At 29.9% G+C, this 72,089-nt stretch overlaps 2 protein-coding genes across 2 annotated transcripts; both read left to right on the top strand.

Annotated features, from left to right (window-relative positions):
* Positions 1 to 29,706: 29,706 nt before the first annotated feature.
* LOC129958417 (sterol O-acyltransferase 1-like) lies at positions 29,707 to 50,033 on the top strand. Its single transcript, XM_056070901.1, has 9 exons — positions 29,707 to 29,826; positions 31,947 to 32,077; positions 34,676 to 34,738; positions 36,502 to 36,609; positions 38,691 to 38,842; positions 42,125 to 42,252; positions 45,396 to 45,471; positions 47,813 to 47,933; positions 50,027 to 50,033. Exons 1-9 carry the CDS (start codon positions 29,755 to 29,757, stop codon positions 50,031 to 50,033), a joined length of 858 nt encoding a protein of 285 aa, XP_055926876.1. The 5' UTR covers positions 29,707 to 29,754.
* Positions 49,975 to 59,256, top strand: LOC129958906 (sterol O-acyltransferase 1-like). Its single transcript, XM_056071634.1, has 5 exons — positions 49,975 to 50,205; positions 52,574 to 52,672; positions 53,234 to 53,363; positions 56,372 to 56,514; positions 58,762 to 59,256. The coding sequence occupies exons 1-5, from the start codon at positions 50,086 to 50,088 to the stop codon at positions 58,825 to 58,827; spliced, it is 558 nt and encodes a 185-aa protein (XP_055927609.1). The 5' UTR covers positions 49,975 to 50,085; the 3' UTR covers positions 58,828 to 59,256.
* The last annotated feature ends 12,833 nt before the right edge of the window (positions 59,257 to 72,089 follow it).

Here is a 72,089-nt window from a genome sequence, read left to right as displayed (position 1 = left end):
GACTTTACATATTCTAAAAAAATTGTCGTTTTTTGTAGTCATTACATGTAAATTGTTCAGAACCTTAAATATTAAACATGTTCAAACACTTGGAATTAAAATTTTTAATTTACAATATTTAATCACCAAATTTTTTTAAAGAATCCCAATGTACTTATTTGAATTTAGGATCCTATTCTCACTATCTAAATTAACTTCGAAAAAAATATATTCCCCAAAAAGTGGGGGTTTGTTTTGGAAAATTGATTTTTTTTTTCACGACCACCATTCTTTAAATTTTTTTTATTTAATAACTTTAAAAATAGGGGTCTATTTTTATTTAAAAATAGACCCCTTTCTCTTTTAATTTTATATTTGTGTGAAACTTTCAAGTTATTTAAATAAAATATGACTTCAGCTTTTTGTTAGAGACACGTTTTCAAACAAAAAAACAGAAACTTGTTTAAAGATGCAAACAGTAATATTATGATTAAACCAGATTAATCAAACCAATTATTTTTTTCAATTGTAGCGGAGCATATAATCTAGAAGTAATTATTTCATAGAATTTTATCGTTTCTCTAGTAATTAATATTCCTTTAGTTTAACTATATTAACTATGTCAATTTTATTTCTAATTTTTTGATCGATATTGACTTTTAAGAACGTTTAGCGGAAGCTATGGATATTTATAGGTACTTCTCCAGGAAATATAAAGCCTTTTCTAATATATTTTGTTAATGTCTCACGTTAATACATAACTGTTGATACTGTTTCTTGTTTGTTTTAAAGTACTGATTTAACGATGACCGTAAAAGAACACAAGTTATTTGCTCAAATTCGAGCGAATAAATGCAAAAAGAAATATTTTACGAGCAAATGAAATGTGTTTTTATCGTTGATAAAACAAGAATATGTACAAAGAGCTGTTGCCAAAATACATTATCCATCATTTAAGAGAACTTTAAAAGTAGAGGGAATTAATAATTGATATCAGGAAAACTGACATATTTTCAAGTTTTGTTATGAATGGAAAATTATTCAGTTCTCGCAAAATGATCTTAAAAGTTTGTTCTATATTTGAGCATCCATGATTAAAATTTGCTGGACTAATATAATAAATATTTCAAACTTAGGGGCTAAAAACCTATTGATAGTTTTTAAAATCGTCTGTGCTATAGATATTTTAAAGAAACGTTTCAGAAAAAATTTTTGTGCTATTATTACTGCAAATAGAAGGATGTAGTACGCAAAAATACAGAGCTGAAGATGATAAAAAATATTTTGTAGAAAGACAGTTTTTATGTTACAAAATAATAACCCTTATAATATTTTTTTACTAATATATAAGCAGTCAAAAGTTTGAAAACTGCGTTTTCTCTGCATTGGCTGGCTGTTGCGATTTACGTTGTACATTCGTTGAAATATTAAACGAATAGTAGTTCGGGAATGTGATCCCGAAATCATTTTCATCCTGCTCCTTCCCTCTAACCCAAACAATTGTGGTTTTTCAGTATGTTAGGATAGATATCTTAAATATATTTAAGATACCTAAAAATTGTTTAAATTTTGATTTCTTTAGTATTGAAGGCAGTTTGTAATTAAAGTATTCACTGGAGCGTTAGTTATATAAATATTACTTGCTACAGATAATCTACAATTCATAACCGAATTAACAGTGCTGCTCATTTGAATGGATTATTGTCTTGAATGTTCAGATGGTTATCAATTGAATTAACGTTTTGAGAGTTCAATTTAAATGACGTCTGTAATGCTAATATCTTTGAACAGCGTCAAAATTTCCAATGACAGCTCTGTTGTAAAGATGGCGAGGCTGTTATTGGAAACTAATATTTCTGATTAAATCATTTTGCAACTGAATGAATTTAATTTCTTTTCCCGTTCACTTGTAATCATATTAATAGAAGACAAAGAAATTCGGAAACGCTAAGATTTATTTTTAATGTCGGGAATAGATGTTTCAAAGAAAAATTCGTGCATTTCGTAAGATTTGCTAAATTACTCCTGAATTCTTGTGTAATAATTGAAGAAATTAATGATTTGATGTTAAAATAAATTATCAGTAGAAATTGCGCAATAGGAAGCATTTTGCATTTAAATAATTGAGTTATCGTGATTAAAAAAACAGTTAATATATTTTTGATGGAAAATTATTCCTCCGAGATCAAAGTTTAGTGGATTTATCAGTGTATTTCAACTTGAAGATAGAAGTTATAAATGATTTCTTATACTATCTTCATTGAAAAGAATTAACGTTTTAGACTACTGTAAAACATTCTTTAATATTTTTGAAAATAACTTAACGGAATAAATTTTTAATTTTAAGACCTAAATCTTTCGTTTTAAATAAACATTGTAATCGAAAAAATGTTATTAGAAACCTATTGGATGTTTTCATTTTCGTACTCTTCGGATTGCAGTTTTCAGTTCTACGCATCTGTCTTGAGTTCTACGTATGAGTAAAATACCATATTGAATATTTCGAATTGAATATTTGAATATTGTTTTAAAAGTAGACTTCAAATTTTTCACCTTGAAGCAAAGCTTTTTATTTAGTTTGTGAAAGGAATGACGTAGAAATTATTAACAATGATCCCCTTGCCGAAACCATTTATCGATGCGGATAAATCAGGAATACCGTTAAGGAAATGAAGATAATTGAAAAAGAATGATTAATAAATAGATTTATTGCAATTAAATATTGAATCTAAATATTTAAAACTACGTGAAGGAAATTATTTGAATATTTAGGCTAACTTCTTTTTTCTTTCTAATCTGCGAGAACCTTTATTCTGTCATTTCATTTTCGGATTCTGTTATTTAATAGTCAAAGGCTGAATATTGCTATTCAGAAAGATTTTTCAGGCTTTTTAAATAGAAATAAACAAAACTATAAAGATTACAATAAATGTTATGAGGGATGACAGAAGCAAATTAATGATGAATGATAATAATAAAAATAACTTAAATCAACGTAAAGATTATTTGATTGTTTAAAAGAAATATTAAATAGTTCCCTTTTATCACTAATTTTAGGCGAGTCACCCCAATCCTCTAGAAATAAGGAAGTATAATAAAGTGTCCTAAATGTTAGTATGATGAATTCGTTGACCCATATTTCATATCTGGACCAAAAAATATTCGGAAAAAAATGTTTATACGCTTTCTTTCTCGAATTTTTTGGGAAGATTTTCCGAATCACTCTTGAAATTCGGCCATGTACATTTTGTTGTGCAATGTTTGGCCATAGAAAATTGGATTTTCTTCAAGAACTTCTAAGCTTATTTTAAACTTTTTTGTCAAATATTATTCAAAGAGAAAGTGTTGTAATTGTCATTTTTTGAACTCGAAATTTTGATGAATCGCCAGATTTTCACCATCTTCAAATCAGAATTATGTATGGCTGTGAACCTCACTCAAAAATGTTTTGAGCAAGATTGATGAAGATTGGCTTTTGCATTTAGCATTACATTTATTGATTCGTATCAAATTTTGATGAAAGACGTTTAGAGGTTTGTCTATCCGATTGTTCGAATATAAGGTAAAACGCTAACTAAAACAAAAGAGCTAGAGGGATAAAATGTTGTGCATAAATTTAGTATGTAAAGTAGATCTGTATTGTGAATTTGTACTAAATTTCTTCAAGGTTCGGTAGTTTATTGATCTATACTTACGTACGTACACCAGTGCGATAAATCAAAAAGGCAACGACTTATATGATATTTATTAATTTAGTTATATAGGTGTCAAATTTTGCTTTCAAACTTGTGGAGAGAAAAAAGTTCAAAATGCATACACGGTTTTTCACTATATTATGAACTGAAAAATAAAACATTTCTATGGTATTACTTCTAATATGAAAAAATTGAGACCTGGAACTCTCGGTTGTTCTGTCACTTTTTTTAATAGACTGTATTCGAAAACGCTTGGGGAAAGCCTTTCTAGTTTATTCTCAAAACAATAATAAACTGAATAATCCAATTTGTGACATGTGCTAATGCCACCACTGTCAAATGATCTTTCTTTTGATCTTCCTTTGTCTCTGTGTTTCAGTCTATCTCTGCCAAATGTTGCGACTGTAATGATACGCGTTAAATCGTATTTTTTTCATGATTTGTCGTTAGATTCGGTCGCGAAAGTATTTATGGTATCGGCAAGAAAGTGATAAAAATTATTCGGGCTCACTCCGTTGAGCAGAAAACTGATCATGACTTCTAACTTATATGAATTGTTTTGTTTTCTTGTGCGCACTATTTATATGCATCTTCATAAAAAAAATTGAAGTATTCAATATGAACTTTCGAAATTCCAAAATTTTCGTTTTCTTTTGTATAGCATGTTTAAGCGTGCAAAATTTAAGGATTCTTTTTAATTTAATGTACTATTATATTAAATTAAAAGTAAATGATTCGAATATTTAAAAATGTGTTTGTATTAAATGAATAGTTTAATTGCACATATGCGAAGCATAACAGAGTACTTTTTCTTATAGTTTCAAAATCGGGGTGAATAAGGCAATTTCTATAAAACGTTCAATTGAAAGATTCTGAATTCAATATTCTGAAAATGACTGGCATTGTAGCGAACTAATTTTTTTTTTTAAATTCTGCCCGAAGCAAGCATAATAAAGGCGTATTTATTAAAAATTGATATATTTTAAGCTTTAATCTCCAAATAAATTGTACTGAATTGTATGAGATTATGAATATTGAAAGATAATGCATATTTTTAAATATATAATTTTTATTGCAATAAATGAAGCATCAGTAAACGAAGTTAAAAATTTAACGGTGTATTATTCAAATTATTTTTTGAAATATTTCAATTGTGTCTGCGGATTGAAATTCTGAATGAGATTTGAACTCTGAGCAGGTTAATGCAATGCCTCAACATCCATTCGATTCCCGATATGTGAAATGAATTGGAATATCAAATTCTATGTAGACAAAAAAATTATCCCTCATATTTAACAAGGCTTGACTTTTCATTTTTACAAGAATGGCATGCATTCTTTTATATTAGTAATGAACGCATCGGCAGGAAAAGTGAAGCGTCAAAGTGTGCTGAAACTTTTAATTGTTTAATGTAATGATTTGCAATTAGATAAACAATTCTAATATTTGTACTATTGTGAATATGTGAGTGAACCGGAGAGTGACTGTTGGTACATGATTTTTCCGACATGGTGTGCCCCTAGAGAGGAGAAGGGGAAAGAATGGGTCGGACCGGACTTAAGACTGTGTTCAGGTTTCGAGAATTGGCTGCTTGTGAAGCTGGATAGTGAGTGGCATAACAATCAGTCACGACAAATAATGCTTATACGGCTTAGCTCTATGGTAACAGCCTGGCTGTAACAAGATGTATGTTTGAATCGCAACACCACTATAAGGATTAAAACGAAATTTAGTATACGTATTCCTTAGCAGCTGAGAGGACTTTTTATTCTGTCAAAAGGTTTCTACGACCCTCTAAAGGGGAGGAGGTGATATAAGGGTAAAAAAATTTTAATTTTCCCACCATAAATGTTGAAGAAGTCTTTGTAGAAAATTTTCTAAAATCTTAAAATTTAAGCTTTATAGTGACATAAATTTCCTTTCTAAAAGACCATTTCTCTAATCAGATTTTTTTTAAATGTTGCACATTTTATATTGCCTTTATTTTCATTTGAAGTATTAAGTTTTATTACGTTTATCAATCGCGCGGTTTTCTAGTGTTGTCGGTAATTCGTCGGTAATTTTTTTTTCATTTGCTTTTGTTATACAGCTGTTTTAGTTGGATTTTTTATCGTGTATTTTTGAAACGACGTATTAAATGTAAATACAATCTTTGAAACGACGTATTAAATGTAAATACATAGACAGAGTAAATATACGACCTACAATGTGTTTTGCTTTAATAGACGCCGGTGTATCCGCAGATACAGTTCATAGTAACGTAATAAATTTTACTGTTAATTATGATGCCTATTTTACATTCGTATGTGCTTAATTTATAAGTGTTCAAGAATTTTCAGCGCATTTCAAACCTTAATTTAAATCTGTATTTCTCAAGATCCTTTAATTCCTTTTATTTCATTATGATCTATTTTGGGTTCCAGAAAAGTACTTGATTTTTTTTGTTGGGTTCTGTAAAAGTCCTTAAAAATGTAGTCGAAATGTGTTTTTATAAGAAAGAAGAGAAAACCAGTTTGAAACTTGGTATTACCCGGACTGTTCCGCAAATGTAAAAGAATGGATACTGATGCAGTATCAGTGTCAATTTCTTGTCTCTTCTTTGTACTTTCGATTAATAAGGGGATAAGTGGGGGTTGAGGAGTGAATCCAGCTGTATTACCACAGCTTCCAAAGAATTTTCAAAAGACTTTGAAGCTGGAGATAATACTTGTTACTCCATTTAATTTTTTGAACGATTTTTGTTATAAGTTCTCGAAATTCGATGGAAGTATCCTATTCAAACTCTAAATAATATAAATTTATTGCAAAGTGTAATAAACCAATGCAAGAAAATATAATAGAAAATCTATTTTAATAGAATTTAACACCGTTTTTCGTATAATATGGCTCGCATTTTAATAGATTTAATGAATTTGAATTATCCAGGAATCTAAATTCTTTGATAAAAATTTTTTTCAAAAGTCGTATCTGAAATATTTGGGATTGATAATTAAGATTCTGATGATACTATTCCATTGAGAGGCTATAGTTGGTTTTTTTCCGTTTAATCAAGGAATTTTCAGGTTAAAAACATTGAAAAAGAAACATGTATAGAAAAATGTTTGGTTTCTGTTGGTCTGAAAAACTGTTGGCAGAATACAGCCAAATCACGAAGGAATTGACATATTGGACAATTTGTACATATAATTTATTTAGGAGCAAAAATTGTAATCTGAAATAAATAAAAAGAATTTGAAAATAGAATACATTACTGAGGAGATTAAGGTTTTAACATTTAGAATTGTTGGAAACTGAGTAGATGCAATCTACACTTCAGTAGTTTGTGAACAAATTTATTGTAAAGTCAGAAAATATGTGAAATTTTAAATCTATTATAGAATTTTAGAGGTTGACAATTTAACAGAACAGAATTTTTAAAAAGTCTTTTTAATGTTTCAACTGTTTGCAGTTCCTTTGGTTAAACGTAACTGAAGATTTGTGGATTTTTATCTGTCCCATGTGCATTTCGGTTCGTTCTGCCAATAACTTGCAAAAATAAGGCTGCAGCCTTTTTAAAAATGATTTTTGTTTCATCTCGAGTGTGAATGTGCTAGCGAAGTGAATATACAATTTTAATTTGGGTGAAATTCCATCTAATAGTTGGTAACCAAAGTGTAGTTAACGGTTGTGGTGCTTGTATCGTAATTCAAAAGAAAGCTGCAGATTTTTGTTCGACTTTTTTTTTTAAATGATTGTTTCGTCTCAAGTGTAAATGAATTTCTGAATAGGTTTCCTTTAGATCTTTTAGTGAATGCAAGAGTTTTCTTAAAGTTAAAATACTAGCTTAACTAGTTAACTGCGGAATTTAAAGTCCCTCAAGTCAAACCAAGCCAAGCAATGACGCATATACATGTCGAACGTAATGCAAAAATATGATTTTATTAGAAAAAAATTACATTTCGACCGTGCCAAAATGATTTGTATTGACGGTTATACACATCAAACGTATTTAACTAGTTCAATAAGATTTTTATTATGCGGAATCCTAATATATCATTGATATTGATTTGGTAAACTGTCCAAACCGTCTATATAAGCAAAAGCATGCAGTTTGTAAATTATGTCGGTATGTATTAATGAATACGATGCATTAACTTGTTGATCCGGGATCAAGGACGTCTCTTAGAGCAGCAGAGCTGCAGCATCCCCTTAAATAATTTTTACCGGTTGTGTTTTCTTTTATTTCATTTGCTTACTTTCAAGTCTAGGGGTTCGAGTTCTGTGCTTTTTTTTTTACATGCTTGAGACTTAAGATAAGCTAAGAAAATGGGAAGAAAGCAGTGAAAATATAAGACAGAAAATGAATCAACAAATAAGACAAAAGAAGGTGGAGGTAAAATAGAATGGATTGCCACAATTAATTTATTTATCAAAATAAAAAAAAAGCAATTCTTTATCCCTTAGAATTGAGGTATTAAAGCTGTAATCAGATCAGACCTAGCGTGGAGCGAGACCAATTGATCTCTCCATTTCCATCAAAAGTACCCATCTCTCCATTTCCATCAAAAGTACCCATCTCTCCATTTCCATCAAAAGTTCGTCTTCGTTGTCTCGGTGTTTTTGCTTTTTCTCAATGGCTGTTCGGTTTCGATTCTTGTTGCCTCAACAGAAATATTTCTGATTTATTGAATGTTTATATCCTTTTGTATTAGAAGTCTGTCTAATAAAAAAAAAACAGTATTTAGATAATTTTTTGAAATATTCATTTTTAAGGCCGTATTTGTTAAGTTTTAAAAAAAAAATTGAGACTTTTTGGTAACTTTGGTACTTTTTTTTTGTATCAGTGCTAATCTAAGAAGCTAAAATCTCCCGTTTTGTCATCTCTACCTCCATATGTGGTTATATTGCCATTTTGATCAAAGTTTGTTGAAATTATATAATACAGAAAAGCGTAATTATATATAATTATACTAGATTATATATATATACTATATATAAAATTGTGCTAGATTATTTTTCTGGATTTAATATTAAAGTGAAAGAATATCTATAATGGAAACTTCAGATTTCTCTTAAGATTAAGTTTTTAAAAATATGAGCAGAAGATACGGGAGAAATCAGTTTTCATTAATTTTTTAAAGGCATAAGTGACCCCAGCATACTGGTAGTTGATTTTTATTTTACATAAAATAAATATAATCTATAAAATTAGTTCAAATTGAATTTTATCAATTCGAAAACCTTGCACAATTTGTGCTTCTTTATATAAAACAGAAAAGCATGATTCGTCAGGGAAAAAATAATTCTTCGTATATTTACTCTTTCCTCTTTCGTATTATTTTCAAAGTTTTCAGTTATGAATTAGAAATCTTTTCTAGAAGAATTTACTGGATGTCCTCAATGGTTAATTTAGAAATGGGTGCACGCTTCAATTGTAAAAATACTTGTCCTGAAGTAAACAATTTTTTTAAAACATAGTTTTAGTCAATATATGTACAGGTAAATAAGTTTCAAAAATATAATCTTTTAAATTTCCGTAAACTGCCCTATTAAATAAAATATTGCCATAATATTTTCAGTTCCAATTTTTGCAACTAAACTTGATATGGATATTGAAGCTTTGAATTTTATACTTTAATATATGGTAAATCAGTAAATTCTTCTTATTATTTACGTAATAATAAGCAGAATTTTTACATCATTCTTATAAGCACATATTGTTTATTTTTTCGCGTTGTTATAGTAATTGAAAATATTTGTTAAATCGGATCACAACTTCACCATGTCTGGAATCTTTTAGAAGCCGTTAGTTGTGGGAAAATCCAAAAAATAAAACGATGAACTATTTAAAGATTATATTTTAGTATTTGCATATAATATGTATAAATGTCTGAAAATTACTTCTCGTGGGAGTACGGATACAAAGACTCGTTTATGAGCAAAATATAACTTGTCTGGCAGAAGTGAGATGAGAGATAACTTGCGATAGTCATATGGGAGGAAATCTAAATAAACCAAAAAGAATTGTGAGTAAGCTAGTGACATCACTTTCTAAATGAATAAACTTAGAAATGCGGAACATCTCTGTATAAAATTTATCTTCTCAAGAATTGGATTATTGAAGGGGAGATGGATTAGTTTCACAATCAGTCTTAGCCATCCAAATTGTTATTACGTAAATTAATCCATAATCTTTAGGATTAGACTCAATAACTTTGCCTGCTCGTTTTTTAATTCTAAGCAATATCTTTGATAACCGCAGCGTTATTCAGTTGAATTTTTTACGTCTACATTGTACACTTTTTCCGCGATTGCACGAATGATATATAGGCAAGGCATTCCTGGATTCCCTGAAATCATGAAACCTTTTTCAGTAAGTCTTGCCAGCAAGAACTCGAAACATTGAAATGAATATAATCATTGAGAGGACTGATAAGAACCTATCCGATAAGGACGTTAGCAGAGGTGAGACAAAGTTATTGGAGTTGTCACTCAAAGCAATGAAAAATATAGGCTTGGTACAAGATTCTGTTTCTATGGTGAAGATGATGAATTTCTCAAAAATCAAATATATTTCACGATTATCGCGCATGAGATGGAACTTTATGGATTTTACAGCTGCTCTCCACTGGACAAATGTGTAAGAATGAATTTAGCAGATTTAGAAATTTTGCATTTGCAATACGGTTACTGCCACAAGCTTAAAGATAAAAGCCTTTTTTATTGAGGATTTCCAGATTTTTTTTTTCTTCAAATGAAGTAAACTTTTTATCGGCAATTGGCAAAGGCTTTGAGCGATGGATTTCAGAGTTGAAATTTTATAATAAAATATAAATTAACTGAGGTTATCTGTTGGTGGCTTTTTGTTAAGGGATTTAAAACCTGCATTATTTCACCTCTCATCGTCAATGATACGGAAATTGGATGCAATAAATTGAATAATATCCGGTTTACCAATGGTAGTTTTAACTAAGGACTGTGATAGCTTTCTTATCTTAAAGGAATTGTTTTTGTTTTTTTATCAGAAATTCAGAATATGTTTTAATATAATTGTTTCATTAGTTAAAAGGCAAGAAATATAATTGAATTTTTGAATATTAAAAACAGTTTCATTTTCTTGAATCATTGAAGCATATAGTTTTGAAGTCTAACTAGTGATTTTATTTGCTATTGAATGATTTAATATTTATTCTAAACTACTCAAAACTGCAATTGGCGGTATTATCGCCATTCATAGTACTCATTAATGCTTGCATATTAAAATAAGCAACAAATTTCTATAGATTTTAAGAATCTAATCCTACAATCAGACAAATTTTCTTTTCTGAACTCGACTCGTGTCTATATGCAAATGTTGAATCAAAACCAGACTACTCATTTTCTAATCTGTGAATTCTGCTCACATTTTTCCCACAGATTCAGACTAATCCAATGATATATGTTGTGAATTAATGCCAATCTGGCACGATGCCTTTTATTCTTAATAGTTTCTATATCTTTTGCCGTTTTTCGTGAAACCAAAGATAATTTTTTGGAATAAAATGCAACAATACTTAAGCGGATAACTTCCAGTCCTAGGTAATTTAGCCGGTGCTGTCGCAAGATATTGTGGCGCTTGTGGTCTTTTTAGCAAATATTTTCAATTTAATATGTTTATGAATGAAAAATTCCAATAAATTAAACGATGCCTGATGAAAAGATATTTTAATATTTACATATAATATAAGCATATTTCTGAAAACGCTATTTGTGCAGTGCAATTACAAATACTCGTTTAAGAAACAACTCGGAACCTGCGTTTTTTAAGAGTAGGGGGATAGATTGCATTACTTTCAGGTCATCTTGGCTTCTTTTTTCATTCAGAGTTTAAGGAGCACCAGCTTCGAGATAGGGTATCTTCTGTCAAGGAGCCGACTGTTAAAAACTATGTAATTCGTGGTTAGCATGGACTTTTACTATACCTGTGAATCTTCAACTGAACTGCAGGCTCTGATGAAACTGGAGGGGTAAGTGGAAAGGTGAATACTCAGTCACTGTGAGAGCTTAATCTTCAGGAATGTACGATTGAATTGATAGTAATTTTTCTGAAATTTTGGAAGTTTCCAGGAATTTTTCATTGTTTCTGAACTGCTAATCACAACGGGTCTAGTAATTAACGATAGGTGTGAAGTTATGAGAACTCTTTCATTAATGCATTAATCCGATTTTTTTATTCTCATTATTTGTTAAATTGTGATTGCTTTTGAGACCTGAGAATCCATTTGGGGGGTGGGGTATGGATTTCTTTAAATGCCTCCAATTAGTTTTTTTTAAATATCTTTTGACATCAACTAAGCTATTTTCGTCTGAATATGAGTTGTTTAGCTTACCCAGTTTAAATTCTAAATGTGGTCTGTTACTTTTTGATATGGAAAATGAATAAAATTCTCTTCTATTTTCTTATCAGGAAGGTTGTATGCTATTTAGTGGATTGTTATGAGCGTTTCTCACAAAACCAGATGGCCTTTCTCTTTGCTAATGTTCAGGTGTTTTTCCTTAATTTGTCGGTGATAGAATGTCTGCCTTGAATTTTATACAACGCGAATTGCATTTGCAATACTAATTGGTATGGTAAAACCTGACACGGTTAAAACACGTTCTAACTATAGTTGGAATTCTGTAGGTTTCGATTAGTGCTTTTGATACTGAGGTTTTGATATTGGGATAATCGTACATTTTCTTTTAATTTTCCAAGGATTGTATAATAGCATTCTTGTCAATAATTTCTAAGTCGAAAAAGTTCTTAGTATTTTAAATAATTGTAATCCCTTCATTCTCATTTCATCTTTACAATAGTTTGAAAGAAAGAATTTAGTAATTGTCAGCGATGTTTCTTCTGGGGTACCAGACAGTATGAATTCGTCTTTTCTTTATTTCCTGTTTTTCAGTCATCTTAATACTATCTTATGCGTTTTCATGTTTTATTCTGATGAATCATTTGTATAAATATATTCGGTGACCTGAAGATTCCGAAAAATATTTTGGTTCGTGATGTTATGGTCGTCTGAGACATTAAGTTTATTTCTGAGACTGAGTTTTCTTTGATAGGAATTTCATCTAAAGCTAAATATATAAACTGTAAAAAAATAAATAAAAAAAAAATAAAACTAGTAATAAAAAAAATCCCCTGAAGATTGCGGCTTTAGTAAACATGACACTTAGGGCACGCCCATCGAAAAATAAATTCAATAAATCGTGAAAATGAAATTACCTGTGCAATCACAAGAAATCACACAAGACATTCAAGTTTTCCAAATTATCATTTACCTCTTGACTTTATATTGGAAATATATTTCCTAGTAAAATGACTTGTTTTAGTAAATTTCATTTATCTATTTCATATACAGTCTCTTATGTTTCCTTAGTATGGCGCTTCGATTTCCTTAGCATGGCCCTTTGTCCTATAATGAAGATAAGTAAACCTTCAAAATGCATTTAATTTAGATCGATTGGATCGAAATTTTGGTTGGTCTGCAATTCCTGTGAAACACCAGTTTCTGTGAATGCCAGTTCTCATCTTTGAAACAGATTGACATATTTAATTCTATAAATGCCTATTTCGAAATTGGATTGTTTTGAAATATAAAGCAATCAATTTTGAGGTTTGAATTTCTAGCAATGCAATAGTATATTTACTTTTGCATTTAATATAAGGGATTGACTTCAAAATTAAGAAAATTTAATCAAATAATGAATATTAAAAGCTTTCAGACTTGCTTTTATCAGCAAACTACGTAGTTGAAAGTAATATTTGTTAATTAAAAATATGAATCTTACCAAAAATTGTATAATGTACTTAAAATTCGGTATATTTAAACCTAATTTGTAGGTTTCTATCATTTTGAATAATGAAATTCATAAAGGGAAACCTTGCTTTTTTGTCCAATTAGAAATGAACGTGGTAACTAAACGAAATGAGTTATAATTTGATAGATGACTCACCTTGTAGTGCAGATTAATATCGGATTCTGAAGCAAATTCTTCAAGCAGATGGCCATCTGTCAGTCTGTATAATCGCATACATGTAACCGCGACAATCCAAATGCAAAACTGAGATAAATGAATTTGATTATGTCATTTTGCTACTTAAAATTGTTAATTTCTTTTTTGATCAGATGGAAAAATGGCATAACCGATTTTTTTTTTCTGTGCGCTGTTAAGTGCAAAACGCTTATGGGATTCTAAAAATAGAAGTCTTGAGTTCTCGTAATCTTGACGGTCTTGCCCAAGGTTTATAATTCTTATTGGGGGAGGGGAGGGGGGTTGATAACATCTTTAACGGCACTACAGTTTTTTAAAAATGCGGGCGTGTTATCGGATGTATAGTAGAAGAAAATACGGATGATGTTATAGTTATTAAGGCTTTATTTTGTGCAACTGCTTCCAACGGATTACAGCATTTCAATGTCCAAGATCATATTTGTTATAGGTGGCGCTCTTACATACCATGACATAACAGTGGGTTAATGCATGAAATGCTCAGTGATATTTCTAATTAAAACCACCTGTTATGAGGGATGATTGGGGTAAATTTGTTTGTTTTTTGTGGCGACCTTGACGAGCCAGATCTTTCATTGCTTACATTAAGTTGCTCCTCGCCGCCTGGAAGGAGCGTACTTCTGGGTTTGGTATCGAAATGGATCAAAGAATTATGGCCCGATTTTCGACAGCTTCGGCAGATGAATGTGGATTTGCAGGGTGGCTTATGCAATTTCAAACAGTTCTTACAAATGTTATATTTTTCTAAAAGTTCAATTCTTTTAGAAGCACTCAATTTTAAAAATTCAGGTCATCTTTGCAAAAGATGTTCAATTTTACATAAAATACATGGTTTTACATTACTTAGTTAATTCAAATTAAGGAGAAAGTTTTTTGGCTTATTTATATTGCGCCTTGAAATTCTATGTGGAATTTGTTATTTGTAGGGGTTTACCCTAATTGATCGAGTACTTTCGCTCTTGATTCTAAAAATTGCAAGAGCTCCTTCAATGAAGGTATTTGTTTTGATTGTATGGACATTTCTTGTCAAGTCTTTCTAATGTTATATTTACTAATAGAGCATTTAAGTTATTGCATTCTATATTCAAACTTTTTAAAGCTCTGACTTTTGTTTATTGTATCTGATATTTTGTAAGCCTTTTGCAGACTCAAAATTTAATTTTTCTAGTTGTTGATATTCACATTCAAAATATGCTACAATTGCTCGCTTATTTTCAAAGCGTTCTTTGAGACCAGCAAATAGTGACTCAAATGCATCGTCACTTGTTTCTATAAATTTAGCTTCACCTCGGAGGGCATCTTTTAAATAAAATAACTTTTAATCATTCGTTAATTCGGTATTATCGTTTATTAGACACATGAATTGATTTTTGAAATTATTCAATTCTTCCATTTTTTTTTTCCGTAAAATAGTGGTAAGGGAATTTCCGGAAGTTTCGATTTTAATTCAATATGATCGATATAAGCTTTCAAATTTGAATTTTGATCATTTTTATTATGCATTACATTTTCCTTAACTTTATAATGAGAGAATAAGCATTTCAAATTTACCACTATTTCGTTTCTTTCTTCTTTGATATCCAACAATTCTTGATCGCACTTCTGGATTAGTGTTTCTTCTTCGTTGATTTCTAAATAATCCTTGAATAAATTTCTAATTCATTTATTTCTGGCAGCTGAATATAAATTTTTCTTCTTCAACCGTTGAACTACTTTTAACAAACCTCTTAATACTTGTTAATTTGGCTTTTATTCTTCCACGTATGCTATTTAACTCTTTGGCTGTTTCAGCTTTATTTTTATCCATATTTTCGCTAATCCGTCTCCGGGTCGCTAGGGCCAGAATGGAGAGGTTCAACAATGACGGACCTTTTTAGAATTTTAAAGATTTTGTTTCTCCTCTTTCGGGAGTTCCTTTGAGCTTTGCCTTTCGGCGTTGCTGCTACATCTATCAATTTAGAAATCTGATTGTTTTTCACACATACCGCTTGAGGGCGTTACAAGTAAGAGGCGGAGCAATATGCTTACGTAACAATGATCTGATTTAGCAAATATTTTCATAGTTATATTAATATATATTGAGGAATAATTCAATGCCCTGTAATGTGTAGGAAAAATCAGAAGTAAATTGCTTGATTTCAAGATTACATTGTGCATAAATATCAAAATATATACAGATTTCTGAAAACATTGATTTGCAGGAGAGCAATTACGAAGACTCATTAAGAAGCAGTTCTGAACCTACGTTTTGTAAGAGTGCAATGGTAACTGCGGGTAGATAATTTACATTAATTTCAGCTCATCTTTTTACACTTAGATGACTTTTAAAGAGCATCTACTTGCGGAAAAAGTATCTCTTGTGAGGGCTGATTGTGGGAAGCTTTGCACTTCCAGATGGCATGGGCTTTTGCTATACTTGTGGTGGGAGAAATGAACTGGATCGTTAACTGAATTACAGGCTCTGATGAAGCAGGAGGGGTAAGAGAGCTTCATCTTCAGGAATAGAAGAGGGAGACGAAAATAATTTTTCTGAAATTGTAAGTTTTCGGGGATTTCCTATTGCTTCTGAGAGGCCAGTCGTAGCAGGTCTAGTAGTTAACGATAGGTATAAAGTTATAAGAACTATTCCATTAGTGAATTAACCCTCCAACTGCTTATCCCGATATTTCCGCGGGTTAGCAATCAGTCCATTGTTGTTGTTGCATCCCGCGTTTTTCGCAGTTTAGTGTGTCTTTTTACGATTCGATTTTTATTATGTCATATTATTATCGTGTAATATATAGTATCAAGTCACTTTGTTTGAAAATTTTTTTAACTTATTTGCGAAGAACGCATCTAAATATTGATTTTAAAAAATTACGTAATCAGAGTATCGAGCAGTTTTTCTTTATTTGTTTTTTCATTATGATTGCATTTTTTAAATACTTCCAAATATTTTTTATTATATTTGATATCCAGTAAACTCCTTTCGTCTGGTTACGAGTTTTCAGCTTTCTGTTTGATTTCCAACCTTGGTCTTTTGTTTTGTGATATTTTGATATGGAAAATAGCAAAATTCTCAAATTTTCTTGTTTATCAAGGAGGATGTGTATTTTCTAGTGGAATGATAAGTGCGTTTATACCCACCACGAAACTAACTGGCTTTTCTTTTTACAAATGCTTTTCTGTTGTTTTTCTTTAATTTGTCAATGAATGGTGGAATGCCTGCTATTGAATTTGATGCAGCGGGAATTGCATTTGCAATGCCAATTATTATGGTAAAAACTGGCACTTTTAAAACACATTGCAGTTATAATTGAAGTTCTGTAGGTTTCGATTTGTACCTTTGTTACAGAAGTTGTGATATTGTAGATATTGAAATAATCATACATGTTTCTTTAATTTCTCAAAGAAATAAAAATTAAATAATAGCATTTCTGTTCTGTAATATCTAAGCCCATAAATTCCAGGTATTTTAAAGAATTGTAATCTCTTCATTCTTTTTTCATCCTTACAATGGTTTGAACGAAAGCTTTTAATAATTTTTAGATGTTTCTTCTTGGGGCGTCAGACAGTACGATTTCGTCTTTTATTTCCTGTAGTTCAGATATCTTAATTCCATCTTACGCATTCTCCTGTTTTATTCTGATAAATTATTTGTATAGATATTTTCGGTGACGTGAAAATTTTGATAAATATTTTGACGGGTGATGCTATGGCCATCTAGGACTTTTCTTTTATTTCTGGGACTGATTTTTCTTTGATAGGAATTTCGTCTAAAGCTAAATATGTAATTATAAGAAACTATAAAAAAAAACTGGTAATAAAACATCTAAAGATTGCGGCTGTAGTAAACATACCTGACACGTGGGGTTCGCCAATCGAAAAACTAAATTCTTCAGTAAGCGTGTAAGTAATTTAAAGTAAAGCGTGTAATGAATTTACCAGTGTAATCATATGTCATACAAGTCATTAAAGTATTACAAATTACCATTTACCTTTTGACTGTATATTGAAAATCCAAAAATTTTTCAAGTAAAATGACTACTTTTACTTAAATTTTTCTTTCTCTCTCTCTAATACAATGTCTTATATTTCCTAAATTCGGTGCTAAGAATTTTGTCCAGTAAATCCTTACAGGATACTTGCAGGATAATTGCACTTTCACAATTGCATTTAATTTTGACCGATTTGATCGAAATTTAAGTGATCTGTAATGTCTGTGAAAGCCATATGCTACTTCCATTTTTGAATCAGACTGACATATTTAATTCTATAAATTCCTCTTTCGGAATCGGGTTGGTCGAAATATGAAGTAATAAATTTTAATGTTCGAATTTTTAACAATTCAATAGAGTATTTAGTTTTGCGTTTCATAATGTAATAACTTCTAAGATTAAGAAATTTAAATTAAAACCTTTTGATGTTTATTATTTAAAGTTGCTTTTATAAGTTGAAAGCTACGTAGTTGAAAGTATATTTGTAAATCAAAATATGGATCTTAGCAAAAATTGTCAAAACGTAAGCATAGAAAAGATACAAGTCGATTAAAATTCTTATTCCATTTATAATGTACTTAAATGCGGTGTGAGATCTTTAAACCAAATTTGTAGATTTCTAACTAATTTTCAATCATGAAATTAATACAAAATAAGCTTGCTTGTTTGCCCAATTAGAAGCGAGCAATAGTAGCAAAACGTGAAGAATTATAATATCCTATTTTTTTCTTATTCTTATTTTCTTATTTCATGTTGCTGGATTGTACGAAATAAATTGTTGAGCATAATAGAAAATTTCGAAATACTTTTTATGTTAATCCACTTAATTAAACAACTTATTAATTTAAAAATAATCCTAGTTTTTGTAAAGAAGCGATAGTAAATACTCCAGTATACAGCTGTTCCATTTTTACGTTCTCGTATATGATATATGCAAAGAAAATCGAACATGAGATTTCCTTCCCCTCAGCCCTCCCTCCAACGTTGGAATGACGTCTATCTGGCGTCTCTCTGCTGCCGGTCACCGAACACGATAACACAAAAGCGTTTTTAATGGTTTAAATTTTATGTGTGATCTTAATACGAATTTTTAAAAAATTCTACCGAACTTTGCTCTACATCGACGCAGAAATTCTGGCTGGTTGTCTGTCTGAATGCAAAGGTGGTAATGTCACGGCTTCGGAACCGGAAGGTTTCAGGCCGATTCCACCGAAGAACCATCGTGTAAGTGAGCCTGGTGCACGTTAAATCCGTCAGAACCAAACGTTCTCCCACTGGAGTGGTGCGGAAGTTTGGAGAGAGTAGATGTCGTCGTAATTTCTGTCTTCATCTCAGGTGTCGTCTTCTGACCGAGGTTCAAAATGACGAGGGCCGTTCCAAAATAATCCTGGTATTGCTTTAAAACTGGATGTTAATTTATCTATACTGTCCTAATGCAGGTGAACAAAATAACTAAACACAAAGCGATAGATAAATTTTAATATGCAGATTTTGTATCTGAAGCATAAATTAGTAACAAAATTTGAACCAAATCTGTCAAAGCTTTGACCGTCAATCGATCAGTACATTCACATGCAGGTAAATGGGACGACTCCCAAAAGCAGAGGTTTATAATTAAATGAAATTTGGTATGTGACCTTGTGACTAAAATTGTTTTTTGTAGAGTCTGGATTTTAATCGGTTAGAAAAAAAGATGTCCGATGTTTTTCTTTACTGTACCATGAAGCAGAAAATCTCATCTAGTTGCTGAAAATAAGAATCTAGGTGCTCGTGCGAATCGCGGTGTTACCGAAGGTCAGTAATTTTATAAAGGGAGATTAATATATTATTAGATTAGAGAGCACGTGGATAAGAAAGGAACAGTCCCATTCTTCTTTGTTTTTGGCTACTGCAGTTTTGTATCTTTGTGTAAATGTTTAAATTTACACCATAGTTCTCCCAAAAACGGCCTTTTATCGAAAGAAAAAATATCTATTTTTGTAATCTTAATTGCTAACTTTAAAAGTTGTTTCCTTTCATCATTTTTTTTAAAAACCTTTTTACCTTGCCTATAACTACCAATAATTAAATGCCATGTTTCAAAATCTGATTTTAACCCTCCAGTTGCTTATCCCGTGATTCCAGAGGACTGAGAGTCAGTCCATTTTCAATTGCGTCCCGTGCTTTTGGAAGTTTAGAGTGTTTATTTTTAAGATTACAGACCGTGTAACATAAAGTATCAATTCACTTTATTTAAAACTTAAATTATTTAAACTTATTTGCAATAGTAATAAATAGTAATTTTAAAAAATTACGCAGTCAGAGGGTTAAAAGGAATATGACCATTTCTGATTCAAAATCCAGCAGTGAAACTCTATTTTCAGTCTTGTAATTATTGTAGGGCTCTATGAAACTGAAATCTAAAATTATTTGAATTCAGTATCTTTTTTATTTCTTTTTGAGAATATGTTTGATGCTAGGACTAAGCAATATTTTTTGTAAAATCACTTTTCACTATTTGCAAAATCACTTTTCGTGAAAGCATATTTTTAAGTGTCTAGTGTTCTGTATTTTTGTAATTATGAATACGAGAAAATATTTTTAAAAAGATATTTTTGGGCAAAATTCGTTTTTATGTGTATTCCACCTGTCGCTTCAAACTGGAATGTTTAACATGGGATGACAAACTACGTTCGTCTTTTTTCTATTTGAAATGTATGTAAACTAGACTTAAATTTTCCTATGTATCAGAGTGATTAACAAATATAGTTATACTTGTGAGGCAAAAGATTAATCGTGAAATAATTTTTATTTAATTTTTTTTAGATTAAGGCCTTTTGAACCTTTGCACTCTGATGGCTCTTCTCTGGCACAAATCAAACCGTTGCATCATTTTGACGTTTCATATATAAAGAGGTTAAAAATGTTTCCGTACGCAGTTATGACTATTAATGAAAGTTTAATTTTTGACACTAAGTATTTTGTTATGAAAATGAAAATTTGAAAATTGGTTTAACACAATTTTATTTATCATTTATGAATTTTTTAAAGGAAAAACTATGGAGAAAATTAAATACGTAAATTGAAAGAATCGGAAAATGCCACTAATAAGGAACAAAAAAAGTTTCCGTACGGTATTTGCATAGTACATTTAAGATCTTTTTTGTGCTAGCCAACTTGCATTTAATGATCGGTACGCCTTCCTTTGAGCTTTATCACTTCTCTTAAACGTTGTGACATTACCCCCACAAGTCTTTGTGTCAGATATTTGTTATCTCCGTAAAACAAATATCTGACACCAGCAGCACTCATACACCCCCATACCATGTTCCCGCCATCACCATGCTTCACAATTCCATATAAATTCCTAATTAACATATGATGCTTTGGTTCCTCCAGACCATATCTCGACCATCTGACCCACGGATATTGAATTTTGATTCATTACTAAAAAGGACTGATTCCCAAAAATATAGAAGCTTGCTTATATGCTTCTTTGTAAATTCGAGACACTTTTTTCTGTTGCTGAGATTTATAACAGACTTCTAACGGGCCGCACATCATTATAATCCTTTTTTCAATCACATTTCTCACCATTTGTGCTGCGACTTTAATGTTGTAATCAACAATTAAATCAGTTGCAAGTTGAGGTGCATTAATCGGCGGAATTACATTGCCCCTTGCACATGCTATTTCTTTTATGCAAGCAAATTGACTACACAGGTCTTCTAGATCGATCTCTTGCTTTTAAATATTTACTGCTCACGGTATCTTTTAATAATATACTGCACTGTAGACTTTGGTTTGTTAATGATTTCTCTGATTTTTTTCATAAATAACCTATCTTTTTAACAACCGAATCACTAACTCTCAAATGGATTTCTGAACTTCCATTTTAAGACGATCTTCTACAAATTGTAATTAAACAACTGTTATGTCGTATTCTTCACTCTGACAAGCCATCAAATTTCGAATATTTACTGCTAGTCAGTTATAGAACACGTCAGAAAGAATTTTCATATTGCGTGCGGAAACTTTTTTTTTGCATGTTACTTCATCAGTTATCTTAAAACTTGCAAAAAAAAACTTGCTGCGTTTTGTAAAAATATAAATTTATTATGAAACTCCCTTTTAAAGACTCATATTAACCATATATAAGTAGTTTACAAAGATAAAAAACAAAGTTTAGAAATTATGCTAATTTATTTTTATTTTTGTCTTCCACACGGGAACTTTTTTTACCTACTGTATATATATTTCAATTTTGATTGTTTGAATATTCAAGAGTAGTAAAATGATGTAGAATTAATTTTTCGAGGATATTCTATTAAAACAATTGTGTTTATTTTTCGCAGAGGTTAACAAATAGATGTATATTTATGCATCAAGTTACTTTTATAAATGCAAATGGTTAATTTGTCAAATTTAATTTAAGAATTATAATAAATTCCCATTTTTATTGTTACAGTGTGGTAAGGAATGCGATGCTATATTAAAGTGTTATTACAGGTCAAATGTTTTCACAATCTTCTTCAGTAAAATTGGATTAAAAGGTGGAACGAACTGGAGAATGCACTTCTTGCATAGGTTTATTACTCTCTGAGCCATGGCTAGTGCTTAAGTATTGTGGCATAAAAATTTAGAAGAAAAGTTTTTATTCTATTGAAGATACACATTTCATATCTATATCATTAATATATATCTATATCTTTAATACTCAATCTAACGTTAAGTAAATTAGAAAATATCACTCATTTTGAAGTCTTTTGCATAAATTTAGTTTGTAAAATGTGTAAGAAAATTTTGAATTCTATTTTAATGGGCAATTTTTTTATCTATAATATCTGAATGTTGGAGATATATTTCTTCGAATCTCAATCGCGATAATTAAAATAAATGCCGATGAATAAATTCATAAAATCTGTTTAGAAATCTTTTATTTTCTCTCCTTTATAGTTTTTATCTCACAAAAATTGATGGAAATACTATATCAAATTTTAAAAGTAATCAATTTCCCAAGAGTTTTAAAAATAACTTTAAATATATTGTGTTAAAAATTAAGCTGTATATTTTAAAAGATCGCATTGTATTCTCTATAAAAAATACAGTTCATATTTGAAATGAAAGAATATTATTTATTAATTTCTACTTAAAGATTCCTTCTAGTTCGAATAGTAGTAGCTCGATAGTGTTCGAAGTTCAATTCTTCTTTTGTATAAAATTTATAATTTAAAAAAAAAAATGTAGCAATCATAATGCACGCGAACAGAAAAGAAATGCATCTTATTTCTACAGTTGAAGAAATAAACATATTTAAATATATATAAAAGTATAATTAAATATGCTAAATGCTTCTTAAATTATTAAAATTGGAGAAAGAATTAAATAAAAATTCTAGCTAATTTTTTTAAAGCCTTGCGCTAAGGTTTTTGTACTATAATTTGCTTCTGTCGTTTTGGGGAAAATCATTTTAACTTCCGTAAATAATTATTTCATTTTTTAAAATTTTAAATATAATTTTTATTGTGTACTTATCACCGAAGAATAATTATGTGCTGTATGTGGTAGCTCGAAATCGAAAGGACTCGGTGATTGTTTCTATTTAAAATAATTTTATTCACTATGAGCAAACAACTTGCCCTGATAGAATTTTCACAAATCTACTTTATTCAATGAACTCGCTAGCTGTCGGTTTACCGTAATAATGCAATTAAAAATTGTGTATCATTGCATTGCTATATGATGGATTATATTTAGGGTTATTAATTTGAAAGCATTTATCGTAGTTGTGAAAGGAATTAAACTGCACAGGAAAATAACTTTCGCATAGGATATCAATTATAAAAAACAGAAGTTGTGTAAGTAATTAACATTGGATTTTTAGGGGAATTCAAACGTAAGTACGACTCTTTAAATTTTTGATGTCTGGTTCAAACTGATTATAAACTTTTTCAAAATAGATTGATTTTTATTTAAGAAAATGGTTATGGTATCTTCAAAGATTTAAATCAATTACTTCCCAGTTACTTCCAGAAAAATCATAAATAATGTGTTATTTCCCGTACAAATAGGACAACAATAGTCTCATTGTAACAAATCAAAATATAGCGTGAGTAAAGTCTCCATTTTTAAATAAGTATCAATCGGTGAACACGCTTATTTTCCCACAAAGGCAGATAATTCCGTTGGGCGGTTTCTGTCTCGATATATTAATGATTTGAAAGTTTAGTTTGTTTATGGCTTGTTTCTTGTCGACAGCATCCGCTACTGAAATACCATTGTAGAATTATCGTTCGTGAGACGTATTCCTGTTTTATGAGGTAAATATTTAAGAAAGTAATTAACAAAAATCTAAACCATACGCATAGCACATAGATAGATCGCGAGCTGGTATTTGGCCAATCCTTATCGTGTTGTGACTTTCACTTCTTGTTAAGTGTTAATTTCAGACGTTGAAATTATTAACTTTGGTTAACACAGATGATTCGCATGTCAAAATAATCTAATGCGGTCTTTTAGTCCATTATTTGTCGTTTTAATATATTTTTGATATCTTTTTATATGCATTGTTATTAATATTTTTCGTCCTTTATCCATACAATTGGAGTTACCATTCAGCGAGAGTGAAGAACATTCAACTGGGCTGAAGAAACTTTTGCTGGTCATACCGGACAGGAGTGCAGGTCTGAAACTCCTCTCAATGAAGGACCTTTTACAAGTGACTGAATTGATAGTGTATTAATCAAGGACACCTGTTGACATTTGAAAGGACAATCTGCTGAATTTGTTACTGATCCATGAACAATGGACATTTTTTTTTCTCAGAAGACTTAAACACACTTTCTTCTCCACTTTCTTGGACTTTTTCCTTTGCTTGTTCTTCGGAATGAGACTATGTTGAAATATCTTTTGTGTTGGATTTCTTCATTCTTTAAATCATTAGGACTTATCACAGATATAGACATTGGACTTTCACAATATGCAAGAATATCTTTTTATAAAAACATGCAGGAGCTTCCACATTATTTTGTAATTTAAATTTTATCTATTATTAGTAAGTGACGAAAGAAAAAATAATATATAACTTCATCTTTCTCCTACAAAAGAAAAGGAGATAGAAAGCCGCCAAAAGGCACCCATAAACCCGCATCACTCGCATCCAGACGCCGTTTTATGAGCTGGCATGCGACTGCTGTGTGGTCAGTGGGTCTGTGTTGTGTTCTTTTATTTGCGCTTTAGCTCCTTCAATTATGGAAATCTGGTATTATTCTAAATTTGTAGTTGTAGTTTCTACTTCCTGTTTCAAGCGAATTATCTTCTTCCCATTTAAAGAAATTAGTTTGTTGACTTTTAAGACAAATTTGCCATCTTATATAGGGAGTATATATATAATATACATATGTTTTATCTTAGGTTTAGAAAAATTTAAATAATTATCAAAATCAAGCCTTATATTCTTATTTTAAATTGTCATTTAAATGAGATTGGAGTAGTGGGATTCTATTTAAACATAGTAAATTGAGTTGGTTTAAACTGCATAAATGATAATTATTATCACTATAGTACGATTAATATTTTCACTTCTCTATTTGAGCATTATTGCATTTAATATTTTATACCAGGTACTTCCGAATGGTTTTTTTTTAAATTTTAATTTCACAAAATTCCTAGCTTGAACGAAAATGGTCAACCACACAATGTTTTCATATCATCGATGTCAAAACTCTATTCTAAAAACTATCATCTTTCAAATCACTAAAGTAAAGGTAGCTTAGACAGGAATTTGCGCTGATGATGGAAACTTGAATTTGTTAAATGAAAAAATAGAATAGAAACTATCTCTAAAACACTTTCTCGCAAACTTTTAATAATGGTGCATTTGTTTATATATACGCCTTTTTCCCAAACGCTTGAAATCAAAATTGCAGTTAAAATTAAAACGTACCAAAATTTAATATATTTAAAAGGTTGCATTTTTGAATTGGCTCTTTTACATGCTTCTGAAAGTACAAACCGGTGGACGTTGAACCTCTCTCGTGGAAATTTAAAATTTTATCTGCGTCAAAGCGACTAGAATTATAAATCTGTGGTATTCATGCTGAATTTAGACGTTTAGTTTTAACTAGGACTCTCCTCTTGCAAAGAAATTTCGTGAAATCTCTTTTTCAAAACAAAACATTTTCTTTAAATTTTTTAAATAGAGCTCCCCAAAGTCACAGGGAAGGAGTATAAAAGGCCCAAATGCTTAGTCTTATTAAAATCATTATACAAATAATTTGAGCTCACCGCGACGATAAAAGCGGGCCTTTTTAATTAGTTTAAATGGTTATTTAAAATAGATGTAAGTAGTGGATTTATATTTAAATACCGTAAAATGAGTAATTGTCCGTTATCTCTTTTAAAGCATGTTCTCTGGTGTACGACGAGTTCATTGTTCACATCCCTGTATTTTTTTAAAACATGTAATTGATTGGACTTGATGACAGAAACTTGACGCGTAAGCCCCGGAAGATTGCTCCTTGATCTCGAATAGGATAGTTTTCAGACTTTAATTTTGTTATTTTGCGAAAATTCCTGGTTAAGTTTTAAAAGCAATAATGCACAAAGATCTCTAAATATCGGGCAACGTTACTTTAAATGAAAGTCGAAAAAATGATGTTATAGAACACCATGAATGTTGACCAATTTTCGAATCGTTGTCAACCATAGAGGCTGCTCAGTACGTAGCAGAAAAACCGGAACTGTTTTCTGCAGTCGATTTTTAAATCTTTAGAATAAATGAAACTTGGATAGAAATTCGCGCTAATGTTGAATAAGACGCGTGACAAGCGTAAAACAAGTGCAGAAAAAAAAATGCGAATTTCAACCTTCAATTAATTACTATTGAATTATATAATATCCCGTAAATAATGGTCAGTTTACTGAATACTATCCAATTTCAGTTTCTTGAATTTTTAAATAGTTTGTAAATTTGAAAAAATAATTACGATATCATCGGAAATACTGGTAAAACTGACCGCTTGGCCGATACACTTATAAAATTTAACTGGTTTGATCATGGTCGTAAAAAGGTTAAGTTCATTAATTATAAATGGTTTATTAAAAAGAACGGAAACAATGTAATAAAATGATCTGAAAATAATTGAAATTTCAAATATAATCCATATATCGTAAATGACCAACGGTCTAGTAACGGGATGTGGCCTTTTGTAGTAAAAATCATTAAAAGGAGAATTTTTTTTAAAAAAATTTCGGGTTTGGTAAATTTTAAATCTTCTCATTGGCAAAATAACGGTTATGGGAATAAGAAAACGATTAAAATTTAGATATGAATAAAAAGCCAAGATTGGGTTTCAGTATTCAATTCATTGCATAGTTGCAATTCAAGTAAACACGTTTCGAATGCTCAAAACATAAAATTCAAAATATACCATCTATAAAATCACTTGGCAGTAATCGCAGATCTTTTAGAATAATATGGCAATTGATTGTAAGTAAATTTTTAAAAAAATAACCGCACTACTTGAGCACGAACTTGATTCAAGGATCGTGTGTATATGTGATATAAACATAATTTTTTTTTTTTAATTCTAAAATTCCAAACTTCAATTAAAAGCAGGAAGAATAGTCGCATTTGTGATTTCTTACTGCCCTAATGTTGAAAGTTAAATGAAATTATACTTTATTATAAATTCTGTTATATGTACGCACTCCCGCTGGAATGTTAAGAGTTGGCAGAAATTCGAAATGGTGTGCATTACTTTTCCTTGCCGCGCGAAATTTCCATTAAAGGATAATATACGTTCCAAATAAAATTGCAAGGTGGGAAAAAAAAAGGAATAATTTAGAACTTTAATTTAAATTGTAATACTTTTTGGATTTTGTGGAATACTTTTTGGAATACTATGTGGATTTTTCTCGATAAGCTGGTAATTCAATTAATTAAAAACTTGGAGAATTGAACAATTTCTCTTTATGGACAGTTTAAAGGACCATTGAAACTGCATTTCGATAATAATTTTATTTAAAGTTAGATGTAATAGAGGTTCGAAGTTAATATCCAATACGAGGTATTAGTCATCCGTTGGGAATCCATGCATTTTCTCTTTTATTACCATCTAAATGCTAGATAACCTGAAGTGATCGAATGGAAAATGTCTTCCATTACTTCCAGCTGAATTCTCCTCGATTATTTAATTATTTATTCGTTAATTGAAGCAGAGTCGATAGAGACAGTGGCTAGGTATATATATGTAAAAAGGCAATTTCTGATGTTGCATTCATTTTTATGTTCTGTCTTGATCGTTGGTGGGGGGGGAGGGGTCGATTTAATTTTCAGTACCGTATTCACTTCGAATTTTGAAATATTTATATGTATGTAACTATTTTGAAACTTCAAAAGCTAAAATGTTAAGACAAAATTATCATTTGGTCAGGTTCCTACATATCAATTTACGTTCATTTAATTATAAGAATATATATATTTGAAATTTTAATTTTGATTTATTATACCACGAGAGTCGTATTATGAACATCGAAAATGTGATAGAATTTCGTCTATCTACATCGCGACATAAGAGCAAAATGTTTCTGTTCAATGATTTTACTATGACATTTTGATAGGGATTTTTTGGACACGTGCAGACATGGGAAGGATAATGTTGAAAAGAATATAAAATTTTTTATCCCTTCGTTGTTATGGAATCGGCAGTTTTACTTCGAATGTGTTATAATTCAATAAACAAAGCAAAAAGTAAGAATTAAATCAGGATGCAAGAGAATGTTTCGGAAGAAAAATAATGTGGGCTGAATTAAGATAAAATTAAGAAATCATGTTTTAACTAGATATCATTACATATATATATATATATTAGCATAAAAATTTAAGTCTCTTGTAAAGCTTAGAATAGAAATTTACATGGATTAAATTAAAATTATCCGAATGTCCCGAAATCGGTATGAGCGCCATTATTTATAATTTTATGCATTTATGAAAAGAATTTTGTGTTCTTATGAATAAGAATATAATAATATAGTGATTTCTAAATTATTATCCCCAATGTTAAAAGAAATTTTATATATTTATTCCATTTAAAAAGCAAAATTGCATTGCATTACATGGTAAGCTTTATAAGAACACAAATTTTGTCTTTTGCTTTCATAAATTGTAATCAATAATTCATTCTCTTTGTTCTCCATCGTAGAAAAATACTAAAACTTTAGAGGATTTGTTGGTGAGTAGAAAAAACTTCCTCAGTGTAGCTTCATACATTCATAAAAGCAAGCTGGCTTGCAAATGAATAAGTAATCAAAACTTTTTTTTTTTTTTTTAAGAAAGAAAGAGATGAAGGTGATGGTATCTTCTTTTAATAACATTATACCGATCGAAAGACTACGAAACGTATTGTTTGATAGATAGCCCCCCCACACACATAGAATCTAATTTTTTTTTTAAATCAAAAAACTAAATGGGAACGTTGATTTGCATCTTTAAGTATTGTTCTGTTTCTTCAATCATGTAGTTAAATTTGTATCTCTCTTCCTTGGCGTTGATTTAATTTTAGTTTGTTCAGAAAAGTGTTTGGAAATAACGTCGCATCTTAATTGCCTTCATAAACTTTCAAATTGCCAAAAAGGCATTTATATCCAGATAAGAACAATGTGATTGTTTTGAAATTGCTTATTTAAAGAGGTATTTTAATATTAAAATTTAAAGTTTTGAAAATCTGGGAATGCAGTGATATTTGTAATTGCCGTTATCATCTATTCAAAATCTTTTTTCATTGAATAATAAGTTGCTCAAGTTTCAAAAATATGCCTTATAAATTTTTAATGCAAATAAAATCAAAACACAGGACCTTAGCTTTATTATAATTACTGAAAGGAATAAATGTAAAACTGAACACAGATATTTGCTATTTAAGAGCAGACGATTGTTTCGTCGTGAAAAGGATTTTAACCGGACACGTATTCTGTCTAAAATTGTTTGCTTACTGCCGTCGAGCTCGCACCTGTTGTGCACTTCTTGTATTTGCTTTTATGCCGATCGCTCTGTATGAAGTTTATCACATTCAGGGTTGGTGTTCAAGAGAAGAGGGTTGAGGATCATGTCTAACAGGGTGGAGATCAGAAAGAAGGCTCGAGATATAGAGCTTTGGGAACTAAGGCAAATGCTGCAGGTAAATGAATTAATTAATTACTATACTTTCTGGACTGAGGAATATTTCATGAGTGTTTTCTAATTGATTAAAAATTTTCAAATTTATTCTTTAAAAATATTTTTTTTTCTGTTTGAGGTGGAATGACTCGAATTAAAAGTTTTATCTGAAAATTTCCGTTTCGGAAATACGGAAACAATCGGTGGAGAGTAATTTTAGGCAACAGACATTTTTCAGATTCTTTACATATCTTGTTAGTAGTTTTGGTGCTTTCAACAAACTGGATGGCATGCAAGTAGCATAAGTTCAGTTTCTTTTACATAATATTCCATTATAATGATCAATAAATATGTAAAATAATATCCTGCAGCATAAATTCCTTTCAAATAGCATTGAATATTTCAACAATGCGCTAGTTTCTCAAGGCCTTTTTATATTGTTAAAAAATTCACTGAATTTTTCATGAAATCTTTCTATGCTGTTTTTATTGTTCGAATCTTTCAATCTACCATAGAGATGTTTCATATTCTTTTGAAAAAACTGGTGTAATTTCGCCAAGCGTCTTATTTGCAGAATATGCATGGATTAGAAATTCTTTTGCAACTTCTTTTTACTTGCATTTGCTGAATGAATGCGAAAGGCATCGAGTCAAACTGGAGAGTATTTTCTTGGTTGGTTTCTCATTGGTATGAAAGAGATAAATCCAGATTTGTGATTTGCGTTTATTTTTTAATCCTCATCGGCTTAATCTCAATAAATGTGTGCCATTACTGTTCGCTGCCACTGTCTCTTCTGTTCCATTATAATGCCTTTAAGGAATGGTGTCTCTTGTAGTTCGGATCTTGGAAATATAGATAGGATAATTCTTTAATTGTCTCATTCACATCTCTTTTTATTTACAAGTAAAAGTTTGTATTTATAAAAAGTGTTGAGGAAATAGAGTTCCTTTAACTCTTTAAATGGCCATTTTTTTAGTCATATTATGTTAAAATATTTTTAGGCTTGAAATTAGAATAAGAAAAGGGATTCATGTAGCTTATTAGATAAATTTAATTTGATTAATTAATTAATTTGGTTATCAATAATTAAGTAACAAATCAAGACGCATCATTTTGTCTGAGATAAAGAACTGAAGTATCTAAGTTTCTGACTTACTAAAAAAATTGTCAGAACTTATGCCAACCTACATAAATTCATACAAAGATTGATAAATTTGGTGAGAAGCATATTTCCCACTGCCCTAGAAAGGGTTAAATTGACAGAAACCAGCATAAACCATCAAGAAAGGCTTTCTTTCTATTTACTTTTATGGATTTAATTTTTATTTATCGTCTTTTAATTCTATCTTAATTGGGAATCTATTTTTTAAAAATTTCAATGTGTTATTCGATACGCCTGAAAAGATTATTTAAATTGAATCTGCCTATTAAAAATTTCTGGCACGAATATTAAAAGAAATGTACATACTTTGAAATAGAATCGGAAAGGAATCGATTATAATATTGGTGGACGCATGCGACTGAAATCAAAGTAAATTTTTAAAAATATCGAAAAAATGTACGCAAGTGAAACTGACATCATTATAAAGGTAATTTTTAAAAAAAATTTAGTAACACACACACACACACAAAAAAAAAACATGGAATACTTCTAGAAGATATGAGCATCAGTTTTCATAAGCGAGATATAGCAACCATCAATCAAGCGGCGGTTCAGCCTGCTTTCGCACTCAATTCAATTGGTTTATAACGTCTTGACTTCTTTTATATGTTTTTTCCTGGGACTGTACACCGTATATAATGACACAGCAAACCCAAAAATTCTAATACTATTTTGTTTTTCTATTAATTATTTGAACTCCATAAATTGAAAATTGCAGCTCCGTTAAAATGCGAAGTTTTGAATTAAGTGCAGCTGTACAAACGTTCAATAAAGTAGTCTGAAACCTTTGCATGTCGCTTTGTTTACATTAGACTGTTGCCATTCGATGATAAGTAATAAGAGTGATTTCTATGACACGTTAGCGTTATATATATAGAGAGAGAGAAAGAGAGAGATTCTGTTAATTTAATTTATTAAATGAAACTTAAAGTGATTTTTTTTTCATTTAAATATCCTTAATATATGCATTGCTTCATTAGGATCCGAGTATTGATATTTTGAATGATGTTGATGCCAAGTTCGAGAAAGACCCTGATAGAATAATCACGGAACTTGAATTAAAACATAAAAAACCTCAAAACGATTTTATGAATAAGCTATCTTTACCCAAGTAAGCATCTTTATTATTTTTAGTTTTTTTTTATGGCTCTTAAAACAGAAAATTATTTTTATATTTATGCAAAACAATTTAATCTCAAAGAAAATCAAAACTGTTTCTATACATTTGAATTTTGAAAGATTTTCAGAACACATAAAAGGTGTTATTTCTTAAAAAAGCGGATATTTATTTTAACATGTAATCAGAAAGTGGAGTATTTTTTGCTAAATTATTTTGTTATAGTATAATATTATGTATGTTTTAGTGACTTAGAATATCGAAGCAGCGCTTAGATATTTTCTTTAATTTTCTTTTTGATTTAATATATTGAAATATGCCAGATTTTTTTTAGTTCATTAATAGTGAAGAAAAATGCCTCTAAAATGCAAAGAACGAAATAGACAATGTTAATCTAGAAATCTTTTGTATGTATTAGTTTATTATTAGTCTTCCATTAATAAATAAATTTTACATTAATCATATTTTGTTTGCATTTTTATTTCCATTATATCGCTTTTCCTAGTGAATTTTTATGTCCTTCGTGCTTTTCCTCTCAATATCTTTTTAGTATACAAAGTGTCTCAAAAACGTTCTAGTATTATAGTTCCGTGTCTTCAGCGAACTCCACCCTCTCAAGGGTCAGTCGAAAGCAATAACAGTCCTTATCATTGTGACCCAAATTTCTCGCTGTAATTTTCTGACTCGATAGATTTAATGTGGGTATATTTATAATGATGCACCTAAATGATGCAATTTAATGAACTTTAAGGAATATTTACTATTATTTTTAGTTTAAGGATGTAAGAAATGTAGAGATATTTTCTTGTAAAACTGTAAAGAAATTATTGATAATGACAACTAACAACTATGAATATTTATAATTGTATACTATTTCTATCTTGTTATGAAATATTTTATCCCTGATTAATTTCAGCTTAAGGTAAGTGTTTAAAATCTGATCAAACTTAAATTTTAAAACTTTAATAGACATTTAATATATAATTAAATGCCTTGCTGTCAGATTCATAATGTAAATAGTATTAAAAGTCAATTTTTCTTAACATTTTCTGCATTAAATTTTTTAGAAAAACAATACATGATTTCAATTAGTATATTTTTGGCAAAATAAATGAGTTACAGGGTGACAACAAAATTATTTAAAAAATTCAATACATATTAATTCTACAGCATCAAATCTTTCAATCACAGATAAGGTTTTTCCCTATGTCTCAAAACAGTAATTATATCTCTTATTAATATACTGTATGTGAAATACACTATTGTTCTCTTTTGCCTTATTTGACGATGATTATAATACTGTAAAGGGAATCGGTATCATTTCAAAACCAAAAAGTACCTCAAACATTCAAATCCGTCATACAAACAGAATACTGCAATATTTTTAAAGCTGTTGCATGTGTGGTAAAATCCAATTAATATAAGGTAGCTTGATTTTAAAATATGTTCTAATATTTATCACAAGTTTACATTTTCTTTGAGAAACATTTACTATTTGTAACATGCGGTTCAAATCTTCAAATTATGTGGATCTAAAGTATACAAAAAGTAGTTAAAAGAATAAATGTTAGTTGCGTATTACACGAGTGTGACTTAGAAACATAAAAAGTTTGAAAATTCTAACGATAAATGATTCTTTGAGACGCGAAATTGATTAATTAAAAGTAAGAAACCAAACGGTGAACTAGTACCGCTCTGTGAAAGGTCTTAATTAAGAAACCAAACGATAAATTAGTAGCTCTACCTGTCGGAAATGTCTCTTCATAGAAACGACGAGCAAAAAGCATTAAATCGAAAATTTATTCTTCAAGAAATTTCATCTATGAGATAAAAAGCACGATATGGATTCATGAAAGAATCCATATCGTAGATTTAAAACTGGAATGAGTCGTGAACTCTATTCTAAATAGCTAATTTCATAAATTGATTAAATTAGTTTAAAAATCTGATTCTGTTAATGACCTTCCAACAAGTTAAAAGAAGAAGAAGACAGGTTAAAAAAAGTAATATATTTCTGGATCTTGTTTATTATTTTTTAGCGCAATCCTACAAAATAAATTCGTATTGCACCAAAAGAAACATTTCAGGCATCTAGGACTGACACGTTTCAAGGAGACCTGAATTGTGTGCCTATACAGAACAAACTGTTCGGACTTTTCAAGCATTGTTCCTGAGACAAGAATTTGAAATTGAGATTCCCCGTGGAATAAGTAACGACAATCATCACTTAAATCGGATTTGTTCTTATAAATCATCCTTTCATGGCGTCGGAAGGGGTAAAAATGCAAGTAGTGTCCGAGTCTGAGAATTCGAGAATCCATAGGTAGTTCCATAGATAAAGTATATAGCGCTAAGAAATTTAATGCTTAACGAAAGATATATAGCAGAATTTCACTTTTACACTAGCAATAAAAATTATGTTGCAATTAACTAAGGCAATTTGCCTATAAACTTATACTAATTATTTACAAACAATAGTAGTTTGTTTAAATATAATATTTCTTTGCTTAATGAATTTTCATAACCAGGGAACGACGCCATATTCTGCCTGCAGTTTTCCATCCACATTTATTCATCTAAAATATTTTTCAGAGGTTCTGAAGCTCCGAGGGAATTACGAAGAAAAGAATTTGTTTTAAGAAATTCAACTTTAACGTAAGTCATAAGATTATTACTTTAATTTAAATATATTTCACTCCATTCAGATAACCATGAAAATGATGTTTTATTTTAGATGCCATGCCATTAAATATTTTTGCTAAAGTATCATTAATTCTTATAACTTTTAAGTTTAATAAATACTATTGTTTCAAAATATTTAAAATTACGAGGAAAACCAAAGAATAGTTCCTTGACTACAACCACTTAATATATATATATATATATATATATATATATATATATATATATATATATATATATATATATATATATATATATATATATATATATATATATATATATATATATATTATTTCAAATGAAAGTTCATTATTCCTAGATTTGTATATAAGTCACCAGCCATCTTGGCTTAGTTGAATATTGAACTCGATGTGATTAACCATGGTTCAAATCTTTTTAATGGTAGCTTGGTTCAATCTTTCATTTTAAATGTTGTTTATTGCTAATTTATGTTTCTAGAGAATAATAGATCTTTTTTTACATTTCTGAATAATTATTCCCGAATATTCTTCGAATACATAGAAGAATTTTGAGATGCCCTACAAGTTGTGGACAGTTTTCCTATTCTCGTATGTTACGATATGCTTCAAAATAATAAATTTTATTTTATCGTTAAATTGTATTCTGATTTCTTTGCAATTTTTTTTTCCATTTTTCACTAAACCTGAGGTCATTTCGAAGTCACTTAACTCGATAATCGAAAATATTTGCAATGTTTTTCATTTAACTTGTATGTCAATAGATATTTCAAAAAAATTTGTGAATATCGCTCAGTTATGCTGACTTCATAATAGAGTATAGAAGACTTGAGTCAGGTTTCAAAACAGGGACTTTTTTCTTTTACGAAATTCCTGCAAAATCATAATTTATATTCTATGGATCCATGCAGTTTCGTTGTGTTTATATTATTTTCTTAATTCTCATTTATAGTACACGATAAAACACATGCTATTTTACAAATAAGAAAATGTCTGCAGAAATAATTTCAAAAACGAATTTTTATTCAATTTAAATTTGATTTATTTCATGTTAAGAAGGACTGACGATTGTTATTCCTTTTTAACACGCATTCTGATATGCTGGAAATTAGAAAATTTTAATTCCTGAGTACTTCGAAAAAATGCAATATTTTAATACTTCGAAACTTAATTTCTTATTTTATCAATCAATTCAACTAAATTTGAGTTGAATTTAAATGTGTGGGAAAATGCGAAATATGTGGCTTCACAAATTCAAACTCCCTTTGCGTTGTAAATAATTTCAGAAAAATAATTACCTTATTACACGATAATTTTAATTATGAATGAAAGATTAATAGGAAGAGTAAAAAAAATTAAATGAAAGCTATTCTGAGTTTAAATATATTAATAAAAGTAGCTCCAAAGAATAGTTTTATTCGGTTCATTGTTAAATTTGACGATATCTAATATGGCGAATTTTTAGCGAATCTTAATGCTGTTTAATTTTTAATAAAAATGTCTATACTTGCGCATACGAAGAAATAAAATTGCTAGCATGTTGATACCACCTGAAATGTTAACATGGTTTTTTTTTAAACAATATTCTTTTATTGATCAAAATATGTAATTTTAAATAATTTTGATTTCTAATAAAATGTATCAAGAAATTCTTAAGAATCTCTATCTGATTTTATGTTTAAATGTTAAAAATTTAAAACATTAAGCATTTTAAAAAGTTATTTTTATTATTATTATTGATTTTCCGTTTCTATTCAGAAATCTTTGGAGAAGTCCTAATGTACGCTCTTTATACAACTTAATTCTTGCTTTTTTTGTATTCCTGTACCTGCACATCGCTATCTTCTATTACTTTAATGTTGAACGGTAAGTACCAGATATTTTTTTCTTTTCTTTCTTAGATTCCGTTTGCATTCAGTTTCTAGAAATTACTATGCTGTAATCTTCATTTGAAAAAAATGTATATATAAGCATACAATTCTTTTATTTTAATCGTCTACCATAGACTTGTATATTAATCACAATACGTAAGCATACCATTACTTAACCCATCTTTGCATGATGATAGAAATTTCCATCATAACATCTAGTGAACAAAAAATGAACTCAAAACAGGTGTACTGTAAATTTATTGACTTTTTCGCACCTATTGCGTAATAAGGAACGTAGCTGTCAAAGAATTTAAATGTCACAATCATTATAGGAGGTTTGAACTTGCCATTTCGCTGCTTGTTGTGGTTGGAAGAAACTTTCTATTTCTTGAATATTTTTTATAACACATCTGATTTCTTTTTCTTTTCTTTTCTTTTTTTCTAATAAATACGATAATGAGTGGAGGAATTTAGAAGAGAGGGACATTGAAGATTTCCTTTAATCTAGAGCAGGAATTATCCTGATTTATTTCACAAAAAAAAACCATGCAAAGGAGGGTTAAAAATCAGTAAACAATGTGATCTGAATCATGCCGCAGAATATAGAAATGCGCCAGTTGATCATTTATGATATGCACAAATTTAAACTGGATCACTGATCAATTTATAATAAAGGTTTTTACTTTTAAATATCATATAAAGCCTAATGATGATAATCCGCATGGAAAAATTTTAATATTGTTATAAACCTAATTCAATTTTGAAAGGTATTCACTGATTAACAATTTAAAGTAAACAATACAGCATGATATCCATATTTTCCTCCCTTTTGTTCAGGGCAAATTATCATTTGCATTATTTTATTCGTTTATTGACAATATTTTTTCTATTATTAATTGGACGATAAATTCTTATAAATTGAATTTTAATCGTTTTTTCTTCTTTTTTATTACTCTGCTTCCATTTATTTAAAATATTTGGAATAATCCCTTTTTTATTTTTACTGATTTTATGAAAATTTCTATTCGCTCATATTTCTTCACTCTTTATGACATATACTTTATTTTATGTCTTCATATATGTGATGGATTTTTACACTTTTGTGACGCAAATTTTTATGTGAATTTTATTATGATATTTGGATAATCTAAACATTTTAACTGTACAGAGTTGACGAAATAAATTCACTGAACGCAGATTTTATTGTTGATTATTTATATTTAAGCACAATAATATACATAATTAACTTTTTATAAAACATATTACATTAATACAATGTCATATGTTCTGTATCATTTTTTTTATTTCTTTCTCGAATTATGTTCTAAAATCACATAGCACACATTTTTTTATGTTCTCTGGATAAACATTTGAAATTTTTAATTGAAATAGTGTGTTCGTGTTTTGCCTTCTTCTCAGTCTAGCTTTTGAGGAATACTATTTATTATAACTGCATTATAACTATTTTCTGTGCTATTCCGATTCAAGAAGCTATTTGTGTTCCAGTCAGGTGCAGTTTTTATAATTATAATTAAATTTAATCTTATTTTAAAAATATGTTAGTAAATTGTTTATAGTTAAACATATTTCTACCTTTAAAATTACATATTTTGCTACTTTTTATTCATTTGATCATGGTTCAAAATTGAGAAATCTGTTCCAAATAATCTTTTGTAGTAACATTATGCAAACAAAACTAAATTGAACTATTTTTTAATTTTTCATTTGTTCTTTTATTTGCTAAAAATTGAGAAATCTGTTCCAAATAATTTCTTATAGTAACATTATTCGAACAAAGCTAAATTGAACTATGTTTTAAATTTTCATTTGTTCTTTTATATAAACCTTTACTCCCATTGAGACTTTTAGGTCGACCCAACTACCTTAATAAAAAAATATGTTTAAAAAATAGTTGATACTTAAAAAACTAAGGGATATATTCGATCAGGTTGCGTAAATATTTTTTAAGTCCATAATCCAACTCAAATAAAGTTTTTTTTTAAATTTAAATTATGATTTTATGAATAATTGTGGCATTCTATTCGTTATTTTATTTTATTGTGATTTAAATTTTAGGTTAAAAAGAGATTTAGCATTGGTTTCATGGTCATTTGGTCAGTTTCACATTGTTACTGCCGTATGGATTGGCATCAACTTATCGATTGTTTTCTTTTTACATCCTGTCTTTCGATTCTGGGCTTCTTCTAGAGCATTTGCGAAGAAGAAGGGTAAGTATTAAGTATTTTTGGGTATCTTAAATAAATATGCCATTGAAATAATGAATAGTCCAGAAAAATATGGGATAAAGTAGAAATGAAATGATTTGTGTTGTCTCAAGTGAAAGATATGATGATAGTAAGATAATATTCATATGATTCAAGTGATACTATTCATCCTCTTTATAAAAAGTTAATTTGTATTTTCGTTATTATTTTATATTTTTAAGCTTTCTAAAAAGAAATATTTTCCAAAATGTTCAAAAACATTTTGAAATAAACATATTTAATTTTGAAGTCAGTGTTGCTTTGCTAGATCTTTGATCATTTTTCAAAGCATGTTACATTTAAAAGGAAAAAATCAGCATATTTTATGACTTTCAAATTCAAAGTTTAGTGTTAAGTTGCAAATGGAAAAACTGATTGTTATATAGTTCCTTAGAAAATATATAATTTAATTATTTTGTGATTAAGATCTTATATTTAAAATTTCTATAACGAAAGAGAACGTTGTGCACAAAAGACAAAGGCTTCATATGATGATAGAATTTTTCATATGCTTGTGAAACTGGTAGAATCGAGAGCTGAATGTGTTTTCTGCTCGGAACATTTAGACATAATTTTTATGAAATATGAAATTTAAATTTCCAGATACTTTGGTGTCATATTTTTGATCTTAAAACGCACTAACTTCTTTGAACTGTGATTTACATTTTATATTTTGCTTTTGGAAGTAATTTTTAACTAATCAAATAAGACTTTAGAAAACTCTTAAGATATTTATTTTTAGTTATGAGATTCAGGTCTTTAAAATGATCTCAAATACCTTAGCTAAAACTTAGTCCTTCCAGTTATTCTCGCTTTGTGTATAAAGAAATACAAAAGACCATGTTAGCACTATAAAATTCAGACTCCGACTTCAAGTACATCTTTCCAAAAATGATGATTTGAATAAATCATTTTTAGGACTTGATTCAGCAAATATACTTATGCTACTTCATTCATCTTTACAGGATTTGTATGCCACGATGCGCTGTATTTCTCTCTTAAGCGTTCCCTATTCTATTTGAATTTTTTTTTAATTCCCTAAAATTCTAATTGGATTTTTTTTAATCCTTTAAATTCTACTTGGATTTTTTCGTGTATTTTTTTTTTGTTGTTGTTATGTGTGAACTTTCCATGACAAAAATAATTTTTTTGTTTGAAATTAAAAAAAAAAAAAAACTATGAAAAAACTAACTAAATTACATTCCAATATTTCCTTCATACCGAATCGTCGTTTATTGCCAAGAGTTCAGTTTAAAGATTGATTGTTGTTGTTTTTCTGTAGTTTATTTGGCGCAAGAGTCATATTTGGCTTAAAGATTGAAAAGGTTGCTGGATAGAGATTCGATTGACCGCTGGGCTGTTGTATGGCAAACCTCCGTCCACTCCTGCTAGATTTGGACGGAGGTTTGAAGAGGATATGGTGGTTCACTTTTCACCTGCATTTTTTAATCGCGTTCTAAATTGAAAGTTGAATCCTAAAAGAGCTCCAATATAGTTTCAAAACGGGTCGTTATTTTGACAAAAGCTGAAAATCTCAGTTATTGGTTATGTACTTATGCAATTTGATTACGCTTTTATTGAAAGGATTTAAAATTTGAATGCAAAAACATAACATTGCAGATTATTTTTTTTTAATATTTTGTCAAACTCTTTTATCTTAGGGAATTTCTCATTTTTAAATCTGTATTTAACCATAAATTTATTTTAGCTTTTAATTAAATGCTACGTTTTATTTTTTACTTCTATTGCTATTGCTTCAAAAAAGAAAAGAGCATCTCATATTCTTAAGAGAATTTAATTGATTTTTGTTTTTTAAATTAATATTTTTATTAATTTTAAATAAGCGTATACAGAATTAAAGAACGTAAATTCTGTATTTAATGCATGATACGTCGTTAAAGGATTCAGTTAAAATAGTAATTCATTTAAAAGATTTAAAAAAAGAACGCTTGTGTGTGACTTTAAATTTCTCAGTTGTCATGTGAATGGAAATGACCATAACCCCCCCCCTAAAAAAATTTCTTTTAAGACCAAAAATGAATAAGCTTTGAGGATGTCGTAATTAGGGTTACGTGCAGTTGTGGTTGACTCCAATTATTGCAACATGTTAGAAAAATAATTTTATTTACTTTTAAACTTAAGAAATGAAACAAATAATTTTGATTCACTACAAGCTTCACCGAGGCGAGTGCGCGAACATTCCGAAGAAAACGGAGAGAATAGCTTTTTAGAAGCATCGTGCGTGTCAATACCCGGATGATGTGCAGCGCGCCATTACGTCACACACAGCCTCGACGGAGACTGTAGTTTACAGATTCATATGGAAAGATGATAGGCATTCGCTACAAGATCTTTGGAGGAATAATGTCTGAAATGCGTGCCCCATAACACTAGATTTGAGACTGAATAGCCATTGGATATTTTACGTATCACCAATGTAGCGCATATCTAACTTTTTTAAACTCATTATTTGATATAAAGGAAATAACTCGCAATTTCTTCGCAAAGAAGATATCAAGTTTACACCAGTACTATAATTTACTCATCCTTTATTCAATCCTGAAAGGTGTTTTATAATTCTGCTTTTCAGTACCAAAGGAATGTAATTTAAAAAAGACGATTTTCCAGTTACAACAATTTTGTATACAAAATCTGATATTACATCAAGTCATAACTAGGTAAATTTATTAAGAATACACTTTTTATAATTTATTCTGGTTAATATGAATATAAATCCTCAAATAACGAATTGAAGTTTTTCCATTTTTATTTTTCATTTTTCTGGAAAATTGGTATAAAGTGGTTTACGTTTAAATTAAAGAATTAATTTTAAATTAAATTAAAGAACGTTTCTGAATTAAAGAATTTATGATCGCTCAATATTTAGAACTCTGTATGTATAACGATGGATACTTTAATCTCTTTATAGATTTTGTGATTCAATATTTTGCACTTTATTCATTTCGTATGAAACAAAAACAATGGATAAACATGAGTAGATATGAAAGTAATAGATATTTGAATCTTTTTATAGGCCTTTATGATTTGATGCTTTGCACTTTATTCATTTCGTATAAAGCAAAAGCAATGGATAAGTATGAATGGATATGAAAGTAATGGATACATTAATCTCTTTATAGGCCTTTATGATTTGATATTTTGAACTTTATTCATTTCGTATAAAGCAAAAACAATGGATTAGTATGAATAGATATGAAATTAATGGATATTTTAATCTCTTTATAGGCCTTTATGATTTGATGTTTTGCACTTTATTCGTTTTGTATGAAGCGGCTTTGCTGATAATTCCACCAAAAATAATCATAGACTGCAATATACCACCCGCATCATCTTGCGCGTTAGTAATGGAACAGGTCAGTATTGTATTCTTTTTTTATAAACCAAGTATACATAAATATGAGTTAATAGAGTATACAAGTTAAGAGTTAAATAAGAATTTAATGTTGTCTTTATTTCTCTTACATTTACGTTATGTTATAATTAATACTTCTCTCATTCGGTGAAACATCAGAAATCTATTAATTAATAAATTGCAAAACCATTTAGGGATGATATTCTAAATATATAAAAGATCTGGTTTATCTTTCTGTTCGTTTTAATCGTCGCTTTACACTCTTGGATCGTTTTATATATCGAGATGAAATATGGGTCACAGATGGATTATCCCAAATGGAAATTTTTTTAAAGCTATTTTAAAATTCGAATTAATTTTTATTAACTTGATTCTAAATGATAAATTAGAATTAATAGTTGGGAAATTTTAGGAATCATCATAATTTTGTTTGCAATTGGAGAGCTATAATTTTTGTATCATTCTAGAGTTCAGTACATTTCTAATTATCGTAACTTGAAGTTTGTAACTGAAAATTGATCTGTGCAACTTTTCTAATTTTAGTGTGTTTTCTATTTATTTATTTTACTGAATAAACTTTTTTTCCAAGTTGACCTACGGGACTTAATTATTAATTAAACACCAGGCTTATGCATTAGCATTTCGCGCAATATTTGAGTTCCACGTGTTGCCATTCAATAAAAATAACAATTGAGAGTAAATGAATTATTATTGCATACGAGTTCTTTTCATATTTTTATGTGGTTTTAAAGAATTCTTTTTTTCGCTTCTGTATTATTTAGCTCAGTGGTATCTTGATATGATACTTGATAGTAATTGAATTATGCCTTCGGAGGCATTATTTATTTTTATTTCGCTGATAGTATACATAATAGGCAATATAATGTGGTAACTAAACTACAAGTGTTCAATATTCAATTCTAAGGGTCATTAATTATTACATGGGACCAGTTTAAATATCAAGATCAGAAAAAAAAACATTTATGTATATAGTTTGTAGATTATAAATTTCTTTTTCAAGTTAATTATTTATGGTTATAAGAAAGTAGTTTTTTTTTACAAATCTGAAATCCAGTAAAAATCGCTTATCTAGTAAAATGGTTAAACGTTTAACAGATAATGGTTTCAGGTACCATATATCTGCTATAGTTATAAATAAATTTGTTGAAATTAAACAGAGGAATAAAACGTTAGGTTTAGTAGATAGTTGAACTAAAGATTGAATCAAGTAATAGTACTGAATTATTGCTTTCCAAAGGAGCTCAGAACTGAAATTTATGGAAATTCCAAGTAAAAGTAATTTTACAGAGCGAAGAACTATTTTAGAATATTTAAAAAAATTGCTCCAGCAATAAATGACGATTTAGAGGAAGACATAAAACAGCTAACTGAATGCAAGAAAAGTTATTTAAATTCATAAGATATCACAGCTAGCTGGAATGAAAATGGACCTGTAATATTGCTAAAGTAATATGTTTTTTGTATCAGCACAAATCCAAAGTGAATACTCACTTTGGATTTGTGCTGATGTATGTTACAAAAAGATGTTATGTTACAAAAAGATGTTATGTTACAAAAAGATGTTATGTTACAAAAAGATGTGTATGTTACAAAAGATGTGTATGTTACAAAAAGATTTTTAATGCTACTTGCGATGGAAAACAAATGACGGAATGTATTCCCAGTTTAAATGAAATTAGAACGTAAAACTAAAGCAATCTACGGGAAATATACGTGACCATATGCTCATCACTGAAGTTTTCGATGATTTGCTTCCAGATTATCAGTATTTCCTTAGTGTCTGTGAATATGTACCTCCTGATAAACAAGGTATTAATGACTTTATTAATAGATTATCAATTGATAGATAATAAAAGATTGAAAATGCACAGACTCAATAAGGAAATGCTTTCATAAGTAAGAAGTTATAGAAGAAGAAACAATATGAGTCAAATGCATGCAAGCTGTAATATCTATCAAAAAAGTGCTTTTCAAAGACTTTGATTTAAAGTTATGTTTTCAATGTGGGAAGCAAATTATAGAGCCAAAACTTTTGACAAAGGCCAATTCTCGCCTACAAGCAAAGAATAATTTAACCAAAAGAAAAAATATAAGATTTCATCAGTATTGTTTAGCTGTTGAAAAATGAAAGTAAAAGCAGTTGGCATTTCATTTTTATTGGTCTAAATTCTGTGGTTAGGCAGCACATGATATACGACAAAGCATAGATTTATAAAAGAATGCTAAGTCTTATAAAAATAAAGATTGTATTGGAAATACAATAGATGCTTTTGTCAGAGATAGTTTTCAAAACAGAGCATTTGATGAAAGGAATTATATTCCAGTGAGTTGAAAAATGTTTTATATTTTCTTAATTTAAAACGAATTCTCATTTTCGTTAGCTCAATAAAAGAGAAAGTCTGTGCAATCGAATTAGATAAAAAATTTGCAGAATCATGAACGACGAAAAAAAAAAAAAATTGGAAATAGAGCGGATAAGTTATGCAAATTAATCCAAAACAAGTCTTTTTGGAACATATAGTGATAGATTATTCGTAGTCATCACAGTTTTTTAATACAAGCTAATAATATTATCTGCATTTTTATAATGCATTTATTCATTTAAAAATGTTTTATACATCTAAAGAAAACGAACTTTATTTTCCTTATGCTCTCTAAATTTTTAATTCTCATAATATTTATTGACGTCCAATTAAAAATGGTTTATATCCTTTGATGTATAGTAAGAAATATTCAACATTTTGGAACTATCTGATGAAGATAAGCCAATAATGACAACGTAAAATACAGAGCAACATAGACTACAGCGTTGATAGCAGATATTGATTGATAAGACAGATCTATTGCTTAGTATAACATACTGATGCCTGGATAAAAAGCATTTTGGCAAGTAAAAATATAGTTAAGACAATTATGATTTTCAAATTATTCGATCTTTCATAGTCTTGAAATATCTTTTTTATATTTTAACTGCAAATTTCATTTTCATCGTTTCATTCATTGTCATTGATATTAAACTGTAAAGGAAAAATATTAGCATTTTTTGTATCAATTTTTACTTATATATATTTTATTTCGCTTTATATCTATATTGACATATGTTTTGTATTTCTTCCATTTCAGTTTAGACTTTTTATGAAGAGTTATGCATTTGTTCGAGAAAACATTAACAGAGTTTTAAAGTATAAGCTCCATCAAGGTATTGTGAAATCTCAATTGATTCGTATTTTTCGTGATTCAATCCTGATAAAGCCATAAAATTATACAATGCCGTTAAAAATTAAGAAAATTTTTGTTTCTGGTGTTTATCGTTAGAATGACAATTTTAATAAAGTTAGATTGCATATACGATATAAAAAAATAGCTATACAACTGTAATTTATGTATAAATTATCGTGTGCAACCATCATTAACATCAAAAGATATAAAAGAAAATCAGAATAAAGCACAGACTGGCAAAAAATGTGGCCCTCTCCTAATCTATAGCTCTCGCAATATTAATTCAAATTTCAGTTTTTATAACATAAGGTTTGGTTAGATTTAGTTTGAATAAGTTATATTGACTTTTTCTTTAAATGCATCACGAGGTCCTCTTGTGTACAAGGCCGGCCACCCTGCCAACCACTGTACGAAGGAGTATTGACAGGAGCATCACGTGGGTTATTTGGGATGCAGAATACTTGAAAGATTTGGTACTTACCTGCTCTAAATGTCACCATATTATTCAGAGGATGTTCGGTTCTCGATGTCATATTCAACGTGACTAAGTCCACTTGCACAGAATCTGGAATTCCTTGCCACGAATCCAGATCTTAAACCTTTCCTCAGGCCACCGCAGTCTAATCCAAGATTGATAATCCAGTTTCTAATATGTCAGTTGCTGCCGGAAATATGCTTGAAATGCTCAAGATCTCTAGTAGAATCAATTCATTCAAAGCAATATAAATCTTCTGATATTGTTGATGCTTGCCTTTAACAGTACCTATCATTAAGAATTGAATTACCAATGTCTCTTTTGATTTCACTTTTTAATCAGTCATTTCTACTTTGTGTATGTGTAACACTAGCTACACATTTCTACCTGCGTTTTTCGATAAAAATCTGCTTAGTTTAATTTCATCTACTCGTTTTTACATTTTTGTCAGATAGCTTAGAATCTTTACCTAATATAATACAGAACACGATCTAAGTGTAGAATTCTCCCAAACAACATCAAATTTGAAACACCATTAGCTGATATTTAATGTCAAATCTTGATAAAATATTTCACTTACTACAGGTTACAAGGATGACGATGATTCATTCAGTTGCTTTCCCAGTGCGCAAATCTTAATTGCGTTCGAATATTACACTATTTAGTATTTCAGTAGCAAAAATGTGTCCCACTGAAAATTTTAATACTACAAATAAGATGATTATAAGAATTCCCAAGACTGTTAATCCTATTGTGATATCTCGGCTTTGAGAAGAAAAGATTATAAATATGAGACTCGATTTTTCTGAATATTCACTGTGGGTGTTGGCTAGCATTTATGTGAAACTTGCCGTCGATATTCAAGACATTCTCAAATGTGTGTGGTGTTAAAGTGTGGGGTGTGGCTCTGATGTTTTCCTAATCATCTAATTACGATTCAAAACAATGAGATCCTTTCTCAGTGTAGTCATTGTGCATAACATTCTTTTCATAGTTAAAATCTGGAAAAAGCATTTATTTAAAACACCTACAAAAAATAAATTCAACTTAAACTAAACGTTAAAGCTTCACTAGAATAAATCCGCTGTAATCGTGCGCATTATGAATATGACAATTTTTAAAAAAAATTTTTGACTTATTTAAAATATTGATAGTGATTTATTAAAGAGCCTTCCATTAATAAACAATAAATAAATCTAGAATCGAACATTGGTATTGTGATAATACTTTAAGCATCTTTACTTTACGCAATTGCATCATTAATTAAAATTGGTATTACTGAAAAATCAACTTTTTGAAATTTAAAGCATTGCAAAAGTTTATTGCATTATCATACGCCAAAGCTGCCTGGGAAAAAAATAGATTTATTAATGAATTTTTATTTAAAAATAGAATTAAAAGTTTGATAAATCCCTTTCAGAGAACTTACTACTGAAAAACATATTAGATCTGATTGTTCAGGGTGAAATAATTTGCCTGATCATGAAAATTTTGAATAATTTTTAAATTTGCATGTTGCACCAAATAATATGCAGGCAATATTCCAACCAACAATCATTATCATGTTAAAGGTAATAAAATCCTTAGTACCGTGGATGAATCGTAACAAGCAATTATGACAAATGTTAAAAATGCATTCCAGTTTTTTGAATTTCATCATTTTTTAATATTTTATATACGTTAAGAAGTTAAAATAAGCCTGCATGAAAGTAATTACTAAAGAAATTTCATAATTTTGGTAGCTCTTAATGATCTCTATTTTTTTCTGTACTTTTTATAAAATATGTACTGCTTTTGTTTTTCCATATTGAAAAATTAAAAATCTCTGTTTACGATTTTTTTTCAGATGATGATGAGGAATCAAACTCACCTCCTTGTCTAGAAGTAGGAAAACTGATATATTTTTTATTTGCACCTACATTAATTTACAGAGATAGCTATCCAAGATACAAAAAGGAAAAATCCTTGCATTCATTCTTTCATTTATGATATTTTACGAATTTTGCAAGTCAGTTATGCATATGTTTATATATATATCATCAATAAAATTAGACAAATTCTTGAAAAATGCTTTAACATATTTCTGTCGCTTTAAAATATCATCTCTATAATAGAAAAAAATTACATTCGTTAATTTACGTGCAATGTACTGCGACTGACAAGATAATAACCACATACCTCTGTTTTCCAAATTTCATCATGAAATAAAAAAAAACTGATTTTTTTTTTTTTTTTTTGCAAGCATGAATGATTGTGGGGGATTTTTTTTTTCTTTTTTATATTTAGTATGAACATGAGACCTACATGCTATGTCTATGTAATAAAAATCATACCATATTCGCTACTGATTGCAAAAAATTCAATTATTTCCTCCAGTTTTAATATTTGGAAAACAGAAATAAAGGACGATATTGCTTGCTATGCAACGGTATGTTGTTTACAAACAATATATCCATTTGTGCGAATTTTTCTGTTGCATAGATGAGATTTTAAAATAGCATGAACACATTCATTCATTTTCATTTATTCAATATAAGAAATAAAAATACACGAAATCGTAGTAGAAATAGTATTAAGAAATCATTTCCTTAATTTGATAAATGTTTTAAAATTCTAAATATTGTAATTATTCATAAATTCATTCGATATTGAAATAAAATTCATCTGCATATCAAATGAGATGTTAAAACTTTAACTATTTACTCAATCTCATCAGTGGCGAATAGTTCTTTTATGAAGCATCGATGTAAATTGATTTCTTTTTTTTTTAAAAAAAACAAACTTTGATTTAAAATAAATTTAAGTAAAAAAATTATTTCGGAAGTGATCTTGTATGAATGTACTAAAAATGAATTTTCTAATTTTAATTATTTTATAATTCATTAACACAAACATCAGAGAATTTTGAGACAAATTTTTTTCTCAAATTCACTATCAGATAGTGATACTATAGCAAAAAAAAAAATGCATCAGATGATAATTATATTCTGAAATAATTAAATATTGCATAATTTACTAATTTATAAGTATACTTAATTTGAAAACTCTATAATGCGTTCAAAATTGATTATAAAGTTCAATTTTTATTTCCTCACGTAGAAAAAGTATTGTAATCGTTAAAAAAAAATTTTACTCGAGATTTAAATGAATATATGTTAAACTGAAAACTTCCTGAGTTTGTAAAACACATTTTTGGCATTACGTCTGTCTGTGACAAATATAACTCAAATAAGCTTTGAGCTAAAGGGTTGAAATTTAGTATATAGTGTTTGCACAAAATTTGTGTATTTTTTCGAACGGCTTTTTTTTCAAAATACGTTCGAAAAATTCTAAATTACTAATACAATTAAAAAATATCTGGCCATCTGTCAACTTTTCAGTAAAATCCGTTCTGAGGAAGTCTGTCTGTACGGCTGTTTGAGGACAAGCTAACACAATAACTACAAAACGAAGAGAGATGTATAAAACTCAGTACATAAATTTAGCAACTGTATTGTAATTACGTATCTAGTTTGGAGAGAAATTCAACAAGAAGTTGACTACTTGTTGGCTTGTATTTTCAGAAACAAATAAACGCAGTGACTTAAAAATATCTAATTTAGCATGGGATTTGTAACTACAAAAAGCAGTTTTTAGCAAATTTCTGTTTGAATCGGTTGAGAAAAACGTGTCAAAAATACAAATTCGATTTTCGGATACTTTTAACACAAGTCAGAGATTTGTCGCCAAAAAAACTCGCCAAGAATGACACGATGCATTCAGTAAAAATGGTAAATTCACGACAAAGTTGAATAGATCATAATTAAAATAGGTCAATACCATGCAGGGTGCTCTCTGGGTTAACAGCTTTATTAGGGACTGTGAGTGAAAATTTTTGAAAGACTACTCCCTCTGGTTAAAAATAGGGAAAAGTCACGTTTAAATAAAAGTTTATAAAAGTGTTTCACTTTTTCTTTTATTTTCAGAACATCTGGTATTCGCTGGGGTTTCGTTGCCGGGAATCTTTTGCAATTATTTCTTATTGTATTGGGTGACTATATTGTCTACATTTGTTTCTTAGCGAATAGCTTCAACAAGGCGGGCATTGAACCCATACCCATCACTCATTTTGTGTGTTTGATGGCTATTGCAATCTTCGCAGGTAGTATGATCTCGTTCGTAACGTTTTATCCCATATTACACTGTTTGCCGAATGCTTTTGCTGAAATGCTGAGGTTTGGCGACAGATTGTTTTATGAAGTAAGTATCTTTCTAGTTGCGTGCTGATTTCATATGTTTATAAATGTTCATAATAACTGCTGATGGAGTGACTTCTTTTAAGATTTTTTCTTAAGCAGATTTTAAACACGGTTTTTTTTTGTTTGTTTTATGTGAGTGATAAATGTAATTTTCAAAATTCTTTAAAAAAAATCAATCTCACTTGTTAGATGAGTCAGGTATTTCTCATGACTTTGTTTGAATTTCAGTATTCAGTTTTATCATGATTAGTTTTGTTAATGTAACGAGATTTCCCGCTTTCACAACCAGGAAATCCCACGTGGGAGCACCTCGTAATTGAAAGTGAGAAGCGTTTGGCATGGTGGTTGGTTCTCGCCACCCTTGTAGGTATACGAAAATGTGGGGGTGGCTACTTCCTATCGATGACGGGAAGGGCTTCTTAGGGAAGGGTTGTACCGTAGCCGGTGATGGCCCTTAGGAAACAACCCCAGTTCCCGACAGTGTTGCTATCACGGCAGTCCAATCATTCTTTTTTCCGTATGCCTTCGAACGGGTCGGAGTAATTAGTCTATGATTCACCACCAAAAAAGTAATATAGCTGACAACAATTAGTTACTTGCTTCCTTTTTGAGTTTATTCCAATGCAGTAAATGAAATAAACAAACAAAAAAAAGAACCATCTTACTGGAAGCTTCATACAATTTTTGAGGATGAACAAAAAAACTCCTACTTACATTAGCTGTCCTAGTTTTAAACATCGATATTTTATAAGATTAAATACCGTTTTCTATGGATACATCCTAATATTAGCGAACAATTTAAAATTTTCATTGCTAGAAATCCAATACAGATATTTATTGTATATTTCTTTCCCATAAAATTCTGAATAACTTGATTGATTTCCTTAAATATTAAACTCCATTTTTTGTTGTGGTGGTTAGAACTTTGGAAAAATAAGCTTACTTTATTAAATTTAAGCGAATTTTTTTATTAAATTTAATTGCAAGGACTATTTTTATATATACCAATTTTATAATTTCATTTATAATTGTTATATGTAGATATCTTTTCTTTTCCAATATTTTTTTGATATATTTACAATAAATGTTTACAATTTTTAAAATTATAATAGATTGGAGTGTTCATTTAATTGACAATTAGCCGCCTTCGGCGATTAGATGTTTCGTTCAGTATGTTGGTTGTATTTAACTTCAATTAAATATCTTATAATAATTATATTTATGATTTTCTCAAAAATAATTTGTTAACTTCAAATTGTTAGAGATATTAAAGCTTTCTTTAATACCCCTCCAAGGTTTTTTGTATGTTGTATAAGTGAAATTTTCTAATAAAGTCTCAAGGCTTCCTCGCTGAAAACAGAGCTGTTAGTGTAATGGACCTTCTAATGTACATCGTATTTCACAGTGATATCCTAGTCATTTCGGTTTATTCCTCATGTGAATCCCATCTCTACTATTGATATGGATGAATGTGGGCGCGCTCTAAATGACCTCGAGTTACTAAATTTTGCTCAGATTTTGAGAAGTATGAATGGGCATTTCAGAGTGATTTCTATGAAATTTTAATTTAAATTTAAATTAATTAAAATAATTTAGATTTTTGAGGTAACTTCTGAAAAAAATATTTGTTTTGCATCGTTTTAATGTCCAGACAATTATCTTTTTTATCTTTTCAATGATTCAGAATTTAATTCCTGTAAGATTTTTAGATCTATATGTATATAATTAGGCTTTAAATCTATTTTGAAGAATATTTGACAATAATATTTCCATTGCTGTGAATGAAACGGAAATCGGTTTCATTGTTTCTTCCAGTACGTAATCGCATGATTTTCTTTCATTGTTTCATGCTTGAGAAGAAGGATTTTAATTAATAGCTGAGTAGTTTATAGACGAATAAAAAATGAAAATCGCGTCATTTAGAAGATGAATGAACTGGACATAATAGAGCTCTGACGTCATGGAGCTGAATTCCATTAAAAAGGTTCTTATACATGATGAACATAACTTATGTAAGACTATTAAAACTACACTGTTTGAAATCTAGATTCTATTTAGTATTGTGCCATTTTTCCTGGAATTGAAAGTGATATCTTCAAAGTTTGGCTCGGAACATTTCTATGAAGTTAAATCTTATGAATGCACGTTTGCTTTAGGAGAACGTTTCTTATTGAGGCAGTAAACTACAAGCGTGTATGCCTGTGAAAAAGAACATCCCTTGCTTTTTCAAATTAAATTTTGTTTTCTTTGATGCTTGTCTTTATCTATTTTACTCTGCTACTAATAACTGAAAGAACTGACGAAATAATGTATTTCTGAAAGTTACTTGCACCCAGAAAAGATGATACCTCGTGTATTTTTATTTAAAGGATTGGTGGAACTGTACTTCCTATACAAAATTTTACCGATCTTTGAATATACTTGTACATGATTGGCTGTACTTCTACATATATTGTGATATGTACGCTGTAAGTAACAAATTTATTTGCATATTTAAATGAACCACATAATGCATAAATGTAATAAGTTCTCTGTTTCGAGAACAGCGTTAGTTCATTTGGAAGACAAGCTGAATGATACGTTTGTGTTTGTATTTTGTGGCAAAAATTCCTCTAGAATTAATCTGCACGACACTGATGGTATTTAAATATTTATATCAAAGAAAAGAAAAGAAATCTTTAATAAGCGTTTTAAGAATTCAGTAATAAGTTCTAAGCTGAAATTCACATATATTATTCTATATATAAACTTAACAAAAATCTTAGATATTATAAGTTGAAAAAGAATTGAAGTGGATATTTGTTTCCAAATTCATAATTAAAAAAAAGCCTATTAATAAAAAAATTTAGTGAAGAAACAATAGTAAATATTAATTTCTTTCTACATAAAATATAACGCTGTATAATTTCTAGATTGTATTAAATCTTTAATATAATCTAATTAATTGTATTAAATCTTTTTTAAAAGCATCAGAATATTTTGCTTTTTAAAGGTATTTGATTATTTATCGCCGTTTATCTTTTGTTTAGATTTTGAAAAGCAGAACTGTTGCTATGTTGTCAGTTTTTCTGCTATCTGCAATTGTTCATGAATATATCGTAGCCGTTTCTCTCAGATTTATATTCCCTCCTTTATTCACATTATTTTACATAGCTGGTAGTAAGTATCCTTTTATGAATTACTTTTTTATTATTCTAAATAAAAACATATTTAAAGCACGTTTATATCTGTGTACTGTACTGCTTAAAGCACGTTTTTTTATAGGAACATCAGAATACAAGATATAATAACCGTAACCGATTATATGTCATATACATAATTTTTTAAATCTGTAATGAATACCCAGAAATTTTCTTCATTTTAATTTGCAATTTCTTTTTCTTTTAATATTAATTTTGCTTCTGTTTCTTTATAGTATTGTTTTCACTACTTCATGATTACACGATTTTGTTTTCACCTTCACATTTTAAAATTATTTTCAAATTTTCAACAAACTAATAAAAGCGTATTTAGAAATTTTTTAATTAACCTTTTAATAAATATTTTGTAATTAGCTATTGTAAATATTATGAAATCTGAAAATCCTTTTTTCTTGAAGATTCAATATATAAATTGAGCCATGCATATGGAGTCAAAACTAAGTATAAAATCGATTTTTCAGTATAACTGAGTATAAAAGTGATTATAAATTTCACGTTTATAGAAGGAATCAAATAAAGCTAATACAAGTATTTAAAACTGCTTTGGCATGTTTTAACAAAACTAAGAATGCGTTTTTTTGTAGAATTGAATACTTTTGAATACGCCTTATTTAAACCGTTTATAAGTGAAATTATTTTGGGATTCCTCAAAATGGATTTTAAAATATCAATATAAAAGTTGAAAGTATTTTAATTAATTTAAATTAAAAAACATTAATACTGAACATTAAACTTTGTCAATAAATATATTAAATTATCTAAATTCAGTAGAAATATTAAATTGAAAAATAACATTTATATCATATCGAATAATAACAGATATGGATTAAACTTCTTTTTTCCTTTGGAGTGGAAATTTATAATAAAGATTTCCTATATAAAATTTGGGATATTTTTACAGTGAGATCTGAGTATAAGTAGGACAATGAAAATTGACTTTGAAAAATAAAAAATAAAGTTCAAAAGTTGACTGATTCGGCCCTGAAAGTCCTTCTATTCGTCATAAAGTGCTAATTAAAATTCCTGACATGTTGTCGAGGTACTCTTTGTTCCTTATCCGTTGTGGCACCTTCCCGATAAGGTGGGAAAAATCGATTTTTAGCTGTCTTTAGACTAAAAACCGTAAAAAAGTAAAAATGAAATCGGTTTTTAATAGTCCCTATGCTAAAAAAAAATTGAAATCTGTTTTTAACTGTATCTAACCAGAAACTGTAAAAAAAAAAAAAAAGCAAAAATGAAATCGATTTTTAACTGTTTCTAAATCAAAACTGGTAAAACCTTCAAGAAAAGGAAGTTTGGGGATGATTTGCTTGAGAAATTTTCAGTATACTGTCCACCGTTTCCTCCTGCCAGCTGAAAGCGCAAAAACTGCATGTTTCACAACATATCGGAGTGTTTCAGTGGTGATAATATAAATGTGTTGCATAATGCATGTTTGCAATTCACCTAAGACCGCATTCGGACGTCTGTACACAACATTTATAGGTAACTCCACAGGGTTCAAGTATGTTGATCATAACGGCCAAGCTGTTGGAAAATGGCGACTGATAATTTTGTCATTTCCAAAGTGAAGAATCAAGAGCTGCTTTGCTGTGTTGAAATGTCCTGGGGAGTGCTACCCAGCATAAAAATTGTGATGTCCACATCCACTCTGTTGCAGTGTTGAAATGAGTTGTTGCGCAAAAGAGATTCATAACGTATCCTATTGACTGTACCGGTTATAGGATTCAAAATATCAATCTGTTCAAAAATTAAGCAATCAATAATAAAGCCTGCCGTAAGCTCTCACCACACGGTGCCCTTTTGAAAATGAAGAGGTGATGGTTGCATTTGGAACATATTCTCTCTTACCAGTGTTTTGGAATTGTGAATGTCGACAGAACTTTGGAGAATTAAATGGGCTTTTTTGTCTACAAAATGATTTATGGCTATGCATTGTCCATTTCCTTTGAAGCAAAAAAAAAAAAAAAAAAAAAAAAGAACCGGCTTCAGTAATAGCTCCTCGTTTTGACAGATCAATAGGAAGTAACTCCTGAAAATGTGTAATTTTGAATGGGTAGTATTGCAAGAATGACAAAATCATGCACACAGATATGTCTGAAGTCTGGAAAATTCCCTATATACTGCGCATTACCAGAGCAGTACTTGGCACTTTTTATAGTGGTGTAGCCACATCCTCCCCTGATGTCGAAGCAATTGCTTTCCTCTCTATGCCACATTTCACTTCAAATGAGCCCGTCTCTTCAGCTTTATCAATCATCTTCTTCAGACCGAATGCTGTTATTTTACCGGAACCGCTTCTAAAATCCCGTAACGTCCGGGATTACTTGAAGGTAATTTTCGCATAGTCACCATTCTTGTAAAAATATTCATAGTAGAGACACGACTATCTTCTGAAACGCAGAAACTGCTTGTTCCTTATTTTTATCACAAGAATAATGTGAGCTGCGTCATATCATGTCTCTGAATTTGCACCTTTAAATTAACACATCTTTTAAAGCAACAGATTTCAACATACTGTGAAGAATACAGCCCCATATATCGGTAAACTTTTGAATTTTTTCATTCATAAAACGAATTTTTCAATATGAAATATTGTGTCATTCTGACCAGTAGTTCTTTATTAACAGCCTTTTGAAAGTGCAATTTTAATTATAATCAACCGATACATTGCTTTACTATTTAAGAAATATTAGCTCCAGTATGCTTTATTTAAGCTCATATTATTAAATACTCTTTTTTATAGGCATAAGAATGATTTAGCCTCTCTTTTAACCCTTATTATATGAATAATCATAATTTATTAAATTTTGGCATGTTATATCTAAATCAAAGTTACATAAATATCTAGTTTTAATTTATTCAAATTTTTCCAATTTTTGTATTCTTTTGTAACTGTCTCGATCTTAATTTTTTTTTTTAAATTTGCACCAAACTATTAATAAAAATCCAATATTTTTTTTTCAGTTATATTCATTTTTATGACTCGAAGAAGAACCTCAAACTTCTGGAACTTTTTCCTTTGGTTTACTTTGTTGCTAGGATATGGACTTTTACTAGTTTTCTACTCTTTGGAAATGTCTGCCAGGATCAACTGCCCGAGGATTTTAGTAGGTTTTTCCTCCTTTAACTTAGTTTTACTTCCTACACACGAAGTATAGAAAGAGAAAATATTATACACGTCAAAAAATTGCAAGTCGAGATTTCGTTGAAACTCAACGTTTCAGAACTGCCTGAATCCGAAAAACACGTTTCTGGAAGTATACTTGTCTGTCTGTGAACACGATAACTAAAAAATGGTTTGAGCTAGCCGAGCGAAATTTGTTGTATGGTTTTTACAACAAATTTGAAGATTTCTGTCAAAGTTTGAACAAGATCATTTCAAACGAAGGTCTGTCCCTTCAATTGTTCCAGTATATCTTAACACGATAAATATCAAACAAAAAAGCTGGATGGATAAAATTTGGTACCCAAATTTAAAATTTAAAGTGTAGACCTGCATTTAATTTAGAACCAAATCCGTGCAGGGCTTAACCATCTTTCACAAGCTTTTCTTTACTTTTTTCTACACTTTAACGTGATGACTAAAAGATTTTAAATATGATATGTGATTTTGAAACTATCATTGAAGTTTTATGTCAAATTTCATTTTTAATTGGACGGGAAAAAAGTATATACATTCGATTTTCTGGTACTTTGTACTAACCAAATCCTGGCGATTAATCGCCAAAAATCGCATGCTCTTTCGTAATCATTGTCTAATATCTATTCTCTATCTTTCCAATTGCATTTAAACAGAATTCAAAATCCCAAAAATCTGGACTGAAATTTGATTTATGGTTTTATTATCATAATCACAAATCTATATCCCTTTTTTTAGATTAAATCTATCAAAGAATGAAATGCTTGTTGGTGTATCCGTTTGCTCGTATGTGAATTCGAAAATTTATAAATGCTTTAAGCTAATTTGCGATCAAACTTGCAAATCTGTATAAATTAAAGAATCTAATTGCTCTACTGGAAGTTGACTTGCAAAAGAAGTGCTCGATTCTTTTCTTTACGAGACGGAACTAAGCACAGAACGCGATATATTAGATTGTTGAGATGATACTTCCGTTAGTTGAAAGTTGGGGTATAACGCATCCACATCTCAGACATCAATGTTAATGACATGCACTGTTGCATCCTTGTTACTTTTTTCCTTTATAAATTAATATCTAGAAAAAAGTATCTAGAGTTTTTTTATCACTCAGCATGATTATTTTCACTATCACTCAATGTCTTTCTATCACTTTCAATTTATCACTTAGCATTTTATCTTGTGAGAAAATTATGTTGTTTTGGTTTGGGGTGTTTGAAGCCTCGAAATGCACGGGCAGAAAATCGGCGATTTATCGCTTTTGAGGCACCAGTTTTTTGCTTTTAGGGTTGTTAGAAAATGATAATGATGATTGTCACATTTGGTGACTTATAGCCAACAAAAGGTATAAAATGGCACGAATGTTTGCCATGTACCCGATTCTCCGGTCTGGCCAATAAAGGGGAGGGACGTTGGAAGTTATCGTCCGGAAAAGCGCATAGAAGAAAAGTGAAATGAACGCGGAACAGTGAGAGAAGTATCGAAAGCTATATAATATATGTTTGTTTTTTTTCTTAGTTTTCAATTTTTCTGGCTAGCAAAAATTTTTGGAGCTCGAACGATTTTGAGAATTAAAAAAAAGTCGTTTTCTAAATATCGACGTATATGCGTAATCTGATAGTTACGTAATTTTTTAAAACCGGTTTAAACTGGCTTTGCAAGAAAAAAATCTGGCCTCGCGAAAAAATTTTATTGATTTTAAGATTTATTTATTGATTTTAAGATGGTCAAAAACCATCGCTTTCCTAAATGTTGGTGATTGCGAGATATGAGTCATGTGAGAACATGTTTTTCTATCGGATCGATACCACTTTATTTAAAACAAATAATGTTATCATATGATTACTTGAAATTTGCGATAGCAGATTTCAATTTTTTTCCCCCCTTCTTTTCTTTCTACGAGTTCTTTTAAAAATGGATCACATATAATTTTTTTAAAAAGTTATATTATGATGAAATTCATTTCAGATTTAGAAATAATTATATTTTAAAACATTTCATGCTCGCATTGACAGTAGGTTCGTAGTAATAAACTAATTAGCATAAACTTTCTGCTTTAGATGCGTAAAAAATTTTGAGTTGTATTAAATATATTTCTGATTTCCAAAAATTCCAAACTAAAATGATGGATATAATAAGATTAATTGTGATCGATTACTTTATACAATATCATGTTCCTCAATAATGAATAATTTATTATTTTTAATTTCCTTTACAGGATTCTTGGCTAGACTATGCAGTTCCTCGGTTTCTCCATTGCAATGTGATATCTTTCCCAGTTTAGCGTAAAAGTTTAGTTAAAAAGTTTTTTAGTAAAAATATAACAATCTAACTCGACCTGTATTCTAAATAAATAGAATTCCAGACAATCCAATGAAAATTTAATTTTGGATATATGTCTAACATGTATTTGGAAATAGAGTGCCTCTAATTTTGGGAGACTTATTTAAGTAATATTGTAAATTAGAAATTTTCGAATATGTCCAAACTTATTTGAATATCATTAAGAGTGTATCTCACTTTCTTTAATTATTTTAAACAAACTTTTAAATCGATGAAATTAAGTATGTCTTACTACTGTAGATGTAGAATTCTAGAAACTTTTACAGAAATGGAAGCTTTCAGGTTTACTAAATCTTTTTTAAAATATTTTAAATCAGTTATATCTGATTAATAATTATTAAAGAAAGATAATTCAACTAAAAAATACATTTTCTTTAGAACCGATTTTTTGCTATTGGATAAAAACTTATTTGTCACTTTTTTTTACAATATGATGAATTTCTAAGCAAAAAAATCTTTATTCTAAAATGTACCGCTGTTGTGATATTAATTTTCTAAAAATCTTGAAATTAAAATATATTTTCTTCTCTACAGGCCAGACCATTTCACCTACACCTACCAAATTTGGTACATGTATACCTTGGAGGTCGGGAATGTGCACCTGGGGTTCCTTTTTTTGAATTTTTAATTAGAATTTTAACTTTTAATTAAAAACTAACTTTCCCGCCAAACAAATTATTTCTTTCCCCACCGCCAAATGAGTAAGGCTTCAACATTTTTTCCCAACAGCAATGAGGCTTAGGCGTAACATTTTCCTGCCGATTAATTCAAACGATTCTATTCATTTTCTTAATGTTTTATGCATTTAAAATTAAAGATTATTAATTAATCGATCTTTCAGATTCATTCTGAAGTACTTTTGAATTAAAATAACTCAGATTAAAGGAAATTAAAAATTTCTAATCGGCATAGCGTTACCCCAACTGGCGTAGAAAATTCAAGCATTTGCGTTACCATAATTGGCGTTGAAAATTCACGCATGCGTATTGTGTTCTGATTGTCGACAATGGATACGATCTTCGTTTTGAAGGTTTAATATGTTTTCGACAGATTATTTCAAAGGATTGTGTTTATTTTCTTAGTGTTTGATGCATTTAAAACTAAACAATGTTAATTAATCGATCTGTTCATGATGAATCTGAGAAAATTTTGTAGAAAACTTCTTAAGATATTACATAAATTAAGAAAGATATTCTTAATTTTGCATAAGGTTTAGCTTAAATGCAAAGCGACTGTGTTTTTAGTACTCATATTTTAAAAGAAAAAAAATTCATAGTTTCAGTAAAAAATTTCCTGATTTAAATTGCAATTTAACCATTTCCACTTTAATTTAAAGCATAAATTCTACGGGGGCTAAAAGAAAATTAGGGAGATACATATTACGTTATAGTTGAAGGCATTTATAATATTATGAATGAATTATATGACTATCAAAATTTGTAACTTTAAAATATATCCATGAAGAAACTATTAAAATACGAGTTACATAAAATATTTAACTATTAAAATTTTAACGAGCATTAATATTGGTGAACCGGTTGGTCGCCAAGTTTTTTCCCCCACTCTAATGAGGCTACGGTTAACATTTTTCGGTTACAACATTTCTGTATTTTCCGTAAATTTATGCTTTAATTTTATTTTAGAAGTATAATATTTGGAATAGTTCATAGTAAGTGTGGGAATAATGGACAAAAATTACTAAAATAAATTTTAAAAAAAAGAAAAGAAAAATATATTTAAAAAGTTCTCATTTTCGAGACTCAAACTGAAGGCCAGCAAAACTAAGTGGCTCGTTCTGCTGATCTGGCAACGAAGCTTCGTACCCATAGAGCGTCTGAATGGTCTAAGACTCTCATTATGATTATATACTAAAACTTTTAACGTGGTGTCATTCTGGTCTAAAAGCACAATGTTTTGAATAGGAATGAATTCTGCGCATGTGCGTGAACTTGACTCCTAAAATTTCTCTTGAATATAGAAATATTTTGACAATAAAAAATTTTTTTAATAGTATAAGATTTGGAAAAGTTCGTAGTAAGTGTGGGAATAATGGATAAAAATATCTAAAATAAATTTAAAAAAAAAAAGAAAAGAAAAGAAAAAAAATATTTAAAAAGTTCTCAGTTTCGAGACTCGAATTGAAGACCAGCAAAACTATGTGGCTCGTGCTGCCGATCTGACCACGAAGCTTCGTACTAGCACAGCGTCTGAATGGTCTAAGACTCTTATTATGATTTTCCACTAAAAGTTTTAACATGGTGTCAATCTGGTCTAAAAGCACAATGCTTTGAATAGGAATGAATTCTGCACATGTGCGTGAACTGGACTCCTTAAATTTCTCTAAAATATAGAAATATTTTGACAATAAATTTTATTTAAGTAGTACAAAATATGGAAAAGTTCGTAGTAAGTGTGGGAATAATGGATAAAAATATCTAAAATAAATTTTTAAAAAAAGAAAAGAAAAATTTATTGAAAAAGTTCTCAGTTTCGAGACTCGAACTGAAGACCAGCAAAACTATTTGGCTCGTGCTACCGATCTAGCCACGAAGCTTCGCACCCGCAGCGCGTATGAATGGTCTAAGACTCCCATTATGATTTTAAACTAAATGTTTTAACATGGTGTCAATCTGGTCTAAAAGCACAATGTTTTGAATAGGCGTGAAGTGACACAAAAAATTTCTCTTGAATATAGAAATATTTTAACAATAAATTTTATTTTAGTAGTACAAGATATGGAAAAGTTCGTAGTAAGTGTGGGAATAAAGTATAAAAATATCTAAAATAAATTTTTGAAAAAAGAAAAGTAAAATATATTGAAAAAGTTCTCAGTTTCGAGACTCGAACTGAAGACCAGCAAAACTAGGTGGCTCGTGCTTCCGATCTGGCCACGATGCTTCTTACACACAGAGCGTCTGAATGGTAAAAGACTTCCATTATGATTTTCCATTAAAAGTTTTAACATGTTGTCAATCTGGTCTAAAACCACAGTGTTTTGAATAGGAATGAATTCTGCGCATGTGCGTGAACTCGACTCGTAAAATTTCTCTTGGATATAGAAATATTTTGACATAAAATTTTATTTTAGTAGTATAAGGTTTGGAAAAGTTCGTAGTAAGTGTGGGAATAAAGGATAAGAATATCTAAATTAAATGTAAAAAAAAGGAAAGAAAAATATATTAAAAAAGTTCTCAGTTTCGAGACTCGAACTGAAGACCAGCAAAACTATGTGTCTCTTGCTTCCGATCTAGCTACGAAGCTTCTTACACACAGAGAGACTAAATGGTCTAAGAGTCCCATTATGATTTTCCACTAAAAGTTTTAACATGGTGTCAATCTGGTCTAAAAGCACAATGTTTTGAATAGGAATGTATTCTGCGCATGTGCGTGAACTCGACTCCTAAAATTTCTCTAGAATATAGAAATATTTTGTCAATAAATTTTATTTTAGTAGTACAAAATTTGTAAATTTCGTAGTAAGTGTGGGAATAAAGGATAAAAATATCTAAAATAAAATTTAAAAAAAAGAAAAGAAAAATATATTTAAAAAGTTCTCAGTTTCGCGACACGAACTTATGACCTTCAAAACTAGTTGTCTCGTGCTGCCGATCTGGCCACGAAGCTTCTTACACTCGGAGCGTCTGAATAGTCTAAGATTCCAATTATGATTTTCCACTAAAAGTTTTAACATGGTGACAATCTTGTCTAAAAGCACAATGTTTTGAATAGGAATGAATTCTGCGCATGTGCGTGAACTCGACTCCTAAAATTTCTCTTGAATATAGAAATATTTTGACATAAAATTTTATTTTAGTAGTATAAGATTTGGAAATGTTCGTTGTAAGTGGGGGGATAAAAGATAAAAATATCTAAAATAAAACTTAAAAAAAAGAAAAGAAAAATATATTGAAAAAGTTCTCAGTTTCGAGACTCGAACTGAAGACCAGAAAAACTAGATGGCTCGTGCTGCCGATCTGGCCACGAAGCTTCGTACCCGCAGTGCGTCTGAACGGTCTAAGACTCTCATTATGATTATCAACTAAAAGTTTTAACGTGGTGTCATTCTGGTCTAAAAGCACAATGTTTTGAATAGGAATGAATTCTGCTCATGTGCGTGAACTCGACTCCTAAAATTTCTCTTGAATATAGAAATATTTTGACATAAAATTTTATTTTAGTAGTATAAGATTTAGAAAAGTTCGTAGTAAGTGTGGGAATAAAGGATAAAAATATCTAAAAAAAATGTAAAAAAAAAGAAAAGAAAAATATATTTAAAAAGTTCTCAGTTTCAAGACTCGAACTGAAGACCAGCAAAACTAAATGGCTCGTGCTGCCGATCTGCCCACGAAGCTTCGTACCCGCAGCGCGTCTGAATGGTCTAAGACTCTCATTATGATTATCAACTAAAAGTTTTAACGTGGTGTCATTCTGGTCTAAAAGCACAATGTTTTGAATAGGAATGAATTCTGCTCATGTGCGTGAACTCGACTCCTAAAATTTCTCTTGAATATAGAAATATTTTGACAATACATTTTATTTTAGTAGTATAAGATTTGGAAAAGTTCGTAGTAAGTGTGGAAATAAAGGATAAAAATATTTAAAAAAAATGTAAAAAAAAAAAAGAAAAAAAAAGAAAAGAAAATATATTTAAAAAGTTCTCAGTTTCGAGACTCGAACTGAAGACCAGCAAAACTAGATGGCTCGTGCTGCCGATCTGGCCACGAAGCTTCGTACTCGCAGCGCGTCTGAATGGTCTAAGACTCTCATTATGATTATCAACTAAAAGTTTAAGGTGGTGTCATTCTGGTCTAAACCACAATGTTTTGAATAGGAATGAATTCTGCGCATGTGTGCGAACTCTGGCTCCTAAAATTTCTCTTGAATATAGAAATATTTTGACATAAAATTTTATTTTAGTAGTATAAGATTTGGAAAAGTTCGTAGTAAGTGTGGGAATAAAGGATAAAAATATTTTTAAAAAATGTAAAAAAAAAGAAAAGAAAAATATATTTAAAAATTTCTCAGTTTCGAGACTCGTACTGAAGACTAGCAAAACTAGATGGCTCGTACTGCCGATCTGGCCACGAAGCTTCGTACCCGCAGCGCGTCTGAATGGTCTAAGACTCTCGTTATGATTATCCACTAAAAGTTTTAACGTGGTGTGAATCTGGTCTAAAAGCACAATGTTTTGAATAGGAATGAATTCTGCGCATGTGCGTGAACTCTACTCCTAAAATTTCTCTTGAATATAGAAATATTTTGACATAAAATTTTATTTTAGTAGTATAAGATTTAGAAAAGTTCGTAGTAAGTGTGGGAATAAAGGATAAAAATATCTAAAAGAAATGTAAAAAAAAGAAAAGAAAAATATATTTAAAAAGTTCTCAGTTTCAAGACTCGAACTGAAGACCAGCAAAACTAAATGGCTCGTGCTGCCGATCTGCCCACGAAGCTTCGTACCCGCAGCGCGTCTGAATGGTCTAAGACTCTCATTATGATTATCAACTAAAAGTTTTAACGTGGTGTCATTCTGGTCTAAAAGCACAATGTTTTGAATAGGAATGAATTCTGCTCATGTGCGTGAACTCGACTCCTAAAATTTCTCTTGAATATAGAAATATTTTGACAATACATTTTATTTTAGTAGTTCAACATTTGGAAAAGTTCATAGTAAGTGTGCGAATAATGGATAAAAATATCTAAAATAAATATTAAAAAAAAGAAAAGAAAAATATATTGAAAAAGTTCTCAGTTTCGAGACTCGAACTGAAGATCAGCAAAACTAGATGGCTCGTGCTGCCGATCTAGCCACGAAGCTTCTTAAACGCACAGCGTCTGAATGGTCTAAAATTCCCATTATGATTTTCCACTAAAAGACAACATTTTTTCAATCTGGTCTAAAACCACAATGTTTTGAATAGGAATGAATTCTGCGCATGTGCGCGAACTCGGCTCCTAAAATTTCTCTTGAATATAGAAATATTTTGACATAAAATTTTATTTTAGTAGTATAAGATTTGGAAACGTTCGTAGTAAGTGTGGAAATAAAGGATAAAAATATTTAAAAAAAATGTAAAAAAAAAAAGAAAAGAAAAATATATTTAAAAAGTTCTCAGTTTCGAGACTCGAACTGAAGACCAGCAAAACTAGATGGCTCGTGCTGCCGATCTGGCCACGAAGCTTCGTACTCGCAGCGCGTCTGAATTGTCTAAGACTCTCATTATGATTATCAACTAAAAGTTTAAGATGGTGTCATTCTGGTCTAAAATCACAATGTTTTGAATAGGAATGAATTCTGCCCATGTGTGCGAACTCTGGCTCCTAAAATTTCTCTTGAATATAGAAATATTTTGACATAAAAATTTATTTTAGTAGTATAAGATTTGGAAAAGTTCGTAGTAAGTGTGGGAATAAAGGATAAAAATATTTTTAAAAAATGTAAAAAAAAGAAAAGAAAAATATATTTAAAAATTTCTCAGTTTCGAGACTCGTACTGAAGACTAGCAAAACTAGATGGCTCGTACTGCCGATCTGGCCACGAAGCTTCGAACCCGCAGCGCGTCTGATGGTCTAAGACTCTCGTTATGATTATCCACTAAAAGTTTTAACGTGGTGTCAATCTGGTCTAAAAGCACAATGTTTTGAATAGGAATGAATTCTGCGCATGTGCGTGAACTCGACCCCTAAAATTTCTCTTGAATATAGAAATATTTTGACGTAAAATTTTATTTTAGTAGTATAAGATTTGGAAAAGTTCGTAGTAAGTGTGGGAATAAAGGATAAAAATATTTTTAAAAAATGTAAAAAAAAGAAAAGAAAAATATATTTAAAAAGTTCTCAGTTTCGAGACTCGAACTGAAGACTAGCAAAACTAGATGTCTCGTGCTGCCGATATGGCCACGAAGCTTCGTACCCGCAGCGCGTCTGAATGGTCTAAGACTCTCATTATGATTATCCACTAAAAGTTTTAACGTGGTGTCATTCTGGTCTAAAAGCACAATGTTTTGAATAGGAATGAATTCTGCGCATGTGCGTGAACTCGGCTCCTAAAATTTCTCTTGAATATAGAAATATTTTGACATAAAATTTTATTTTAGTAGTATAGGATTTGGAAATGTTCGTTGTAAGTGGGGGGATAAAGGATAAAAATATCTAAAATAAAACTTAAAAAAAAGAAAAGAAAAATATATTGAAAAAGTTCTCAGTTTCGAGACTCGAACTGAAGACCAGAAAAACTAGATGGCTCGTGCTGCCGATCCGGCCACGAAGCTTCGTACCCGCAGTGCGTCTGAATGGTCTAAGACTCTCATTATGATTATCAACTAAAAGTTTTAACGTGGTGTCATTCTGGTCTAAAAGCACAATGTTTTGAATAGGAATGAATTCTGCTCATGTGCGTGAACTCGACTCCTAAAATTTCTCTTGAATATAGAAATATTTTGACATAAAATTTTATTTTAGTAGTACAAAATTTGTAAATTTCGTAGTAAGTGTGGGAATAAAGGATAAAAATATCTAAAATAAAATTTAAAAAAAAGAAAAGAAAAATATATTTAAAAAGTTCTCAGTTTCGCGACACGAACTTATGACCTTCAAAACTAGTTGTCTCGTGCTGCCGATCTGGCCACGAAGCTTCTTACACCCGGAGCGTCTGAATGGTCTAAGATTCCAATTATGATTTTCCACTAAAAGTTTTAACATGGTGACAATCTTGTCTAAAAGCACAATGTTTTGAATAGGAATGAATTCTGCGCATGTGCGTGAACTCGACTCCTAAAATTTCTCTTGAATATAGAAATATTTTGACATAAAATTTTATTTTAGTAGTATAAGATTTGGAAATGTTCGTTGTAAGTGGGGGGATAAAAGATAAAAATATCTAAAATAAAACTTAAAAAAAAGAAAAGAAAAATATATTGAAAAAGTTCTCAGTTTCGAGACTCGAACTGAAGACCAGAAAAACTAGATGGCTCGTGCTGCCGATCTGGCCACGAAGCTTCGTACCCGCAGTGCGTCTGAATGGTCTAAGACTCTCATTATGATTATCAACTAAAAGTTTTAACGTGGTGTCATTCTGGTCTAAAAGCACAATGTTTTGAATAGGAATGAATTCTGCTCATGTGCGTGAACTCGACTCCTAAAATTTCTCTTGAATATAGAAATATTTTGACATAAAATTTTATTTTAGTAGTATAAGATTTAGAAAAGTTCGTAGTAAGTGTGGGAATAAAGGATAAAAATATCTAAAAAAAATGTTAAAAAAAAGAAAAGAAAAATATATTTAAAAAGTTCTCAGTTTCAAGACTCGAACTGAAGACCAGCAAAACTAAATGGCTCGTGCTGCCGATCTGCCCACGAAGCTTCGTACCCGCAGCGCGTCTGAATGGTCTAAGACTCTCATTATGATTATCAACTAAAAGTTTTAACGTGGTGTCATTCTGGTCTAAAAGCACAATGTTTTGAATAGGAATGAATTCTGCTCATGTGCGTGAACTCGACTCCTAAAATTTCTCTTGAATATAGAAATATTTTGACAATACATTTTATTTTAGTAGTATAAGATTTGGAAAAGTTCGTAGTAAGTGTGGAAATAAAGGATAAAAATATTTAAAAAAAATGTAAAAAAAAAAGAAAAAAAAAGCAAAGAAAAATATATTTAAAAAGTTCTCAGTTTCGAGACTCGAACTGAAGACCAGCAAAACTAGATGGCTCGTGCTGCCGATCTGGCCACGAAGCTTCGTACTCGCAGCGCGTCTGAATGGTCTAAGACTCTCATTATGATTATCAACTAAAAGTTTAAGGTGGTGTCATTCTGGTCTAAACCACAATGTTTTGAATAGGAATGAATTCTGCGCATGTGTGCGAACTCTGGCTCCTAAAATTTCTCTTGAATATAGAAATATTTTGACATAAAATTTTATTTTAGTAGTATAAGATTTGGAAAAGTTCGTAGTAAGTGTGGGAATAAAGGATAAAAATATTTTTAAAAAATGTAAAAAAAAAGAAAAGAAAAATATATTTAAAAATTTCTCAGTTTCGAGACTCGTACTGAAGACTAGCAAAACTAGATGGCTCGTACTGCCGATCTGGCCACGAAGCTTCGTACCCGCAGAGCGTCTGAATGGTCTAAGACTCTCGTTATGATTATCCACTAAAAGTTTTAACGTGGTGTGAATCTGGTCTAAAAGCACAATGTTTTGAATAGGAATGAATTCTGCGCATGTGCGTGAACTCTACTCCTAAAATTTCTCTTGAATATAGAAATATTTTGACATAAAATTTTATTTTAGTAGTATAAGATTTAGAAAAGTTCGTAGTAAGTGTGGGAATAAAGGATAAAAATATCTAAAAGAAATGTAAAAAAAAGAAAAGAAAAATATATTTAAAAAGTTCTCAGTTTCAAGACTCGAACTGAAGACCAGCAAAACTAAATGGCTCGTGCTGCCGATCTGCCCACGAAGCTTCGTACCCGCAGCGCGTCTGAATGGTCTAAGACTCTCATTATGATTATCAACTAAAAGTTTTAACGTGGTGTCATTCTGGTCTAAAAGCACAATGTTTTGAATAGGAATGAATTCTGCTCATGTGCGTGAACTCGACTCCTAAAATTTCTCTTGAATATAGAAATATTTTGACAATACATTTTATTTTAGTAGTTCAACATTTGGAAAAGTTCATAGTAAGTGTGCGAATAATGGATAAAAATATCTAAAATAAATATTAAAAAAAAGAAAAGAAAAATATATTGAAAAAGTTCTCAGTTTCGAGACTCGAACTGAAGATCAGCAAAACTAGATGGCTCGTGCTGCCGATCTAGCCACGAAGCTTCTTAAACGCACAGCGTCTGAATGGTCTAAAATTCCCATTATGATTTTCCACTAAAAGACAACATTTTTTCAATCTGGTCTAAAACCACAATGTTTTGAATAGGAATGAATTCTGCGCATGTGCGCGAACTCGGCTCCTAAAATTTCTCTTGAATATAGAAATATTTTGACATAAAATTTTATTTTAGTAGTATAAGATTTGGAAAAGTTCGTAGTAAGTGTGGAAATAAAGGATAAAAATATTTAAAAAAAATGTAAAAAAAAAAAGAAAAGAAAAATATATTTAAAAAGTTCTCAGTTTCGAGACTCGAACTGAAGACCAGCAAAACTAGATGGCTCGTGCTGCCGATCTGGCCACGAAGCTTCGTACTCGCAGCGCGTCTGAATGGTCTAAGACTCTCATTATGATTATCAACTAAAAGTTTAAGATGGTGTCATTCTGGTCTAAAATCACAATGTTTTGAATAGGAATGAATTCTGCCCATGTGTGCGAACTCTGGCTCCTAAAATTTCTCTTGAATATAGAAATATTTTGACATAAAAATTTATTTTAGTAGTATAAGATTTGGAAAAGTTCGTAGTAAGTGTGGGAATAAAGGATAAAAATATTTTTAAAAAATGTAAAAAAAAGAAAAGAAAAATATATTTAAAAATTTCTCAGTTTCGAGACTCGTACTGAAGACTAGCAAAACTAGATGGCTCGTACTGCCGATCTGGCCACGAAGCTTCGAACCCGCAGCGCGTCTGATGGTCTAAGACTCTCGTTATGATTATCCACTAAAAGTTTTAACGTGATGTCAATCTGGTCTAAAAGCACAATGTTTTGAATAGGAATGAATTCTGCGCATGTGCGTGAACTCGACCCCTAAAATTTCTCTTGAATATAGAAATATTTTGACATAAAATTTTATTTTAGTAGTATAAGATTTGGAAAAGTTCGTAGTAAGTGTGGGAATAAAGGATAAAAATATTTTTAAAAAATGTTAAAAAAAGAAAAGAAAAATATATTTAAAAAGTTCTCAGTTTCGAGACTCGAACTGAAGACTAGCAAAACTAGATGTCTCGTGCTGCCGATATGGCCACGAAGCTTCGTACCCGCAGCGCGTCTGAATGGTCTAAGACTCTCATTATGATTATCCACTAAAAGTTTTAACGTGGTGTCATTCTGGTCTAAAAGCACAATGTTTTGAATAGGAATGAATTCTGCGCATGTGCGTGAACTCGGCTCCTAAAATTTCTCTTGAATATAGAAATATTTTGACATAAAATTTTATTTTAGTAGTATAGGATTTGGAAATGTTCGTTGTAAGTGGGGGGATAAAGGATAAAAATATCTAAAATAAAACTTAAAAAAAAGAAAAGAAAAATATATTGAAAAAGTTCTCAGTTTCGAGACTCGAACTGAAGACCAGAAAAACTAGATGGCTCGTGCTGCCGATCCGGCCACGAAGCTTCGTACCCGCAGTGCGTCTGAATGGTCTAAGACTCTCATTATGATTATCAACTAAAAGTTTTAACGTGGTGTCATTCTGGTCTAAAAGCACAATGTTTTGAATAGGAATGAATTCTGCTCATGTGCGTGAACTCGACTCCTAAAATTTCTCTTGAATATAGAAATATTTTGACATAAAATTTTATTTTAGTAGTATAGGATTTGGAAAAGTTCATAGTAAGTGTGCGAATAATGGATAAAAATATCTAAAATAAATATTAAAAAAAAGAAAAGAAAAATATATTGAAAAAGTTCTCAGTTTCGAGACTCGAACTGAAGATCAGCAAAACTAGATGGCTCGTGCTGCCGATCTAGCCACGAAGCTTCTTAAACGCACAGCGTCTGAATGGTCTAAAATTCCCATTATGATTTTCCACTAAAAGACAACATTTTTTCAATCTGGTCTAAAACCACAATGTTTTGAATAGGAATGAATTCTGCGCATGTGCGCGAACTCGGCTCCTAAAATTTCTCTTGAATATAGAAATATTTTGACATAAAATTTTATTTTAGTAGTATAAGATTTGGAAAAGTTCGTAGTAAGTGTGGAAATAAAGGATAAAAATATTTAAAAAAAATGTAAAAAAAAAAAAGAAATGAAAAATATATTTAAAAAGTTCTCAGTTTCGAGACTCGAACTGAAGACCAGCAAAACTAGATGGCTCGTGCTGCCGATCTGGCCACGAAGCTTCGTACTCGCAGCGCGTCTGAATGGTCTAAGACTCTCATTATGATTATCAACTAAAAGTTTAAGATGGTGTCATTCTGGTCTAAAATCACAATGTTTTGAATAGGAATGAATTCTGCCCATGTGTGCGAACTCTGGCTCCTAAAATTTCTCATGAATATAGAAATATTTTGACATAAAAATTTATTTTAGTAGTATAAGATTTGGAAAAGTTCGTAGTAAGTGTGGGAATAAAGGATAAAAATATTTTTAAAAAATGTAAAAAAAAGAAAAGAAAAATATATTTAAAAATTTCTCAGTTTCGAGACTCGTACTGAAGACTAGCAAAACTAGATGGCTCGTACTGCCGATCTGGCCACGAAGCTTCGAACCCGCAGCGCGTCTGATGGTCTAAGACTCTCGTTATGATTATCCACTAAAAGTTTTAACGTGGTGTCAATCTGGTCTAAAAGCACAATGTTTTGAATAGGAATGAATTCTGCGCATGTGCGTGAACTCGACCCCTAAAATTTCTCTTGAATATAGAAATATTTTGACATAAAATTTTATTTTAGTAGTATAAGATTTGGAAAAGTTCGTAGTAAGTGTGGGAATAAAGGATAAAAATATTTTTAAAAAATGTAAAAAAAAGAAAAGAAAAATATATTTAAAAAGTTCTCAGTTTCGAGACTCGAACTGAAGACTAGCAAAACTAGATGTCTCGTGCTGCCGATATGGCCACGAAGCTTCGTACCCGCAGCGCGTCTGAATGGTCTAAGACTCTCATTATGATTATCCACTAAAAGTTTTAACGTGGTGTCATTCTGGTCTAAAAGCACAATGTTTTGAATAGGAATGAATTCTGCGCATGTGCGTGAACTCGGCTCCTAAAATTTCTCTTGAATATAGAAATATTTTGACATAAAATTTTATTTTAGTAGTATAGGATTTGGAAATGTTCGTTGTAAGTGGGGGGATAAAGGATAAAAATATCTAAAATAAAACTTAAAAAAAAGAAAAGAAAAATATATTGAAAAAGTTCTCAGTTTCGAGACTCGAACTGAAGACCAGAAAAACTAGATGGCTCGTGCTGCCGCTCCGGCCACGAAGCTTCGTACCCGCAGTGCGTCTGAATGGTCTAAGACTCTCATTATGATTATCAACTAAAAGTTTTAACGTGGTGTCATTCTGGTCTAAAAGCACAATGTTTTGAATAG

Source organism: Argiope bruennichi, chromosome X1, assembly GCF_947563725.1.
Source record: "Argiope bruennichi chromosome X1, qqArgBrue1.1, whole genome shotgun sequence".
Classification (NCBI taxonomy): Eukaryota; Metazoa; Arthropoda; class Arachnida; order Araneae; family Araneidae; genus Argiope; species Argiope bruennichi.
The sequence above is the reverse complement of the archived record's forward strand: the minus strand, read 5'-3'. Positions and strand labels throughout refer to the sequence as shown.

What these genes read in the sequence shown, in the direction of transcription:
- LOC129958417 (XM_056070901.1), top strand. Translation starts at nt 29,755, where the DNA reads ATGTCTAACAGGGTGGAGATCAGAAAGAAGGCTCGAGATATAGAGCTT. An exon ending in AATAAGCTATCTTTACCCAA is followed by an intron (nt 32,078 to 34,675) that starts GTAAGCATCTTT and finishes AATATTTTTCAG; the next exon opens with AGGTTCTGAAGCTCCGAGGG. An exon ending in TTAAGAAATTCAACTTTAAC is followed by an intron (nt 34,739 to 36,501) that starts GTAAGTCATAAG and finishes GTTTCTATTCAG; the next exon opens with AAATCTTTGGAGAAGTCCTA.
- LOC129958906 (XM_056071634.1), top strand. Translation starts at nt 50,086, where the DNA reads ATGGCTATTGCAATCTTCGCAGGTAGTATGATCTCGTTCGTAACGTTT. An exon ending in GCGACAGATTGTTTTATGAA is followed by an intron (nt 50,206 to 52,573) that starts GTAAGTATCTTT and finishes TTTTATTTAAAG; the next exon opens with GATTGGTGGAACTGTACTTC. An exon ending in TATATTGTGATATGTACGCT is followed by an intron (nt 52,673 to 53,233) that starts GTAAGTAACAAA and finishes TCTTTTGTTTAG; the next exon opens with ATTTTGAAAAGCAGAACTGT.